At 45.4% G+C, this 72,089-nt stretch overlaps 2 protein-coding genes across 2 annotated transcripts; both read right to left on the minus strand.

Annotated features, from left to right (window-relative positions):
* Positions 1-52,523: 52,523 nt before the first annotated feature.
* Positions 52,524-55,260, minus strand: LOC125544638 (protein IQ-domain 26). The gene is made up of 4 exons (XM_048708382.2): positions 54,720-55,260; positions 54,348-54,646; positions 53,560-53,733; positions 52,524-53,452 (listed from the first exon to the last, which is right to left on the minus strand). The coding sequence occupies exons 2-4, from the start codon at positions 54,642-54,644 to the stop codon at positions 52,799-52,801; spliced, it is 1,125 nt and encodes a 374-aa protein (XP_048564339.1). The 5' UTR covers positions 54,645-54,646; positions 54,720-55,260; the 3' UTR covers positions 52,524-52,798.
* Positions 55,261-56,976: 1,716 nt separating this feature from the next.
* LOC147980260 (uncharacterized) lies at positions 56,977-57,288 on the minus strand. Its single transcript, XM_087516862.1, has one exon. The coding sequence runs from the start codon at positions 57,283-57,285 to the stop codon at positions 56,977-56,979; it is 309 nt and encodes a 102-aa protein (XP_087372988.1). The 5' UTR covers positions 57,286-57,288.
* Between the last annotated feature and the right edge of the window lie 14,801 nt (positions 57,289-72,089).

Genomic DNA, 72,089 nt, shown 5'->3' on the forward strand with positions numbered 1-72,089 from the left:
AGCCGAGGACTAGCCATCTCTCAGATTGGATAAACAACCAAACATAAGGTAATATTTTAAATTCAAACAAGCGTTGCATGGCGCATATGAAACAAGTTTTCATAAATACAGGATAAAACGAGCAAGTTTACTCAAATATTACATCTTTCGAACACTCATCCGCGATAAGACGGGCACCCGGCAGAACACCCTCGTAATACATCTCGGGGTGGCGGTGCTCCTTGCCCTCCGGCGGCCCCTCCTTGATCAGCTTCACGGCGTCTAGCTTGACCCACTGCATTTTTACACGGGCGAAAGCTCGGCGTGCACCTTCAATGAAGACAGATCACTTGACGACCTCCAGCCATGGGATGGCATCCACAAGCCGCCTCACCAGGCCGAAGAAGCTGTTCGGAAGGGCATCGCCAGGCCACAGCCGGACCATAAAGCCCTTCATGGCCTGATCGTCCGCCTTATGTAGCTCGACCATCTGCTTCAGCTGGTCGCTCATCGGCACCAGATGTTCGGCCTCAGCATACTGAGACCAGAACAGCTTCTCCGTCGAGCTTCCGTCCTCGGCCTGGCAAAATTGTGCGGCATCGGACACACTGCGGGGCAAATCTGCGAATGCTCCTGAAGAGCTCCGGGTCCGGGTAAGTAATCGGTAATTTACTTTTACATGCTTGCTTTGCATATAGAAAGCCTTACCCGCCGCTATCTTCTTCATCGCGTCGATCTCCTGGAGGGCCTTCTGGGCCTCGGTCTTGGCACTCTTTGCACTCTCAAGGGCTGCGGCAAGCTCAGACTCTCGCGTCTTCGGGTCAAGCTCCAACGCCTCGTGCTTTGTCATGAGAGCCTGGAGCTCTTGCTGCACCTCGCCCACCCGAGCCTCGTGCTTCTCTCGCTCGGTGCGCTCCTTGGCCGCTGTATCTTCAGCCTTGGTTAGCGCTTGCTTCAGGGTCGCCACCTCGGTCGTGGCCCCTGGCAAACATACAACGATCCTGTCATTTTGCAATCGCGTTCTTTTTATATATACATATCTATAAATGGGGTATTACTTACCCTTGTTCTCCACGAGCTGCCTATTGGCAAGGCCAAGATCTTTCTTGGACCCCTCGAGGTCCTGCTTCAGTACGGCGACCTCCGCAGTTAGTACGGCGAACGCCAGCAGCGAAGCCTGCATATGCATATTGACATACTTATATTAGACTCCTGCGATATTATTTGATCCTCTGTCCGGCTTTTCTTTGTGAACACCGAACAAAGCATCAGGGGCTACTATCTATGCGGTAATATTTCTACTACATTTTAAACACACTTACCTCAAAGCTTGTTAGAAGGCTGGCGCAGGCTTCAGTCAATCCACTCTTGGCGGACTGAACCTTCTGGATCACCGCACTCATGATAGTGCAGTGCTCCTCGTCGATGGAAGCGCTGCGAAGCAGATGGTCCGGTGCCTCTGGATGGACAGAGGTCACCGGCACAGGCATTTTGCCCCCCTTAGACGGAGGCCGCCTGCCCGAGTCCGGAACCGCTGGAGGGTCCCGCACGGTGTTCGGCTAAGGGACGAACTCGGAGCTCTCGGGGGCCCCATCCCCACGGCTCCTGAAGTCCGGAAAGTCGCCTTGAGGCGCCTCCGGGACTGTCTCCCCTCGATCCGGTGCCTCTTGAGACAACACCTCGGTGTCGTCGGCAGGATGAGGGGAGGTGGCGGTCGGGACTGGATCGCTATCCATGTCCGACGAGCCCAGGGAGCCGTCCGATGATACCTCGATATTGGCTCGGGGCGGCCTGCACAATTGAGTTCGGCGTTAGGAAAAGTAGTGCGACGAAGGAATCCTATGGGTAACTTTGGTATCCGAATACTTACAATCTCCCCGGGGGCTTGGCCCTGGGCAACCACTCGTCTTCGCTTTCCTCGGCGGCGGTGGAGCTGTCCGGAAGGAGAGTCCTTCCCTACTTGGACCCTCCGGCCTCCCTAGTTGGGGTGGCCTTCCTTTTCTTGTCTCCCCCAGTCGGTGGGGGAGCATCTTCTTCCTCCTCCTCGTCTTCAGGGGAAGAGTGCACCGCAGAGTCATCGGACGATGAGTCCGACGACGCCTGGCATCGGGAACTCTTTCGAGTTCCCTTGGCCTTCTTGATATTCTCCGGCACCTTATAAGGGGCCGGAGTCAGCATCTTCGCCAGAAAAGCGTCTGCGGGGCCTTCGGGCAAAGGAGCCGGACAGTCGATCTGTCCGGCCATCTTCTGCCAGTCCTATCAAAGGTCCGGGAGTTTAGATCCCGCATAGAGTCAATCTATATAAAAAATAAGTATCCTGTGAAAGGTAAAGCAGCTTACCGCACTAGCTTGGCGCTTCGCGCTAAATCCGTGATCCTCAGTGATAGGGGGAGGGACCTCGGCACTTTTGAACAGCACCCTCCAGGCGTCTTCATGAGTTGTGTCGAAGAGCCTGTTCAGAGTCCTGTGCTGCGCCGGATTGAACTCCCACAAGGTGAACTCCCGTTTTTGGCACGGGAGTATCCGGCGGATGAGCATAACCTGGACTATGTTGACAAGCTTGAGCTTCTTGTCCACCATGTTTTGAATACATGTTTGGAGTCCAGTCAGCTCTTTTGAACTACCCCAGGACAGGCCCTTTTCTTTCCAGGAGGTGAGTCGCATGGGGATGCCAGATCGGAACTCGGGGGCCGCAACCCATGCGGGGTCTCGCGGCTCGGTGATATAGAACCACCCCGATTGCCACCCCTTTATGGTTTCCGCAAAGGAGCCCTCGAGCCATGTTATGTTGGGCATCTTTCCCACCATGGCGCCTCCGCACTCCGCCTGGCGGCCGCCCACCACCTTCGGCTTGACGTTGAAGGTCTTCAGCCATAAGCCGAAGTGGGGCTTGATGCGGAGGAAGGCCTCGCACACGACGATAAACGCCGAGATGTTGAGGATGAAGTTCGGGGCCAGATCGGGGAAATCCAGGCCGTAATAAAACATGAGCCCCCGGACGAAGGGATGGAGAGGGAATCCCAGTCCACGAAGGAAATGGGTGAGGAATACCACCCTCTCATGGGGCCTGGGGGTGGGGATGAGCTGCCCCTCATCTGGGAGCCAGTGCGCGATGTCGTCGGGCAGGTATCCGTCTCTCCTCAGTTTCTTGATGTCTCCCTCCGTGACGGAGGAGATCATTCACTTGCCTCCCGCTCCAGACATGGTTGGAGAAGGTTGAGATGGAAGTGAGGACTTGGGCTCTAGAGCTCGAGTGTGCGGGAGCGGATGAGCAAAGGAGGAAGAAGGCGTGGATAGAAAGGTGAATCCTTATCCCTTTATATGGGCGGACAAAACTAAGCGTCCCCACTTGCCTGGTAAAACTCGCTTATCCCCCAAGCGCCTCAATTGATGGCGCGGTTGGGTTACCCACGCCCGTATTGATGAGAATCCCGTAATAAGGGGACACGATCTCTGCTTTGACAAGACGTGTCGAAAAACTGCCTCGCGTTATGTGCGGGGCTGGTTAAAAGAAATGGTTCGAATAATCACCGGGCCATGACGTAACGTCATCAGATCTGTGAAAATATTATTCTCTCTACGGTGGAATGTGGAACTTATTTTGCAGGGTCAGACACTATCCTCGTATTCAAATTCTTCTGTGATGTATTCGGAGAAGGAACCCGCCTTGCAATGCCGAAGACAATACTGCGCGCCGGACTCATCGTCATTAAATCCTGGTTCAGGGGCTACTGTGGGAGTCCTGGATTAGGGGGTCTCCGGACAGCCGGACTATCTCCATTGGCCGGACTGTTAGACTATGAAGATACAAGATTGAAGACTTCGTCTCGTGTCCGGATGGGACTCTACTTGGCGTGGAAGGCAAGCTAGGCGATACGTGTACGGATATCTCCTCCTTTGTAACCGACCTTGTGTAACCCTAACCCTCTCCTGTGTCTATATAAACCGAAGGGTTTTAGTCCATAGGACAACAATCACAACATACAATCATACCATAGGCTAGCTTCTAGGGTTTAGCCTCTCTGATCTCGCGGTAGATCTACTCTTGTACTACCCATATCATCAATATTAATCAAGCAGGATGTAGGGTTTTACCTCCATCGAGAGGGCCCAAACCTGGGTAAAACTTCGTGTCCCTGCCTCCTGTTACCATCCGGCCTAGACGCACAGTTCGGGACCCCCTACCCGAGATCCGCCGGTTTTGACACCGACAGGCCCCAAGATGGGATCTCACGGGTACATAAGGTTGCACCGGTGGAATTAGGGTTTTGGCTCCGTGTCTGATGTTTCCAGGGTATATGGGTATTTATAGGAGGAAGAAGTACATCGGTGGAGCAACGAGGGGCCCACGAGGGTGGAGGGCGCGCCAGGGGGTAGGCGCGCCCCCTGCCTCGTTCCTTCCTTGCTGATTTCTTTACATCCACTCCAAGTCTCCTGGATCAAGTTTGTTGAGGAAATCACGTCTCCGGAGGTTTCATTCCATTTGGACTCCGTTTGATATCCTTTTCCTTCGAAACACTGAAATAGGCAAAAAAACAACAATTTCGGTTGGGCATCCGGTTAATAGGTTAGTCCCAAAATAATATAAAAGTGTATAATAAAGCCTAATAAACATTTAAAACAGTATATAATATAGCATGGAGCAATAAAAAATTATAGATACGTTGGAGACATATCAAGCATCCCCAAGCTTAATTCATGCTCGTCCTTGAGTAGGTAAATAATAAAAAAGAATTTTTGATGTGGAATGCTTTCTAACATATTTCTCAATGTAATTCTCTTATTTGTGGCATGAATATTCAGATCCGAAAGATTCAAGACAAAATTTTAATATTGACATAAAAATAATAATACTTCAAGCATACTAACTAAGCAATTATGTCTTCTCAAAATAACATGGCCAAAGAAAGTTATCCCTACAAAATCATATAGTCTGGCTATGCTCTATCTTCACCACACAAAGTATTTAAATCATGCACAACCCCGATGACAAGCCAAGCAATTGTTTCATACTTTTGGTGTTCTCAAACTTTTTCAATCTTCACGCAATACATGAGCGTGAGCCATGGACATAGCACTATATGTGGAATAGAATGGTGGTTGTGGAGAAGACAAAAAGGGAGAAGATAGTCTCACATCAACTAGGCATATCAACGGGCTATGGAGATGCCCATCAATAGATATCAATGTGAGTGAGTAGGGATTCCCATGCAACAGATGCACTAGAGCTATAAGTATATGAAAGCTCAACAAAAGAAACTAAGTGAGTGTGCATCCAACTTGCTTGCTCATGAAGACCTAGGGCATTTTGAGGAAGCCCTTCATTGGAATATACAAGCCAAGTTCTATAATGAAAAATTCCCACTAGTATATGAAAGTGATATCATAGGAGACTCTCTATCATGAAGATCATGGTGCTACTTTGAAGGACAAGTGTGGAAAAAGGATAGTAGCATTGTCCCTTCTCTCTTTTTCTCTCATTTTTTATTTGGGCCTTCTTTCTTCCTTTTTTTCTCTTTTGGCCTCTTTTTTCATCCGGAGTCTCATCCCGACTTGTGGGAGAATCATAGTCTCCATCGTCCTTTCCTCACTTGGGACAATGCTCTAATAATGATGATCACCACACTTTTATTTACTTTACAACTCAAGAATTACAACTCGATACTTAGAACAAAATATGACTCTATATGAATGCCTCCGGCGGTGTACCGGGATGTGCAATGATTCATGGTGACATGTATGAAAGAATTATGAACGGTGGCATTGCCACAAATACGATGTCAACTACATGATCATGCGAGCAATATGACAATGATGAAGCGTGTCATAACAAACGGAACGGTGGAAAGTTGCATGGCAATATATCTCGGAATGGCTATGGAAATGCCATAATAGGTAGGTATGGTGGCTGTTTTGAGGAAGGTATATGGTGGGTGTATGATACCGACGAAAATTGCGCGGTATTAGAGAGGCTGGCAATGGTGGAAGGGTGAGAGTGTGTTTGATCCATGGACTCAACATTAGTCATAAGAACTCATATATTTGTTGCAAAAATCTATTAGTTATCGAAACAAAGTATTACGCGCATGCTCCTAGGGGGGTAGATTGGTAGGAAAAGACCATCGCTCGTCCCCGACCACCACTCATAAGGAAGACAATCAATAAATAAATCATGCTACGACTTCATCACATAATGGTTCACCATACATGCATGCTACGGGAATCACAAACTTAAGCACAAGTATTTCTCAAATTCACAACTACTGAACTAGCATGACTCTAATATCACCATCTCCATATCTCAAAACAATTATCAAGTATCAAACTTCTCATAGTATTCAACACACTCATAAGAAATTTTTTATTAATCCTAAAAGAAATTGCCATGTTGTTCTAAAGGACTCTCAAAATAATATAAGTGAAGCATGAGAGAACAATAGTTTCTATGAAACAAATCCACCACCTTGATCTAAAATATGTAAGTGAAGCACTAGAGCAAAACTATATAGCTCAAAAGATATAAGTGAAGCAGATAGAGTATTCTAATAAATTCCGAATCATGTGTGTCTCTCTTAAAAGGTGTGTAAAGCAAGGATGATTGTGGTAAACTAAAAAGCAAAGACTCAAATCATACAAGACGCTCCAAGCAAAACCCATATTATGTGGTGAATAAAAATATAGCTCCAACTAAAGTTACTGATGGACGAGGACGAAAGAGGGGATGCCTTCCGGGGCATCCCCAAGCTTTGATTTTTTGGTGTCCTTAGATTATATTGGGGTGCCATGGGCATCCCCAAGCTTAGGCTATTGCCACTCCTTGTTCCATAATCCATCGAATCTCTACCCAAAACTTGAAAACTTCACAACATAAAACTCAAAATAGAAAATCTCGTGAGCTCCGTTAGCGAAAGAAAACAAAACACCACTTCAAGGTACTGTAATGAACTCATTCTTTATTTATATTGGTGTTATACGTAATGTATTCCAACTTCTCTATGGTTTATAAATTATTTTACTAGCCATAGATTCATCAAAATAAGCAAACAACACACGAAAACTTTTGGAACCCCAAAAATTCTAAAATAAATTGCTGGACGTGAGTAATTTATCTTTAAAAATCTCCAAAAAGAAATTAACTAAATAGCGCCTTCCAAATAAAAATGGCAGCAATTCTCGTCTGTTTTTTACAGCAAGATTAAAAAGACTTTCCCCAAGTCTTCCCAATAGTTCTACTTGGCACAAACACTAATTAAACACAAAAAACACAACCATAACATATACTAGATAAATTATTTATTTCTAAACAGGAGCAAAAAGCAAGGAATAAAAATAAAATTGGGTTGCCTCCCAATAAGCGCTATCGTTTAACGCCCCTAGCTAGGCATAAAAGTAAGGATAGATCTAGGCATTGCCATAATAATACGATAGATCATGAAAACTCATTTCATATTCTCTACGTTCAGTAGCAAGTTTTATTTGAGGCAAGCAAAAGTAATCAAAAGGGCTAAATTTAATGGGACAGAAGTCCCCAAGATCAATTTTGGGAGGTATAGGTTCCTCCTTTGGCCCTTCATATTGCACAACCAATTCATCATTATAAGCATTCTTTTGACAAAACTTCGTGAGCCTATACTCAAGAGAATATCCTAGCTCATTATTTCGAATAGCAAAATTATCATTAAGTTCGGAAATTCTATCAACTAGGACATTGGTGGGAACCTTTTTTCTAAGGTTTTCATTAAAAGCAACATAGTCTAAAGATTGAAAGCGCATTATTTCCTCTTGATCAAAGAGGATTGCCTCTATGGGAGGACGGCCAGCGTCCACCCTATAGTGCACAGAGATTTCTTTGGCCTCTTTTATTATAAATCTGAACTCATAAGCCAAAAAGATAGTAGCGGCACGCTTAACAGAAGAATGCTCAATATTAGAAAATTCTAGGAAAATAGTTTGTATGCAAGGATGCATGTGCATAAATTGCCTTTCAAGTTCAACTACAAGCATGGCGATAGCGTCCGCAAGACTACTAGTTCTATGAAGAATAGAACTACCCATAGAAGGCAAAGCACCGACACAAGTAAAGAAATCTTGGATAACTCCTTTTCCAATAATATTACCACTACCAATTCGGAATATTTTTGCCTGTAAGATAGGGGGTTCTTCAGCAGGAGCATCAGAATTTTCCATGTTATTATTATTGTTCATATCGACAATAATTTCCCCAATTACAGACATAACGGCAGAAAGTGCGAGGGGTAAAAGAAAGAGGGAGGCAAACAGAAAAGAGAGGGTGAATAAAAAGGTAAGGGTGAAGTGGGGGAGAGGAAAACGAGAAGCAAATGGCAAATAATGTAATGCAAGGGATAAGAGTTTGTGATGGGTACTTGGTATGTCTTGACTTGGCATAGATCTCCCCGGCAACAGCGCCAGAAATCCTTCTTGCTACCTCTTGAGCACTGCGTTGGTTTTCCCTTGAAGAGGAAAGGGTGATGCAGTAAAGTAGCATAAGTATTTCCCTCTGTTTTTGAGAACCAAGGTATCAATCCAGTAGGAGACTAAACTCAAGTCCCACATGCCTACACAAAAAATAAGAACCCCGCAACCAACGCGATAAAGGGGTTGTCAATCCCTTCACGGTCACTTACGAGAGTGAGATCTGATAGATATGATAAGATAATATTTTTGGTATTTTTATGATAAAGATAAATAAAGATGCAAAGTAAAATAAAAGGCAATAGAAATAACTAAGTGTTGGAAGATTAATATGATGGGAAATAGACCCGGGGGCCATAGGTTTCACTAGTGGCTTCTCTCGAGAGCATAAGTATTATGGTGGGTAAACGAATTACTGTCGAGCAATTGATAGAATTAAGCATAATTATGAGAATATCTAGGTATGATCATGTATATAGGCATCACATTCGAGACAAGTAGACCGACTCCTGCGTGCATCTACTACTATTACTCCACACATCGACCGCTATCCAGCATGCATCTAGAGTATTAAGTTCATAAGAACAAAGTAACGCCTTAAGCAAGATGACATGATGTAGAGGGATAAACTCATGCAATATGATATAAACCCCATCTTTTTATCCTCTATGGCAACAATACAATACATGTCGTTTCCCTTTCTGTCACTGGGATCGAGCACCGCAAGATTGAAACCAAAGCTAAGCACTTCTCCTATTGCAAGAAAGATCAATCTAGTAGGCCAAACCAAACTGATAATTCGAAGAGACTTGCAAAGATAAACCAATCATACATAAATGAATTCAGAGGAGATTCAAATATTGTTCATAGATAAACTTGATCATAAACCCACAATTCATCGGATCTCGACAAACACATCGCAAAAGAAGATTACATCAAATAGATCTCCAAGAATATCGATGAGAACTTTGTATTGAGATCCAAAGAGAGAGAAGAAGCCATCTAGCTAATAACTATGGACCCGAAGGTCTGAAATAAACTACTCACACATTATCGGAGAGGCTATGCTGTTGATGTAGAAGCCCTCCATGATCAATGCCCCCTCCGGCGGAGCTCAGGAAATGGCCCCAAGATGGGATCTCACGGCTACAGAAGGTTGCGGCGATGGAATTAGGGTTTTGGCTCCGTGTCTGATGTTTCCAGGGTATATGGGTATTTATAGGAGGAAGAAGTACGTCGGTGGAGCAACGAGGGGCCCACGAGGGTGGAGGGCGCGCCCAGGGGGTAGGCACGCCCCCTGCCTTGTGCCTTCCTCATGGATTGCTTTACGTCCACTCCAAGTCTCCTGGATCATGTTTATTGAGGAAATCACGTCTCCGAAGGTTTCATTCCGTTTGGACTCCGTTTGATATCCTTTTCCTTAGAAACACTGAAATAGGCAAAAAAACAGCAATTTGGGCTGGGCCTCCGGTTAATAGGTTAGTCCCAAAAATAATATAAAAGTGTATAATAAAGCCCAATAAACATTTAAAATAGTATATAATATAGCATGGAGCAATTAAAATTTATAGATACATTGGAGACGTATCATGGCGTCACATGAATGGTTAACAGAATTTTGGATTTACTAAAATTTAAAAACCAGGCATCTCAATGTTTTGCTGGCAATCAACGGTGCCCTGGTGTCTGAAATTCATGCTCATTTCTTGCATGGGACCTAAGCATGCACCCAAGGACACAGATTTGATTTTTCAATCAATTTATATGCACCGGAGCATGTGCATGTACTTCAAATTTGAATTATGCACATAAATGCATTGAAAATTCAGTTAATGCATAAAAATGTCCAAACGAACACCGAAAAATCACAAAAAATCACACAACACTCCTGTTGTTCTATGTTGACACGAGAAAAAAATTGAAAGCAATAAGAGGCAATGGATATCGTTTCGTCCCCAAAGGTGGGACGTTCCCTATCAAAAACCATCATGCTTGTTGTGAGAAGCTCTGGTTTGTGAGAAGCATATACCCAAACCTGCCCCAAATGGGACAAAATTTGTACCACGGCATGTTGATGCCGCTCCATGATAGCATGCCAAGTTTCATGAATTTCAGACGACTTTTCGATTTACTAGAATTTAAAAACCAGACATCTCAATGTTTTGCCGGCAATCAACGGTGCCCTGTTGTTTGAAATTCATTCCCATTTCTTGCATGGGACCTAAGCATGCACCCGAGAAACAGATTTGATTTTCAACCAATTTATATGCACTGGAGCATGTGCATGTAGTTCAAATTTGAATTATGCACATAAATGCATTGAAAACTCAGTTAATACATAAAAATGTCCAAACGGACCCCGAAAAATCACAAAAATTCACACAACACTCATGTTGTTCTATGTTGACACGAGAAAAAAATTGAAAGCAATAAGAGGCAATGGATATCGTTTCATCCCCAAAGGTGGCACGTTCCATACTGAAAACCATCATGCTTGTTGTGAGAAGCTCCGATTTATGAGAAGCATATACCCAAACCTGCCCCAAATGGGACAAAATTTGCACCACGACATGTTGATGCCGCTCCATGATAGCATGCCAAGTTTCATGAAATTTCAGACAAGTTTTTGATTTACTAGAATTTAAAAACCAGGCAACTCAATGTTTTGCCGGCAATCAACGGTGCCATGGTGTTTCAAATTCATTCCCATTTCTTGCATGGGACCTAAGCATGCACACAAGGACACACATTTGATTTTTCAACCAATTTATATGCACTGGAGCATGTGCATGTAGTTCAAATTTTAATTATGCACATAAATGCATTGAAAACTCAGTTAATGCATAAAAATGTCCAAACGAACCCCGAAAATCACAAAAGTTCGCACAACACTCGTGTTGTTCTATGTTGACACTCGAAAATTTTTGAAAGCAAGAAGAGGGAACGGATATCGTTTCGTCCCCAAAGGTGGGACGTTCCCTACCGAAAATCATCATGCTTGTTGTGAGAGGCTCCGGTGTGTTAGAAGCATATACCCAAACCTGCCCCAAATGGGACAAAATTTGTACCATGGCATGTTGATGCCGCTCCATGATAGCATGCCAAGTTTCATGAATTTCGGACGAGTTTTGGATTTACTAGAATTTAAAAACCTGGCATCTCAATGTTTTGCCGCCAGTCAACGGTGCCCTGGTGTTTCAAATTCATTCCCATTTCTATCATGGGACCTAAGCATGCTCACAAGGACGCAGATTTGATTTTTCAACCAATTTATATGCACTGGAGCATGTGCATGTAGTTCAAATTTGAATTATGCAGATAAATGCATTGAAAACTCACTTAATGCATAAAAATATCCAAACGAACCCCGAAAAATCACAAAAATTCGCACAACACTCCTGGTGTTCTATGTTGACACTTGAAATTTTTTGAAAGTAGTAAGAGGCAACGGATATCATTTCATCCCCAAAGGTGGCACGTTCCCTACCGAAACCATCATGCTTGTTGTGAGAAGCTCTGGTTTGTGAGAAGTTTATATCCAAACCTGCCCCAAATGGGACAAAATTTGTACCACGACATGTTGATGCCGCTACATGGTAGCATGCCAAGTTTCATGAATTTTAGACGAGTTTTGGATTTACTAGAATTTAAAAATCACGCATCTCAATGTTTTGCGGCCGAGTGATGGTGGCACGGTGTTTGAAATTCATTCACATTTCTTGCATGGGACCTAAGCATGCAACCAATGACACATATTTGGTTTTTCAATAAGTTTATATGCACTGGAGCATGTGCATGTAGTTCAAATTTGAATTATGCGCATAAAATGCCTGGAAAACCCAGTTAATGTATGAAAATGTACAAACGGACCCTGAATCATTCCAATTTTTTGACGACACACCTATAGTTGCATGTTCACTCCAGATAAAAGTTCTAACAATTCAAACACCATCCTTTGTAGATGTGACCCCATTACATAATTCAAATGATCAACACAATAAATCACGCAGATCGCACACAGTTTATTATCACCAACCATGTGAGATGCATCACAAAATATCTTGGAGCACTGTAGGTCTGATGACACTTTGTGCGCCAGTTTTTTTGGCTGAAGCGATTCCAAATTTTTGGCTTCCGCGGAAATATCTACCTCCCCGCCCCTCCCCTTACCAAAAGCCACATTTCCCCTCTTTCCGCCTTCCTTTCGAAGTTGAACCCTTCAGTCCTTTCTTGCAGCGCCGCCTCCTCCTCGTCGGAGACCCTCCTTCACGCTGCTCGGCCTGGCCTATCCAGGTAGGTAATCCACACTCGACCCCCATCCTCCTCCTCCTTCCACATCCCACATGCCCCGACCGCCGGTGCAACACCTTCCACCCAAATCACCGACCCCTCCACCAAATAAGCGCTGGCCTAAGCCATGGTGCACACAGTATAGCCAGGACCTCAAGGAGCATTTGGCAGCGGAGAATCAAATCGCGGTCGCATGCGCGCATGAGGTCGCGACGGCTGCCATTCGTGCCGACCCCCAGATCTTGAAGGAGCACCTTGCCATCTGCTAGCTGGGCCGGTTATGCATGCTCGGTTTACCCATTGCGTGTGCTGCTCCTGCCTTTCCTTCATAGATTCTAGTAAATTGTGCTATCTAATTTTACCATGCAATCTGTTGCTCTAGTGTATATGTTCTATATGTCGTGCAGTGTGGTGCTCACTTATTAACTATTTTGTTAATTAGTTGTCGTCTTCAGTTAACTATTTGGTTCAATTCTACAAATGTGATGTTCAATTCTTCAGGCTGCAATTTTGTATTGTATTCCATGTGAGAAATAAATCAAATTTATCTTTACAAAATTGTGGGTGCATTCTGTTATTGTATACCATGTGAGGAATAAAGTGAATTTGGTTGTAGTAAATACATGAGAAACAAATACAATTGCTACAATTGGCTGTCGTTAACTGTTTGGTTAACTGCCTGATCTTCTATTAGGAGTATGTTATATTGTGCAATGTGGTGCTTAGTTAATGTTTGGTTCATTTGTTGTGGTGTTTAGTTAACTGCTTGGTTCAATGTTATATTGTGCAATGTGGTGCTCAGTTAATGTTTGGTTCATTTGTTGTGGTGTTTAGTTAACTGCTTGGTTCAATTCTGCAATGCGATATCCAATTGTCATGGGTAGAATTTTGTATTATTGTGCATGTGAGGAATAAATCGAATTTGGTTGCACTTAATAAATGAGAAACATATACAAGTGCTACACTTCCTAGTTCTTAATCATGCTTGGTTTGGATAAATGGGTTTTCCCTGTGGCTTGATTTAATCTGATGAATCTGCAATGTGATTATTTTTCATCAACATATTTCACTGATAGCATGCGAACCCTTACTTAACCTGATGACTAACTACCTTATATGTGTTGAAGGGAAACAATGTGAAGCACTGAGGTTTACAATCGAGGTTAGCACGTGCATGGTCCGTTGTCTAATAGCACATTATTGTGCAATTGCAGGAACCAGTCTAATATTTAGGTTTTTAACAATTTGGTCTTGCACATGTAGGTCCTGCTATCAGAGGTTTTGACCCACTGTTCGACCCTTTTTGCATATGAGGAAATGACTTGTCCATGAATATTAGTCAAGTCAAGAAACTCAGAAAGATTGTTAGGATTAAGAAATTAGCGACAAAACACAACAAGATCTTTGTCTGCACAATGAAGAAGACATCAGTTCACTACAGGATGGTACCAACTATTATACCTTGCCTTTTTTATTCCTTTTCCCCATTTCCAATATAGAGAAGATATTTATGCACATCCTTGTTTTCAGGCCTTTCCAAAGCAGTTCACTGATGATTACCTCTCAAACCACCTGTATGGTCAGGAGGCGAGGAACGTATTCATACAACACCCACGGTTCAATATTGAAGTGTTCCTGAAGAGGACGAAGGATGGACGGTCAATCATCCACAGGCACTGGCCTAAAGTTACAAAGACCTTCAACATCAATGAAGGCTCAATATTCGCCTTCTGCTTTAGCAGTTTTCCAGATGAGATACATCTGTCTATGTACCGTCTATGATGCTAATTTCGAAAGGTTATAGATGTTGCATGTGAAACTTGGTCCTGGTGTAGTTGTGTAATGGGGTAGCTGAGTGCTGAAGCTATATGATGTTGTACTCTGATGTATTTCAATTATGAAAATGAAATATATTGTGTGCTTAATATGAACTGTCAATCAGATTAATAAATGGATTATGAATAATCGGATAATTAGCCTGCTAGTGGCGAATTAGCCTGCTAATTGGGTTTTGCTATTGCAAACGGCTGTTAAAAAATACCGTGGGCGATGACCTCAGGCAACGCACACAGTTTCTAGGAATAAAGTGTGTTGGATCAATGAACAATCACACACGACTTCCTCTTGAAAACTGTTTGTGTTAGGCCACCTTGCGCAAATGTTTACCACATGAAAACTATGTGTGATGGACAGCCTTTGCGATATAGTTTCTTCCACAGACCGTGTGTGATATATTCAATAACGCAAGTGGTTTAACGGGAAAAATTGTGTGTGATGTACCTGTGAATGGAAATGTTTTCCTTCGAGCGACTGTGTGGGATGTACATACGAACGGAAACGTTTAGTGGGGACTGACTGCGTGGGATGTAATTGCGACCGGAAACAATTTCGCCGTATAATTGTATTTTCTTTAGCTCCACTGTACGTATTTCCGTATTTGAGCGCTCGCCAGTCGCACACTACTTCATTTTGCCGAACGTGTGTGCCAGGAGGGCATGTCCCCGACGGTTTCTGGGTCGTGTGGGAAGGATCCCCCTATCGCCCACACTCACTTGGCGACGGTTCCAGATGCCGTCGCGGAAAGGGGTTTTAAACCGTTTGTTTAGGAGCTCGATGTACTAGTGTGTCGCCGTGTTTTGGTCCGGATCTGGCTTCTCCGATTGTGCGCTCTCCGGTGCTTCGGTCGCCTGCGTCAATGGCTCGCAGGGGGCGACGCGTGCGGGACGCCAGCGAGTCGGTGGTGCTGCGTGCTGAGCGATGTGCTGCAGCTCGGGATCTGCCTCCATCAGGTATGCCGCCTCATGTGTCCCCTCCCTCCTCTCCGGTTCTTCTAGGGCTCCCCTCACTTTTGGATGATCATTTGTTGCATATTTTATCGGATGTGGGTGTTTCTGTCGATCCTGGATTTGGTTCCCCCTCCCGATTTCTTTCCGCTATTAGGGCTAATGAGATAGCACAAGCCGCCATTGCTAGGGCAAAAGAGGCTGCGGTCCATGCTTCTTCTAGCGCTGTCGATGATCAAGGGGGGAGGCTTGACAGATGTTGTGGCCAGTCACCTCATCCCACCACAAAAGCTAAAAGGGGCCCGACCAAATGCTCTAAAACATGTGTCGCCCCTTGCAGGTCTAGTCTCCGCATTAAGAATCTCTCCTTTAAATGAAAGCCTTGTTTTGGAACATTAGGGGTTTCGCCGCTAGGGGGCACCAAGACCAGATCCGGAATGTTGTTCGTGGTGAGAATATTGATATTTTAGGGCTGGTGGAAACCTTCAAAGATTCTTTTTCTCCTTCTCAACTTTCTTTGATAGCGGGCATGGACAGATTTGATTGGCACTTTCTTCTTGCTTCTGGTCACTCTGGGGGAATTATTATTGGGTCTAAATGAAAGTGCAACTATCCCTAGGTGGTTTTGGTAATTCTTAACAACATATAGCTCATTGAGCTAATGCTATTCCAAGATGACTATTTCAGGAAAGCTCAATGATTGGCATGGCATGGATGTGAAAGTGGAACCCTCAAAATGCTAAGGACAAAGGATTGGCTCAAGCTCAAAAGCTCAAGACTCTTCATTTTATATTTTAGTGATCCAAGATCACATTGAGTCTTTAGGAAAAGCCAATACTATCAAGGAGGGATGAGGTGTTGCTTAATGAGCCTCTTGCTTCATGTGCTTAGTGATATGCTCCAAAACCCTCAACTACTTTCCCATATCAACATATGACCTAAACCCTAAGCCAAACTCGGTCCTACCGATTCTTTCTATCCGGCGCCACCGAGTTTCACTTGTCATAAGCCACTGCCAAACCCTAGCAATTCGGTTCTACCGATAGGGATCTCGGTCTCACCGAGATGGGATTGCAAACTCTCTGTTTCCCCTTCGTAACTTTTCGGTCTCACCGAAAGAGCGAATCGGTCCCACCGAGATTGCAATGTAAACTCTCCGTTTCCCTTTTGTAACTTTTCGGTCTCACCGAAAGAGCAAATCGGTCCCACCGAGTTTACCTGACCAACTCTCTGGTTAGCTAATTACCAAATTCGGTCTCACCGAGTTTGTGTAATCGGTCTCACCGAGATTAGGTTATGCCCAAACCCTAACCATATCGGTCCTACCGAGTTGCATGTTAGTCCCATCGAAAATCTCTAACGGTCACTAGGTTTACCTTTTCGGTCCGACCGAGTTTGTTGATTCGGTCCCACCGAGATTGGAAAACTGTGTGTAACGGTTGGATTTTGTGTGGAGGCTATATATACCCCTCCACCTCCTGTTCATTCATAGAGAGAGCCATCAGAACACATACACAATTCCAACTCATATGTTCTGAGAGAGAACCACCTACTCATGTGTTGAGACCAAGATATTCCATTCCTACCATATGAATCTTGATCTCTAGCCTTCCCAAGTTGCTTTCCACTCAAATCTTCTTTCCACAAAATCCAAATCCTATGAGAGAGAGTTGAGTGTTGGGGAGACTATCATTTGAAGCACAAGAGCAAGGAGTTCATTACCTACACACCATTTGTTACTTCTTGGAGAGTGGTGTCTCCTAGATTGGCTAGGTGTCACTTGGGAGCCTCCGACAAGATTGTGGAGTTGAACCAAGGAGTTTGTAAGGGCAAGGAGATCGCCTACTTCGTGAAGATCTACCGCTAGTGAGGCAAGTCCTTCGTGGGCGATGGCCATGGTGGGATAGACAAGGTTGCTACTTCGTGGACCCTTCGTGGGTGGAGCCCTCCGTGGACTCGCGCGACCGTTACCCTTCGTGGGTTGAAGTCTCCATCAACGTGGATGTAGGATAGCACCACCTATCCGAACCATGGGAAAAACATCTGTGTCTCCAATTGTGTTTGAATTCTCCAAACCCTTCCCTTTACATTCTTGCAAGTTGCATGCTTTACTTTCCACTGCCAATATACTCTTTGCATGCTTGCTTGAATTGTGTGATGATTGCTTGACTTGTCCTACAATAGCTAAAATCTGCCAAGAACTAAAATTGGGAAAAGGTTAAGTTTTTATTTGGTCAAGTAGTCTAATCACCCCCCCCTCTAGACATACTTTTGATCCTACACTAAACGGGACTTGTTCGAGTTTGTTAGCTTCAACTCTGGTATTTTGGGGCAAGTGTTGTGGTACACCACCGGCAACTTAACACTTTATGAGAATTTACGGTTGTGTATGGCCCTGCTGATCATTCTTTGTCTTCGATCTTTCTTGATGAATTATCAAACAAGCTTGAATCTTGTACGATTCCTATTGTACTTGGTGGAGACTTTAACCTCTTCCACTCTCCAGCTGATAAAAATAATCTTAATTTCTTGTGGCCTCTCACCAGTGCTTTCAATGATTTCATTAGCAACTGTGTGATTCGCGAGCTCCCTAGGGTGGGGGCTCAGTTCACAACCTAGGAGAGTATGGCGTCTAGCGAGGGAAATTATCACCGTAGAGGTCCTTACTTTGATGGTACTAATTTTGCTAGTTGGAAGCATAAAATGAAAATGCATATACTTGGACATAACACCGCCGTTTGGGCTATTGTGTGTGTTGGTTTGCAAGGTGACTTCTTTGATGGGAAAGAACCAAACCATGAAGCTACCGCGGATGAGTTGAAGATGTTGCAATACAATGCTCAAGATTGTGATATTCTCTTGAACGGATTGTGCCCCGAAGAATTCAACAAAATCAGCCGTCTTGAGAATGCAAAGGAAATTTGGGACACTTTGATTGATATGCACGAAGGTACCGACTCCATCAAGGAATCCAAGTTGGATGTGCTTCAAAGTCAACTTGACAAGTTCAAAATGAAGGATGGTGAAGGTGTCGCTGAAATGTACTCTAGGCTTGCTCTCATCATAAATGAGATTGCCGGCTTAGGAAGTGAAGAGATGACCGATAGATTCATCATCAAGAAGATTCTAAGAGCCTTGGATGGAAAATATGATACCGTGTGCACATTGATCCAAATGATGCCCAATTACAAAGATCTCAAGCCAATGGAGGTGATTGGAAGAATTGTTGCTCATGAGATGTCACTTAAGGATAAAGAGGAACTTCACAACAAATCAAGTGGTGCCTACAAAGCCTCATGTGAATCCCCTACATCATCAAGTGAGAAACAAAACTTCAATGAAGAATTGAGCTTAATGGTGAAGAACTTCAACAAGTTCTACAAGAGTAGAAGCAAAGATAGAAGCTTCAAGTCAAGGTCCTACAATGACAAAAGATCTTCTAGTCGAGAGCGAAACTGCTACAGTTGTGGAAGACCCGGACACTATTCCAATGAGTGTACGGCTCCCTACAAGAGAAGAGAAGATTCTCCAAAAAGAAGAAGCAAAGAATCACCACCAAGACAGAGAAGGAGTAGAGATGATCGTTATGAACGAAGAAACTCACGGAGAAGCAAGGATTCGGAAAGGAAGGAAAAATCATCAAGGAGCTACACAAAACGAAGACATCAAGCTCATGTTGGTGAATGGGTATCCGGCTCCGACTCCGACAGGCACTCCGAGAGAAGTTATCACTCTGACTCCGAAGATACTCAAGATGAAGGTGTTGCCGGTCTAGCACTTGTGTCAACCAACTCCTACGACATATTTGACTCACCAAATGAAGGAATTGGAAGATGCTTCATGGCCAAAGGTCCTAAGGTAACACACCCCGAGTATGTTGATTTCAATAGTGATGAAGATGACTTGTTAGGTGATGATTTGCTTGTTGACAACTCTAGTGATGAATACTATGATGAAACGTCAATTAATCATGCTAATCAAGATAAAACGAATGACAATGATAAGGAGAAGATTGAGGCTCTAACTAAAGAACTAAACACTCTTAAGTTAGCTCATGAAACTATCTTCGAAGATCATCGAGAACTTTTAAGAGCTCATGAGAAATTACGCTTTGAAAAGCTCAATCTTGAGCAAGAGCATGAGTTCTTAAAAGCAATCAATGATGATCTCCGCAAGAAAAGTTCTTCGTACATTGCCAAGCGTTTACTCTTATCCACTTACATGCCTCAAGTCAAGTCTAGTAACAAGAACAAGAAAGATTCTTCCTCTAGCAGTAACAATGATCATGCTAAATACAATATTGTTGCTTCTAGTAGTTCTCTTGATTCCACTAATGATTCTCTTAGCCAAGTTACACTTGAGCAAGAAAATAGCTTATTGAAGGGAATTATAGAGAAAGGAGTGTACAAAAGCCTTGCCGGGAGTAAGCAATTCGAGGAAATTGTGCGCAAGCAAGGAATGCACCGGAAGAATCAAGGTGTTGGTTTTGAACGAAAGTTCAATGCCAATGGAGTTGAGTGGGAAGAAGATCAATACCCCAAGACAAAGTTTGTTCCTCAACAAGAGAAGTATGATACTTCTTTCAAGAGGACACAAGCTCAAGATGATCTTCCACCACAAGACTACAAGCAAAAAGGCAAGGACAAGCTTCAAGAGGAAATTGATGCATTTGAAGAAGCTCCTAAGACCTTAGTCAAGTGGATTCCCAAGACTACTTCAAGTTCCACTTCATCAAGTACGACTACAACTCCAAGGATTCCCATCAAGATGGTGTGGATCCAAAAGAAGAAGAACTAGAGAGTTCTTGAGGGTGACTCCGCCAACATACTTCACTCTTATCATTTTGGCAAGAACAAGTGCAATCAACTTCCACATCTTGCACTAGTTCAAGGAGTCACAAACCCTCTTGTTGGTAAGACAAGGGACAAGGTAACCTAAAAGTTTTCATGGACATCATCTTGTGTGTGCATCACTCTATGTCTATGGATATCCTTGTTTGTTCCTTGTGGGACTAACCCATGTAGGTATTGAAAGTGCAATTCACTCAAATGGATAGCTCCAAGTGATCTACATCAACATTGAGCATCCACATCTTCAACATCTACATGAAGTCATCATCGACAAAACCCGAGGTTAGTTCATCCCTCTAAGGGGGGATATCACATCTAGGGGGACCTTTACTCTAAGACTTGAGCTAAAGCAACTCTAAAGATGTGAACACAACAATGCTTTATGTAAAAGTGGTAACCCCACTTGAGCTTAAACGATGAGTATGACCTATGATCAAGTGTTCTCACTTGACTCCTAAGTCAATATACTCATATATAGATGACCTTGTCATCGCAAATTGCTTGATAGATGCTAGAATTGGTTGTGCATGCCTTGTCACATATTTCATTTGCCATCTTATTGTGTGAGCATGCTGGTTGCATATTTTACTCATTCGAGGACATCCACTTGTTGTTTTGATTGTTTGGTTTTATTTCCTTTTGCCAAGTGGATGGACAAGAATGCCTAAGAACCTCCTCTAGCTATCTATGCTTTTCTCGTCTCAAACTCTATTCATGCTACATCACAAAATTTGATCAAGTCAGATTCGAACCACTCTGTGTGAGGAGCGCTCGGAGTCCCCGATTCGTCATAGACTTAAACTTCCAAAACCTCTTTATGATTCTCGGTCTGACCGATACCCTACTTTCGGTCCTACCGAGATCATTAAGTTGATCTAGGTTTTCGATCTCGGTGCAACCGATTTGAACCATTCGGTCACACCGAGTTGCAACAACTGTATATAGTTTTGCATCTCGGTGCCACCGAGTTGTTCCACTCGGTCACACCGACAGGGTCGGGCTATATATAGTCACGGGCAAAAATTTGGAAATTTCTCCGAACCTCTTCGCCCGCGCGATAGCCTGCTCTGCCAACTTGGTCTCCGGATCGTCTCCTCGCCGCCAGCCGCCTCCAGTCGCTGGTCTCCGTCGCCGTCAACGGAAATTCAACCCCGCCATTGCCGCCGTAGCGAGTCTCCGCCGAACTAGGGTATGGACTCGATCTTTCTGCTATTCCCCAATCCGATTCTTAGCACATTGTGATCATCATGATTCTTGCCATGTTTGTTAAACTTCTATCCAGTCAGTGAACTCGTAGATTAGGTTTAATTCGAAAATTTTAGGGTTAGGTTTCCACCGAAACCATCTCGGACCCACCGAGTTGAAAAACTCGGTCCCACCGATTTGGCTTATGCCATTGCACAAGTGAGACTCGGTCTGACCGAGAATTACTTATCGGTGTGACTGATTTTGGAACTCTGTGAAACCCTAGCAGTCTCGGTGCCATCGAACTGTGACTCGGTCTGACCGAGTTCACTAGTTTAGGTGCCAAAACTGCTTCGGTATCACCGAGTTTAGAAATCGGTAGATCCGAGATGCTTTCAGTGGGAAACTAAAACTAAGTTTTTGAATTATTCTTTTGCAAAAATCTCTGCATTTTGTGATGCTTATCCACTCTATCTCATCTATAACCTATTCACAGGGTCAGCAGTCAGAGTTTGCATCATGTCAGACCAAAGTGATAGCCAGAACTTGTCAGAGCAGCAAGTGTAGATGAGTGAGGGCACTAGTCCCTCAAGTTCCTCAGATGATGGCAGCAGGAGCACCCCTAGCAATCTGCCTAAAGCTGCCACAAGACAGAGAAAGAAGAGAACCTCAGACTCAGAAGATGAGGATTATGTGGCAGAAGAGGAAGCAACTTCCAAGAGAGTTGAGCCAGCACAGGGCATAAAACCAGGGATGAAGATCAAAAGGCCAGCAGGCAGGCAGCCTATGTCAAAGGCCAGAGCTTCAACTGAGAAGCCCACTCCCATTGAGCCAGTTGCTGCTGAAGGCAAGAAGAGGAAAGAAAGGGTGAAGAAAACTGTAGCCAGAGTGCTTGGCAAGGCTTCCATCATGGAAGATGAGGAGGAAGAAGAAGAGGTAGCTGCACCAGCACCTAAGGCACCCAAGCTGATGGGTGATGCCATAAGAACAGGGGCAGCTGCTTCCAAGGCCAAGCCAGCTCCAAAGCCAAAGCCAAAGAGGAACACAAGAAGCATCCCCGCTACTGAGAAGAACAAGGCCCCAGTGCCTGAAGCTGCAGAAGAAGAAGAAGAGAATGTTCTTAGAAAGCTCAAGCCCAAGATCCCAGACCACAACGATGCTCATCCTGTGGCTGAGGATATGAAACTCAGGAGAGATTCAGGGCTCCGGAAGTGGAGAGAAGCAGACCCGTATGCTTCAAGGAGAAGGATTGCAGTTGACTACAGGTTTCACACCAAGGAGCAGCAAGACTTTTATGAGACAGTGCTGCTAGACAAGAAGCCAATTGTCTGTGATATGAGATGGGTTGATTGGCAATACATCAAGGACAACAAAGAGTACTACCCTGGAGTGCAGGACAGCTTCAAGGCATGTGGAGTAGAGGACTTTGTTGGGCAGAAGCTCACAAAGTGGAACGAGGAACTCATCATGCAGTTCTACTCCACAGCCCATTTCTATCCACATGGCAGGATTGTATGGATGTCAGAGGGTATGAGGTACCAGTCTACAGTTGCTGAATGGGCTCAGCTGATTAATGCCCCAGAAGAGCATGACGATGACTTGGACATTTATGCCAAGAAGAAGATGGACCACAACTCAATGTCAAACATGTACAAGGAGATTCCAAATGAAGCACTTGATACGTTCAAGTTTGGCTCAGTACACTATCTTCTGTCAGGGCTGCCAACCATCAACTGGATTCTTAGGCACACCCTATTGCCCAAGTCTGGAGATCACAAGATGATCAGGGGCCATGCGATCAACTTGCTTCATATCTTTGACGTGCCACAGAAATTCAAAGTCATGAGCCTTATGATTGAAACAATCAAGAGGACAGCAGCAGACCAGAAGAGGAGCTGTGGATATGCCCCACAGATTCAGGATCTCATCAACTCTAAGATGGGCACGGGCATATACTTATTGGACAAGGAACACATGCCCATCCGTCCAGACTTTGAAGATAATCAAGTGGTCATGACTGAGAATGAGCCATCATCTTCCCAAGCACAAGCCAAGAAGGAGAAGGCGAGGAAGGAGAAAGCTGCCAAGATGCCTACTCAAGAGGAGGCATCTGAATATTTCCTGAAAACCAAACAAGAGCAGCTTGGTTACTTGATTGCATCCACCCTGCGGATTGAGCAAGGACTAGCCACCCTAACTCAGAACCAGGCAAGCTTAGAGAGGATCATGGAATAAAAGTTCTATGAGTTGGATGTCAAAGTGACAGAGATTCAGACTGCAGTGGAGCAGCTCCAGGATGACATGCAGGAGAGGAGAGGCAAGACTACAACTGATGCCTTTGCCAGAGTGCCACGAGGTCCGAGGTCGTCTGCAGTGCCAGTTGCTGACCCCAGAGCCACCACGTCTGCACCAGCTACAGCCTCAGTTCCACCAGCTCCAGCGTCCACTTCAGCCTCGACTCCGACCACGTCTACAGAAGGCTTCGTCCTTGGAGTGCTCCGGACTCCACCACCACCTGAAGATCAAGCCTGAGTGTCGACTTAGCACTATGCATTTTCTAGGAACTTTTTGGTAACTTGTTGCCAAAGGGGGAGAAAATGTATAGATCATAGGCTTCGAGAGAGAGTGTTGCTTTTAGTGTTGCTTTTATTCTCTCTTGTTTTATTTGTTGGTTTTTCAAACTTTGTTTGCTTTTGTGTGAGATACTATGTCATTGCTCGTGAGACATTGATGATCATCTGTTTGATCATAAGCTACACTTAATGTTTGCTTAATATTATCATCTTATGTATCTTATGTGATCATTCACTATTCTTGGTGATGAGTGCATGTATTTCATTCTTATCATTTTAAGCGCTCCACCAAGATGTATGTGACATGGAAGAGTAACCCATGACTCTAACTCTTTGTGCATTTGCAGTCCAAAGCAAATTTTAAATATGCACAAATTTAGGGGGAGCTCTTACTTGTCACATATTTCTCAAAGCGACGATATATTTCATGCTTATTATCATTTGTCGAAGCTTTGATCTATATGTTGTCATCAATTACCAAAAAGGGGGAGATTGAAAGTGCAACTATCCCTAGGTGGTTTTGGTAATTCATAACAACATATAGCTCATTGAGCTAATGCTATTCCAAGATGACTATTTCAGGAAAGCTCAATGATTGGCATGGCATGGATGTGAAAGTGGAACCCTCAAAATGCTAAGGACAAAGGATTGGCTCAAGCTCAAAAGCTCAAGACTCTTCATTTTATATTTTAGTGATCCAAGATCACATTGAGTCTTTAGGAAAAGCCAATACTATCAAGGAGGGATGAGGTGTTTCTTAATGAGCCTCTTGCTTCATGTGCTTAGTGATATGCTCCAAAACCCTCAACTACTTTCCCATATCCATATATGACCTAAACCCTAAGGCAAACTCGGTCCTACCGATTCTTTCTATCCGGTGCCACCGAGTTTCACTTGTCATAAGCCACTGCCAAACCCTAGCAATTCGGTTCTACCAATAGGGATCTCGGTCTCACCGAGATGGGATTGCAAACTCTCTGTTTCCCCTTCGTAACTTTTCGGTCTCACCGAAAGAGCGAATCGGTCCCACCGAGATTGCAATGTAAACTCTCCGTTTCCCTTTTGTAACTTTTCGGTCTCACCGAAAGAGCAAATCGGCCCCACCAAGTTTACCTGACCAACTCTCTGGTTAGCTTATTACCAAACTCGGTCTCACCGAGTTTGTGTAATCGGTCTCACCGAGATTACGTTATGCCCAAACCCTAACCATATCGGTCCTACCGAGTTGCATGTCAGTCCCACCGAAAATCTCTAACAGTCACTAGGTTTACCTTTTCGGTCCGACCGAGTTTGCTGATTCGGTCCCACCGAGATTGGAAAACTGTGTGTAACGGTTGGATTTTGTGTGGAGGCTATATATACCCCTCCACCTCCTCTTCATTCGTGGAGAGAGCCATCAGAACACATACACAAGTCCAACTCATATGTTCTAAGAGAGAACCACCTACTCATGTGTTGAGACCAAGATATTCCATTCCTACCATATGAATCTTGATCTCTAGCCCTCCCCAAGTTGCTTTCCACTCAAATCTTCTTTCCACAAAATCCAAATCCTATGAGAGAGAGTTGAGTGTTGGGGAGACTATCATTTGAAGCACAAGAGCAAGGAGTTCATCATCAACACACCATTTATTACTTCTTGGAGAGTGGTGTCTCCTAGATTGGCTAGGTGTCACTTGGGAGCCTCCGACAAGATTGTGGAGTTGAACCAAGGAGTTTGTAAGGGCAAGGAGATCGCCTACTTCGTGAAGATCTACCGCTAGTGAGGCAAGTCCTTCGTGGGCGATGGCCATGGTGGGATAGACAAGGTTGCTACTTTGTGGACCCTTCGTGGGTGGAGCCCTCCGTGGACTCGCGCGACCGTTACCCTTCGTGGGTTGAAGTCTCCATCAACGTGGATGTAGGATAGCACCACCTATCCGAACCACGGGAAAAACATCCGTGTCTCCAATTGCGTTTGAATTCTCCAAACCATTCCCTTTACATTCTTGCAAGTTGCATGCTTTACTTTCCGCTGCCAATATACTCTTTGCATGCTTGCTTGAATTGTGTGATGATTGCTTGACTTGTCCTACAATAGCTAAAATCTGCCAAGAACTAAAATTGGGAAAATTTAAGTTTTTATTTGGTCAAGTAGTCTAATCACCCCCCCTCTAGACATACTTTCGATCCTACACTAAACGGGACTTGTTTGAGTTTGTTAGCTTCAACTCTGGTATTTTTGGGCAAGTGTTGTGGTACACCACTGGCAACTTAACACTTTATGAGAATTTATGGTTGTGTATGGCCCTGCTGATCATTCTTTGTCTTCGATCTTTCTTGATGAATTATCAAACAAGCTTGAATCTTGTACGATTCCTATTGTACTTGGTGGAGACTTTAACCTCTTGCACTCTCCAGCTGATAAAAATAATCTTAATTTCTCGTGGCCTCTCACCAATGCTTTCAATGATTTTATTAGCAACTGTGTGATTCGCGAGCTCCCTAGGGTGGGGGCTCACTTCACCTGGTCTAACCATCAACTGAATCCTGTCCGATCGGTGCTGGACTGGGCCTTTGTTTGTAATAGATGGGACTCCCTCTTTCCCTGTGCTTCCCTAAAGGCTAGGCCAGCGGTTGGTTCCGATCATCCCCCCTAATCTTGGATGCTGGCCTTGACCCTCCTCTGACCTCTTCTCGTTTCCAATTCGATGCTTCTTGGCTTCTTGTGGAGGGGTTCCCTGGCATGCTTGCCACCAAGATCTCATAGGTCCTCTCTGCTCCTCACCGATCTTATGGCCCAATGGATGATTGGCACAAATGTTCGTATGAGCTTCACAAATTTTTGAGAGGGTGGTCTCGTAATAGAGTCGCGGAACAACGTAGGGAGAAAAATTCGTTAGAATCCCAACTCAGGGATCTTGATCTCATCGCGGATCGGAATGGGCTCTCTGATCTGGAGTGGGCCTCCCATTACTCTCTCGAAGAATCCCTGATGCAGTTGCATCAGCAGGCCGAGATTTACTAGCGCCAGCGTGGTACCCTTAATTGGACTCTGAAAGGGGATGCCATGACGGCCTACTTCTTCGCCATTGCGAATGGCAGAAGAAGAAGGTGCTCCATTGATAGCCTCATCGTTAACGGTGTTAGGACCTCAGACCAATACATCATCTTGAATCACATCGTTGACTTCTTCTCTTCCCTCCTGGGGGCTAAGCAGGAGTTTGGCCTCTCGCTTTCCTTGGCCTTTTGGTACAATGACCACAAGATCTCGGACGATGAGAACGCGGAACTATTGGTTCCCCTGTCGGATGAGGAAATTTGGGAGGTGATTAATTCGGCCAACCTGAACGCGACCTCGGGGCCTGACGGTTTGTCTATCCCCTTCTTCAACAAATTCTGGCCTCAGTTGCGTGTGTTGGTTTGTCAGACCATCCAAGGTTTCTATTTGGGCACTGTGGACATATCTCAACTTAATTATGTTATCATTACTCTCATTCCTAAAGTGAAAGGAGCTGACTTGATTTCCCAATTTAGACCTACCGCTCTCATTAACAACTTCGCTAAGTTTCCAGCTAATGGTTTCACCTCCCGCCTCTCCCCCATTGCTCACCGTACCATGATCCCTTTCTAGTCTGCTTTTATTAAAGGCCGGTTCATCCTAGATGGGATCCTGTGTCTTCACGAAATTTTCCATGATCTCAAGGTCCGTAACTCTAAAGCCGTTATCTTGGAGCTCGACTTTGAGAAGGCGTATGATTCGGTGAGTTGGCCTTTGTTGAGGAAGGTTCTCCTGGCCAAAGGGTTTGATGGGTTGTACGTGCATAGGATCATGCAGCTGGTATCGGGGGCCATACTGTGAATTCTGTTAATGGTCAAGTTAGTAAGTTTTTTGCCAATGGTAGGGGCCTACGGCAAGGAGATCCTGCCTCCCCTATCATGTTTAACTTTGTAGCGGATGCCCTATCTCGTATTCTATCTAGAGCTGTAGCCCATGGTCATATTTCTCCGGTCATCTACCACCTTATTCCTGAGGGGGTTACTCACCTGCAGTATGCAGATGACACCATCATTATAGTTGAGCTTAATGACTCTTGCCTTACTCACCTCAAGTTTCTCCTTCTTTGCTTTGAAGCCATGTCGGGCCTCAAAATTAATTTTTCTAAGAGTGAGGTCATTGTAACCGATGTCGATGATACCGAGACTATGCGGGTGGCCCATCTTCTTAACTGTACACATGGTTCCTTCCCCTTCAAATATTTGGGCCTTTCCATCTCCCCGGATGCGCTGCAAGCGAAAGAATTCGCCCCAGTTGTGGCTAAGGTTGGTAACAGGGTCCTTCCATGGCGTGGCAGATATAACACCAACACGGGAAAGGTGGTGCTGATCAATGCCTGCTTGTCTTCCCTACCCATGTTTATCATGGGCTTCTATCTTCTTTCAGGCGGTACACATGGGGGCTTTGATAAGCATAGAGGGGCCTTTTACTGGAATTCTGCGGATAACCGGTGCAAATATCGTTTTGTCAAATGGAAATTGATGTGTCGTCCCAAGAACCTTGGGGGGTTGGGGATTATTAACATTACCATCATGAATCAATGTCTCATGATTAAATGGTGGTGGAAGATTATGTTGGGGAACGTAGTAATAATTCAAATTTTCCTACGTGTCACCAAGATTAATCTAGGAGATACTAGCAACGAGAGAGAGGGAGTGCATCTTCATACCCTTGAAGATCGCTAAGCGGAAGCGTTACAAGAACGCGGTTGATGGAGTCGTACTCGCGGCGATTCAAATCGCGGAAGATCCGATTTAGCGTCGAACGGACGGCGCCTCCGCGTTCAACACACGTACAGCCCAGGGACGTCTCCTCCTTCTTGATCCAGCAAGGGGAGAGGAGAAGTTGAGGGAGAAATCCAGCAACACGACGGCGTGGTGGCGATGGAGCTCGTGGTTCTCCGGCAGAGCTTCGCTAAGCACTACGGAGGAGGAGGAGGAGTTGGAGGAGGAGAGGGCTGCGCCAGGGGAAGGGTGCGGATGCCCTCTCTCTCTCCCTCACTATATATAGGGGAAGGGGGTGGAGGAGGCGCCCTAGGGTTCCCTAGGGGAGGGGCGGCGGCCACAGGGGAAACCCTAGATGGGTTTGGGCGCCCCCACCCCTAGGAAACTTGCCCCCCAAGCCGGGAGGGGCGCTGCCCTAGGGGAGGCGCCCCCATCTCTCCAGGTTACGTGAGAGGGGGTGGGAGGGGCGCACAGCTCCTTAGTGGGCTGGTGTGCCCCCTCCGCTTGGCCCATAAGGGCCCCCCAACGCTTGCTGGGGCCTCCGAAACACCTTTTGGTCACGCTGGTCGTCACCCGGTACTCCTAGAACAATTCCGGACTCCAATACCCTTCGTCCAATATATCGATCTTCACCTTCGGACCATTCTGGAGTTCCTCGTCATGTCCGAGGTCTCATCCGGGACTCCGAACAACCTTCGGTAACCACATACTAATTCCCATAACAACTCTAGTGTCACCGAACCTTAAGTGTGTAGACCCTACGGGTTCGAGAACCATCCAGACATGACCGAGACATCTCTCCGGCTAATAACCAACAGTGAGATCTGGATACCCATGTTGGCTCCCACATGTTCCACGATGATCTCATTGGATGAACCACGATGTCGGGGATTCAATCAATCACGTATTCAATTCCCTTTGTATATCGGTATGTTACTTGCCCGAGATTCGATCGTCGGTATCCCCATACGTCGTTCAATCTCGTTACCGGCAAGTCTCTTTACTCGTTCCGTAATGCATGATCCCGTGGCTAACTCCTTAGTCACATTGAGCGCATTATGATGATGCATTACTGAGTGGGCCTAGAGATACCTCTCTATCATACGGAGTGACAAATCCCAGTCTCGATTCATACCAACCCAACAGACACTTTCGGAGATACCTGTAGTGCACCTTTATAGCCACCCAGTTACATTGTGATGTTTGGTACACCCAAAGCATTCCTACGGTATCCTGGAGTTGCACAATCTCATGGTCTAAGGAAATGATACTTGACATTAGAAAAGCTTTAGCAAACAAACTACACGATCTTGTGCTATGCTTAAGATTGGGTCTTGTCCATCACATCATTCTCGCAATGATGTGATCCTGTTATCAATGACATCCAATGTCCATGGTCAGGAAACCACAACCATCCATTGATCAACGAGCTAGTCAACTAGAGGCTTACTAGGGACATATTACGATCTATGTATTCACACATGTATTACGGTTTCCGGTTAATACAATTATAGGATGAACAATAGACAATTATCATGAACAAGGAAATATAATAATAACCATTTTATTATTGCCTCTAGGGCATATTTCCAACAGTCTCCCACTTGCACTAGAGTCAATAATCTAGTTACATCGTGATGAATCGAACACCCATAGTTCACATCGCCATGTGACTAACATCCAAAGAGTTTACTAGAGTCAATAATCTAGTTCACATCACCATGTGATTAAGGCTCAATGAGTTCTGGGGTTTGATCATGTTATGCTTATGAGAGAGGTTTTAGTCAATGGGTCTGCAACATTCAGATCCGTATGTACTTCGAAAATCTCTATGTTATATCGTTGATGCTGCTTCCACGCTCCACTTGGAGCTATCCCAAATGGTTGCTCCACTATATGTATCTAGTTTGCTACTCAGAGTCATCCGAATAGGTGTTAAAGCTTGCATCGATGTAACCCTTTACGCCGAACGCTTTATCACCTCCAAAACCGAGAAACATTTCCTTATTCCTCTAAGGACAATTTTGACTGATGTCTAATGATCCATTCCTGGATCACTTTTGTACCCCCTTACCAAACTCGTGGCAAGGACATATCAGGTGCAGTACATAGCATGGCATATCGAATAGAGCCTATAGCTAAGGCATAGGGGACGACCTTCATCCTTTCTCTTTCTTCTAATGTGGTCGAGCTTTAAGTCTTAACTTCACACCTTACAACTCAGGCAAGAACTCCTTCTTTGACTGATCCATTTTGAACTCCTTCAAAATCACGTCATGGTATGTGCTTTGTGAAAGTCTTATCACGCGTCTTGATCTATCTCTATAGATCTTGATACCCAATATGTAAGCAGTTTTACCCAGGTCTTCCTTTGAAAAACTTCATTCAAACAACCTTTTATGCTTTCCAAAAATTCTACATCATTTCCGATCAACAATATGTCATCCACATATACTTATCAAAAATGTTGTAGTGCTCGCACTCACTTTCTTGTAAATACAAGTTTCTTGCAAACTTTGTATAAACCCAAAAGCTTTGATCACCTCATCAAAGCGTATGTTCCAACTCCGAGATGCTTGCTCCAGTCCATAGAAGGACCGCTGGAGTTTGCATACCTTTTAGCATCCTTAGGATTGACAAAACCTTCAGGTTGTATCATATACAGCCTTTCCTCACGGAAACCGTCAAGGAAACTTTGTTTTGACATCCATCTGCTAGATTTCGTAAATGAAAATGCAGCAACTGCTAACATAATTCTAACAGACTTTAGCATCGCCGTGATTGAGAAAGTCTCATCACAGTCAACTCCTTGAACTTGTCGGAAACTTCTTTGAGACAACTCAAGCTTCATAAATGGTGACATTACCATCAGCGTCTGTCTTCTTCTTAAAGATCCATTTATTCTCAATGGCTTGCCGATCATCGGGCAAGTCCACCAAAGTCCATACTTTGTTCTCATACATGGATCCTATCTCGGATTTCATGGCTTCCAGCCATTTGTTGGAATCTGGGCCCACCATCGCTTCTCCATAGCTCATAGGTTCATCGTTGTCCAACAACGTGACCTTTAAGACAGGGTTACCAGTCAGAAGTTGTACACACCCTTGTCGACCTACGAGGTTCGATAGTAACTTGATCTGAAGCTCCATGATCATCATCATTAGCTTTCTCTTCAACTGAGGTAGGTGCCACAGAAACATCTTTCGGTGATGCGCTACTCTCTGGTTGAAGTAAAGGTTCAACAACCTCATCAAGTTCTATCTTCCTCCCACTCAATTCTTTTGAGAGAAACTCTTTCTCGAGAAAGGACCTGTTCAAAGCGACAAACACTTTGCCCTCAGATCTAAGATAGAAGGTATACCCAATCGTCTTCTTTGGGTATTCTATGAAGACACAATTATCCGCTTTGGGTTCGAGCTTTTATGGCTGAAGTCTTTCGACATAAGCATCATAGCCCCAAACCTTAAGAAACAACAACTCAGGTTTCTTGCCAAACCATAGTTCATACGGTGTCGTCTCCAGGGACTTAGATGGTGCCCTATTTAAAGTGAATGTAAATGTCTCTAATGCATAACCCCAAAATGATAGCGGTAGATCGGTAAGAGACATCATAGATCGCACCATATCCAATAGGGTGCGATTACGATGTTCGGACACACCATTACGCTATGGTGTTCCAGGTGGCGTCAACTGTGGAATGATTCCACCTTGTCTTTAGTGATTGCCAAACTCATAACTCAGATACTTTTCCCTTGATCAGATCATAGGAACTTGATCTTCTTCTTATGATGATTCTCAACTTCACCCTGAAATTGCTTGAACTTTTCAAACGTTTCATACTTATGCTTCATTAAGTAAATATACCCATATCTACTCAATTCATCGGTGAAGGTGAGAAAATAACGATATCCACTGCACGCGTCAATACTCATCGGACCGCGCACATCAGCATGTGTGATTTCCAACAAGTCACTTGCCCGTTCCATTGTTCCAGAAAACGGGGTTTAGTCATCTTGCCAATGAGGCATGGTTCGCATGTGTCAAGTGATTCAAAATCAAGTGGATTCAAAAGTCCATCGGCATGGAGGTTCTTCATGCGCTTTACACCAATATGACCTAAGCGGCAGTGCCACAAGAAAGTGGTACTATCATTATCAACTCTACATCTTTTGGCATCAATGTTATGAACATGTGTATCACTACGACCAAGATTCAATAAACCCTTCACATTGGGTGCATGACCATAGACTGTATTATTCAGAATAGCCATTATTCTCTGACTTAAATGAATAATCGTATTACAATAAACATGATCTAATCATGTTCATGCTCAACGCAGACACCAATGCAAACAACATTTATCTGGGTTCAACACTAATCCCGAAGGTAGAGGGAGCGTGCGATGGTGATCATATCATCCTTGGAAACACTTCCAACACATATCGTCACCTTGCCCTTAGCTAGTCTCCGTTTATTCCATAGCTTTTGTTTCGAGTTACCAATATTAGCAACTAAACCGGTATCTAATACCCATGTGCTACTAGGAGTACTAGTAAGGTACACATCAATAACACATATATCAAATATACTTTTGTTGAAGTTGCCAGCCTTCTTATCTACCAAGTATTTGAGGCAGTTCCGCTACTAGTGACCGTTCCCCTAATAGAAGCACTTCATCTCGGGTTTGGGTTCTTAGGTTTCTTCATTGGAGCAGCAACTGGCTTGCCATTCAAGAAGTTTCCCTTCTTGCCCTTGCCCTTCTTTGGAACCAGTGGTCTTGTTAAACATCAACACTTGATGCTCCTTCTTGACTTCTACCTTTACGGCCTTAAGCATGACGAACAGCTCCGGGATCAACTTCCCTTGCATGTTATAGTTCATCATGAAACTCTAGCAGCTTGGTGATAGTGACTGAAGAACTTTTGTCAATCACTTCTCTTATCTGGAAGAGTAACTCCCACTTGATTCAAGTGATTGAAGTACCCAGACATTCCGAGCACATGCTCACTGGCTGAGCTATTCTCCTCCATCTTGTAGGCAAAGATCTTGTCAGAGGTCTCAAACCTCTCAACACGGGCATGAGCCTGAAATACCAATTTCAGCTCTTGGAACATCTCATATGTTCCATGGCGTTCAAAACGCTTTTGGATCCACGACTCTAAGCCGCAAAGCATGGTGTACTTAAACTATCAGGTAATCATCAGAATAAGTCTGCCAGATGTTCACAACATCCACAGATGATGCCAGAGGGATTGGCACACCGATCGGTGTATCAAGGACAGAAGCCTTCTGTGTAGCAGTGAGGAAAATCCTCGGACTATGGCCCTAGTCCTCACAATTGCTTACAATATCTTTCAATTTAGTCTTTCTCTAGGAACGTATTAAAACAGGGAGCTAAAGCGTGAGCTATTAATCTACAACATATTTGCAAAGACAATTTTAGACTATGTCCATGATAATTAAGTTCATCAAATTATTAATGAACTCCCACTTAGATAGACATCCCTCTAGTCATCTAAGTGATACATGATCCGAATCAACTAGGCCGTGTCCGATCATCACGTGAGACGGACTAGTCATCAATGGTGAATATCTCCATGTTGATCACATCTACTATACGACTCATGTTCGACCTTTCGGTCTCTTGTGTTCCGAGGCCATGTCTGTACAAGCTAGGCTCGTCAAGTCAACCTAAGTGTTTTTCATGTGTAAATCTGGCTTACACCCGTTGTATGCGAATGTTAGAATCTATCACACCCGATCATCACTTGGTGCTTTCAAACAACGAACCTTCGCAACGGTGCACAGTTAGGGGGAACACATTTCTTAAAATTTTAGTGAGGGATCATCTTATTTATGCCACCGTTGTTCTAAGCAAATAATATGTAAACATGATAAACATCACATGCAAATCATAAAGTGACATGATATGGCCAATATCATCTTGCGCCTTTGATCTCCATCTTCGAGGCGCGGCATGATCACCTTCGTCACCAGCATGACACCATGATCTCCATCATCATGATCTCCATCATCATGTCTTCATGAAGTTGTCTCGCCAACTATTACTTCTACTACTATGGCTAACGGTTAGCAATAAAGTAAAGTAATTACATGGTGTTTTTCATTGACACGCAGGTCATACAATAAATTAAGACAACTCCTATGGCTCCTGCCGGTTGTCATACTCATCGACATGCAAGTCGTGATTCCTATTACAAGAACATGATCAATCGCATACATCACATATATCATTCATCACATGTTTTTGGCCATATCACATCACATAGCATACCCTGAAAAAACAAGTTAGACGTCCTCTAATTGTTGTTGCATGTTTTACGTGGCTGCTATGGGTTTCTAGCAAGAACGTTTCTTACCTACGCAAAAGCCACAACGGTGATATGCCAACTGCTATTTACCCTTCATAAGGACCCTTTTCATCGAATCCGATCCAACTAAAGTGGGAGAGACAGACACCCTCTAGCCACTTGTAACACCCCGGATGTAATTTACCTAATATGTACTCCAACTCTTGCCGTTTCCGACGCTAAGTTGTTTTATTTCCTCGGGTTCGGGCTTTTGTCTCCGTGTGTTGTTGCCTTTGTCATGCATCTCATATCATGTCATCATGTGCATTGCATTTGCATACGTATTCGTCTCATGCATCCGAGCATTTTCCTCGTTGTCCGTTTTGCATTCCAGCGCTCCTATCTCCTCCGGTGGTCCTTTCTACCTCTTTTCGTGTGTGGGGGTTAAACATTTCCGGATTGGACCAAGACTTGCCATGCGGCCTGGGTTTACTACCGGTAGACCGCCTGTCAAGTTCCGTACCATTTGGACTTCGTTTGATACTCCAACGGTTAACCGAGGGACCGAGAAGGCCTCGTGTGTGTTGCAGCCCAACACCCTTCCAATTTGGCCCAAAATCCACCTAAGATCTCTCCATCACCTAGAGCGTTCGATCACGATCGCGTGGCCGAAAACCGCACCTCATTTGGACTCTCCTAGCTCCATCTATGCCTATATATAGCTCCTTCCCGAAATTTTTGGATCTTCTCCCCCAAACCCTAGCTCCCCTTCCTCTCCGCGCGCCGGACAGGTCGCCGCTGCCGCCCGCAGCCAGTGGCGTGCCGCCACGTGGCCGCCGCCGTCCCGCACCCGCCGCGGCCCGCGAAGGCCCGAGGCCGGCCCTCCCCGACGGCGACCGGGCCCGAGCCACCTCGCCGCCCGCGCCGCCCCTCTCCTCCGTCGTTGGGCGCCCGAGCCGCCAGCGCCACCGCGCCATCGCCGGCAGCCGCCGCGCTCCTCGCCGGCCGGAGACGCACTCCGTCCATTGCCGGTCGGGTCGCTCCTCGCCGCCGCCGTCTCGTCCTCACCGCCCGTCGCCTCCCTCCTCGCCGCTCGCCGCCGCAGGAGGCCGGATCTCCTCCGCGCCGCCCCGCCCTGACGTCAACTCTGGCGAGCTCCCCGTCATTCCTCGTTCAGCGTGCACGCCGGATCGGATCCAGATCCAAGCTACAGTAAACCCTAGAGGGTTGACTTTTTCCCTCTCTAGTAATTTTTCTTGCAACTTCATCTTGTCGTAACTCCGCATCCGTAACTGTTTTGGGCGTGTAGCATATCAAAATGTTTGTCTCAGAGAGTACATCATTTCATCTCATTGCATCATTTTCATTTGATATCATCTTGATGCCCGAAATGCTATTGGAACAGAGCAATTTGAGATAATTGTCAGATCTGCTGCATCAAATAGCTATTTGTCATTTTTGCCATGATTAATGTGTGCATGATATGCTCCTGAGTTCTACATGAGTTTTGTTATATTCCATGCCATTTTTACAGAGGTGCTTTCCATGTATTTTTGTGACATGTGTGGTGACTAGCACAAGCTTGCAAAGTAGTGCATTCGTTAATGCTGATTTCAGGGACTTAGAATTTCTTCAAGTCCTTGATATGTTTTTATCAATATGTCATATGTTCATGTTTTTACCTAGTGATCCGTGCCTCTTTTGAGGATGATCCGTAAGGATGTTTTGTTAACATTGTGGTGCTTTATCCATCCATGTCTTTCTTTGCAATTAAGGAGCACCCTAGCTTGAGTCAATCGAGCTCTACTTTTGCTATTTCGTGAATCCTGGCAGATTGTTGACTCATTAGAGATTTTGCCGAGGATGTTGTTACTGATCCGTGCATGCTATGTTGTTGTTCTTGCCATGCCTAGCTTCTATGATATGTATTCTTGATGGGTGTATTCTTAGTTGGTCATGCCTTGCTCTGTAGTGAGTGCATCGAGCTCGTAAACATGCCTACTCGTTAACAGATTTGCATGCTCCAGTTTTTCACTAAGTCTGTAATCTGATTATGTTTTTGCCATGTTCACATGCTTGCAATTGTATTTTCTAATCCCTTTTGGCTCAAGGTCACTAAGGGACTTTTGTTAAGTGCTTTGAGTAGCTTCATGTCATGCCTTACTTTGCCATGTTAAGTTCCTGTAGCATATAGTTTTCATGCTCCAAAGTGAGCTACCTGATCTGAAATTTCAGGCTTGTGTTAATTTCACCAAGTCTGAAATCTGTTATCGTTTGCACTTTTGCCATGCTTGTTTGAACCTGTTAATGGATGAATTGGCCGTAGCTCAGTGTTCATCTTTTGTCAAGCATCATGAGTGGATACCTACCATGTATTTTTTTGTCATGTTTGAGTGCTGTAGCATAATTATCTTGATGCATTTAGATGGCTACTTGCTGTTTATCGCAGACCGGTGCCATATTTGTTTTGCTTGCCATTTCCAAACCGTGCATCCGATTCCGGTGATCTTTATATCGATTTCAACAGAAATCACCTCACCTTTCCAGTGGCACTCTTGGATTTCCAAGTTGAGGCCAGGTTCAATCATTCCTTGTCAAATCTTGCATATGCATCACATATCGCATCCCGCATAGCATACCATGGTTGCATCATGTTGTTTGAGCTTTGCACGTGGTTGATTGTGTTCCTTTTGCTTGTTTGTCTTGTTTGGGTAGAGCCGGGAGATTAGTTCGCTAACGAGGAGCCCGTTGAGTTTGCTTACGAGGATCAAGTCAACTCCGACAACTTTGCAGGCAAGATGATCATACCCTCGAAATCACTTCTATCTTTGCTTGCTAGATGCTCACTTTTTTGCTATGCCTATGCTACGATGCCTACCACTTGCTTATCATGCCTCCCAAATTGCCATGTCAAACCTCTAACCCACCATGTCCTAGCAAACCGTTGATTGGCTATATTACCGCTTTGCTCAACCCCTCTTATAGCGTTGCTAGTTGTAGGTGAAGATTGGAGATTGTTCCTTGTTGGAACATTGTTTCTTGTTGGGATATCACTATATTATTTTGTTATCTTAATGCATCTATATACTTGGTAAAGGGTGGAAGGCTCGGCCTTTTGCCTAGTGTTTTGTTCCACTCTTGCCGCCCTAGTTTCCGGCATATCGGTGTTATGTTCCCGGATTTTGCGTTCCTTACACGGTTGGTGATAATGGGAACCCCTTGATAGTTTGGCTTGAATAAAACTCCTCCAGCAATTCCCAACCTTGGTTTTACCATTTTCCACCTAGCCTCTTTTTCCCTTGGGTTTCCGGAGCCCGAGGGTCATCTTATTTAAACCCCCCCCACCCCCGGGCCAGTGCTCCTTTGAGTGTTGGTCCAAACTAGAGCCCTGTGCAGCGCCCCCTCGGGGAAACTCGAGGTTTGGTTTTAGTGGTATAGAGAGATCATCTGAGTGTGCCCTGAGAACGAGATATGTGGAGCTCCTATCGGGATTTGTCGGCACATTCGGGCGGTGTTGCTGGACTTGTTTTACCATTGTCGAAGTTGTCTTGTAGAACCGGGATGCCGAGTCTGATCGAAATGTCTCGGGAGAAGGTTTATCCTTTGTTGACCGTGAGAGCTTGTGATGGGCTAAGTTGGGACTCCCCTGCAGGGATTTAAACTTTCGAAAGTCGTGCCCGCAGTTATGGGCAGATGGGAATTTGTTAATGTCCGATTGTAGATAACATGAACCTTAATTTAATTAAAATGAATCAACCGTGTGTGTAACCGTGATGGTCTCTTCTCGGCGGAGTCCGGGAAGTGAACACGGTGTTGGAGCAATGTTTGTTGTAGGTTGTTCTCTAGTTCTTCGTTCGTGCTTTGCCTTCTCTTCTCGCTCTCTTTTGCGAACAGGTTAGCCACCATATATGCTAGTCGCTTGCTGCAGCTCCACATATTACCTTGCCTTACCTATTAAGCTTAAATAGTCTTGATCGCGAGGGTGCGAGATTGCTCAGTCCCCGTGGCTCACAGTTTACTTTCAAACCAGATGCAGGGCCCGATGACTCCGTTCCAGATGATGCGCTTGAGCTCAAGTGGGAGTTCGACGAAGACTCACGCCGTTACTATGTGTCTTTCCCTGATGATCAGTAGTGGTGCCCAGTTGGGGCGATCGGGACCATGCCGCTTGTTGGGGTTGATCTTTTATTTTGGTGCTATAGTCGGACCATGAGTGTATTGGATGATTGTAATGTTATTCATGTACTTTGTGTGACGTGGTGAGTGTAAGCCAACTATGTACCTTTTCCCCTATTATCTATTTACATGGGTTGTTGTGAAGATTACCTTACTTGCGACATTGCTTTCAATGCGGTTATGCCTCTATGTCGTGCTTCGACACGTAGGAGATATAGCCGCATCGAGGGCGTTACAAGTTGGTAATCAGAGCCTTCCCCGACCTTAGGAGCCCCATTGCTTGATCGAATTAGCTGACGAGTTGGGTCTAGAAAAATGTTTTGAGTCATTTAGGAATTATATATCGGAGAGTTTAGGAATTATTTTTACTCCCCAGTCCCTTCATCGCTCTGGTAAGGCATCCTGACGTAGAGTTTTGACTCTTCTCTTCTCAAATTTCACTAAAAAAATTAGGATCACGCGGGTATCTTGGAATCGTTCCGATCGATTTGTGACGAGAAGATTGTTCTTGGTGCCTCCTATCATTTAGGGGTTGTGGCAGTGTCCCAGGGAGTTGAGCTCCGAGGTGTTGTCGTCACAATTTTATCGTTACAGTTCTGGAATACCTGAGTTTAGTTCACCGACATCGAAAATCTCTTTTATGCAGTTGTTGGTGAGATAACCTCGATGCCACCCAGTACTGGGGCGGGAGTTCGGGAGTATTGCCATAACTTGTATAACGGATGCTTTTCGAAGGTTGAGGTAGACGATTTCCGAAGTTTTCTCGGTTATGTGTTGAAGGATGGATTGGCTTTCTAAGCAAGGCGCATCTTGATTGTGCAGCCAGGCAGATTCAATTGACTCATTCGTCTAAGGATGTAATTGTCTTTGCCACTCGTGATGATACCATCCGTCTGTTTTCTCTCAATGAGAAGGGTGAACTGGATGCCATCTCTCAAATTCTAGTCGTTTGCGAATATCAAGACGTCTTTCCAGAAGAGCTTCCAGGAATGCCTCTGCACCGGCCAGTTGAATTCGTCATCGATCTTGAGCCTGGCACAGAACCTGTTTGCAAGCGTCCTTACAAGCTCGGACCTGAAGAGTTGAAGGAGCTGAAGAAGCAACTCGATATTCAAGAGCGAATGGGTCTCATCCGACCTAGTTCTTCTCCGTGGGGTTGTGGAGTTCTTTTTGTGAAGAAGAAGGATGGAACGGACCGACTTTGTGTTGACTACCGTCCATTGAACAAGAAGACTATCAAGAACAAGTACCCACTTACCAACATCAATGAGCTGTTCGAACAACTCAAAGGTGCCCAAGTATTCTCCAAGCTTGATCTCCGTATGGGTTATCACCAGATTCGTATCCGTGAGCAAGATATTCCCAAGACGGCTTTCAGAACAAGCTATGGTTCATATGAATACACTGTCATGTCTTTTGGCCTCGTCAACGCTCCTCCGACTTTCTCTCGCATGATGAACTTCATCTTCAACGCCTACACAAATGACTTTGTTTTGGTCTATCTCGATGACATTCTAGTCTTTTTGAAGAACAAGGAAGATCATGCCAAGCACTTGCGTTTGGTGCTCGATAAGCTCAGGGAACATCAGTTCTACGCCAAGTTCTCAAAGTGCGATTTTTGGATCGATGAGGTTCTATATCTTGGGCATATCATCTCTGCCAAGGGCATAGCGGTGAATCCTGAAAAGGTGTCTGCAATTGTGAATTGGGAACCACCTCAGAACGTGAAGCAACTCCGCAGCTTCCTTGGTCTCGCAAGCTACTGTCGAAGGTTCGTTGAGAACTTTTCAAAGATCGCGAATCCTCTTTCAAACCTTCTCCAGAAGCACGTCAAGTACGTTTGGTCTCCAGAATGTGACATCGCTTTAAACACTTTGAAAGAGAAATTGGTCACTGCTCCAGTTCTGACTCCTCCTGATGAATCCAAACCATACGAGGTCTTTTGCAATGCCTCTCTTCAAGGTCTTGGTGCAGTGTTGATGCAAGAGAAAAAAGATGTGGCTTATACCTCTTGCCAGTTGAAGCCCAATGAGAAGAACTACCCTACTCATGACCTCGAGTTGGCGGCAGTTGTGCATGCTCTTTTGACTTGGAGACATATCTTATTGGGAAGAAAAGTGGACATCTTCACTGACCACAAGAGTCTCAAGTACATCTTCACTCAGCCTAATCTCAACCTCAGGCAGACTCGTTGGGTCGAAATGATTCAAGAGTATAATCCGAGTATCGAGTATACTCCAGGCAAGGCCAATGTGATTGCTGACGCATTGAGCAGGAAGGCTTACTGCAACAGTCTGATTCTCAAGCCTTACCAACCCGAGCTTTGTGAAGCTTTCCGCAAACTCAATTTGCAAGTTGTTCCTCAAGGTTTCCTCGCCAACCTTCAAATCTCTCCTACTTTGGAAGATCAGATTCGCGAGGCTCAACTTCTTGATGCTATGATGAAGAAGGTGAAGATTGGGATTGCCAAGAGTCAACCCAAGTACAAGTTCTATCGCCTTGATGACAAGGATACTCTCTTCTTCGAGGATCGCATTGTTGTTCCGAAAGGTGACCTTCGTAAAGTTATCATGAATGAGGCTCACAATTCACTCCTCTCCATCCACCCTGGGAGTATGAAGATGTATTAGGACCTCAAGCAGGTTTATTGGTGGACTCGAATGAAGCGCGAGATTGCTCAGTTCGTGAATGAATGTGATGTCTGCAGAAGAGTGAAGGCAGAACACCAAAGACCAGCTGGTCTCCTCCAACCTCTTGCCATTCCAGAATGGAAGTTTGACCACATTGAAATGGACTTCATGACTGGGTTTCCAAAGTCCAAGCGTGGCAATGATGCTATATTCGTTGTCATCGACAAACTCACTAAAGTGGCTCATTTTCTGCCTATCAAAGAGTCTATCACTGCAGCTCAATTGGCGGAGCTTTATACCTCTCGGATTGTCTCTCTGCACGGCATTGCACAGGTGATCTCTTCAGACCGTGGCAGCATTTTACCTCCAAGTTTTGGGATTCTTTTCAGAAGGCCATGGGCACCAACATCCGCTTTAGCACAGCTTTCCATCCTCAAACTAGTGGTCAAGTCGAGCGTGTCAATCAGATTCTTGAAGATATGCTCAGGGCTTGTGTGATCTCCTTCGGTATGAAGTGGAAAGATTGTCTTCCATATGCCGAATTCTCCTACAACAACAGTTTTCAAGCAAGTTCGAGTATGGCCCCATTCGAAATTCTATATGGCAGGAAGTGCCGTACTCCTCTTAACTGGTCAGAAACCGGTGAACGTCAACTTCTTGGAAATGACTTGATCACAGAGGCAGAGGAAATGTGCAAAGTCATTCGCGATAACCTCAAAGCAGCGCAATCGCGCCAGAAGAGCTACTATGATAGTAAGCACCGCGATTTGGCTTTCGAGATCGGAGACCATGTTTACCTCCGCGTCTCTCCAATGAAAGGTACTCGTCGCTTCGGTATCAAAGGGAAGCTTGCCCCTAGATACGTGGGTCCTTTCAAAATCGTCAGCAAGAGAGGCGATCTCGCCTATCAACTCGAGCTTCCTTCAAACTTTGCAAATGTGCATGACGTGTTCCATGTCTCTCAGCTCCGCAAGTGCTTCAAGACTCCTGACCGCACCGTCAACTTCGAAGACATTGATCTCCAAGATGACCTTTCTTATCGTGAGCACCCCGTGGCTATTCTTGAAGAGACTGAACGCAAGACTCGCAATAAGTCAATCAAATTCCTCAAAGTCAAGTGGTCACACCATTCCGACCGTGAAGCCACCTGGGAACGCGAGGATCACCTCCATTCTGAGTACCCGGCGTTCTTCCAGTCCTAGATCTCGGGACGAGATCCTTTTGTAGTGGTGGAGTGTTGTAACACCCCGGATGTAATTTACCTAATATGTACTCCAACTCTTGCCGTTTCCGGCGCTAAGTTATTTTATTTCCTCGGGTTCGGGCTTTTGTCTCCGTGTGTTGTTGCCTTTGTCATGCATCTTGTATCATGTCATCATGTGCATTGCATTTGCATACGTGTTCGTCTTATGCATCCGAGCATTTTCCCCGTTGTCCGTTTTGCATTCCGGTGCTCCTATCTCCTCCGGTGGTCCTTTCTACCTCTTTTCATGTGTGGGGGTTAAACATTGCCGGATTGGACCGAGACTTGCCATGCGGCCTGGGTTTACTACCGGTAGACCGCCTGTCAAGTTTCGTACCATTTGGACTTCGTTTGATACTCCAACGGTTAACCGAGGACCGAGAAGGCCTCGTGTGTGTTGCAGCCCAACACCCTTCCAATTTGGCCCAAAACCCACCTAAGATCTCTCCATCACCTAGAGCGTTCGATCATGATCGCGTGGCCGAAAACCGCACCTCATTTGGACTCTCCTAGCTCCCTCTATGCCTATATATAGCTCCTTCCTGAAATTTTCGGATCTTCTCCCCCAAACCCTAGCTCCCCTTCCTCTCCGCGCGCCGGACAACGTCCGGGCCGCGCCGGATAGGTCGCCGCCACCGCCCGCAGCCAGTGGCGTGCCGCCACGTGGCCGCCGCCGTCTCGCACCCGCCGCGGCCCGCGAAGGCCCGAGGTCGGCCCTCCCCGACGCCGACCGGGCCCGAGCCACCTCGCCGCCCGCGCTGCCCCTCTCCTCCGTCGCCGGGCGCCCGAGCTGCCAGCGCCACCGCGCCATCGCCGGCTGCCTCCGCGCTCCTCGCCGGCCGGAGCCGCACTCCGTCCATCGTCGGCCGGGTCGCTCCTCGCCGTCGCCGTCTCGTCCTCACCGCACGTCGCCTCCCTCCTCGCCGCTCGCCGCCACAGGAGGCCGGATCTCCTCCGCGCCGCCCCGCCCCGACGTCAACTCCGGCGAGCTCCCCGTCGTTCCTCGTTCAGCGTGCACGCCGGATCGGATCCAGATCCAAGCTACAATAAACCCTAGAGGGTTGACTTTTTCCCTCTCTAGTAATTTTTCTTGCAACTTCATCTTGTCGTAACTCCACATCCGTAACTCCGTTTTGGGCGTGTAGCATATCAAAATGTTTGTCTCAGAGAGTACATCATTTCATCTCATTGCATCATTTTCATTTGATATCATCTTGATGCCCGAAATGCTGTTGGAAGAGAGCTATTTGAGATAATTGTCAGATCTGCTGCATCAAATAGCTATTTGTCATTTTTGCCATGATTAATGTGTGCATGATATGCTCCTGAGTTCTACATGAGTTTTGTTATATGCCATGCCATCTTTAAAGAGGTGATTTCCATGTATTTTTGTGACATGTGTGGTGACAAGCACAAGCTTGCAAAATAGTGCATTCGTTAATGCTGATTTCAGGGACTTGGAATTTCTCCAAGTCCTTGATCTGTTTTTATCAATATGTTATATGTTCATGTTCTTACCTAGTGATCCGTGCCTCTTTTGAGGATGATCAGTAAGGATGTTTTGTTAACATTGTGGTGCTTTATCCATCCCTGTCTTTCTTTGCAATTATGGAGCACCCTAGCTTGAGCCAATCGAGCTCTACTTTTGCTATTTCGTGAATTCTGACAGATTGTTGACTCATTAGCGATTTTGCCGAGGATGTTGTTATTTATCCGTGCATGCTATGTTGTTGTTCTTGCCGTGCCTAGCTTCTATGATATGTATTCTTGATGGGTGTATGCTTAGTTGGTCATGCCTTGCTCTGTAGTGAGTGCATCGAGCTCGTAAACATGCCTACTCGTTAACAGATTTGCATGCTCCAGTTTTTCACTAAGTCTGTAATCTGATTATGTTTTTGCCATGTTCACATGCTTGCAATTGTATTTTCTGATCCCTTTTGGCTCAAGGTCACTAAGGGACTTTTGTTAAGTGCTTTGAGTAGCTTCATGTCATGCCTTACTTTGCCATGTTAAGTTCCTGTAGCATATAGTTTTCATGCTCCAAAGTGCGCTACCTGATCTGAAATTTCAGGCTTCTGTTAATTTCACTAAGTCTGAAATCTGTTATCGTTTGCACTTTTGCCATGCTTGTTTGAACCTGTTAATGGATGAATTGGCCGTAGCTCAGTGTTCATCTTTTGTCAAGCATCATGAGTGGATACCTACCATGTATTTCTTTTGTCATGTTTGAGTGCTGTAGCATAATTATCTTGATGCATTTAGATGGCTACTTGCTGTTTATCGCAGACCGGTGCCATATTTGTTTCGCTTGCCATTTCCAAACCGTGCATCTGATTCCGGTGATCTTTATATCGATTTCAACAGAAATCACCTCACCTTTCCAGTGGCACTCTTGAATTTCCATGTTGAGGCCAGGTTCAATCATTCCTTGTCAAATCTTGCATATGCATCACATATCGCATCCCGCATAGCATACCATGGTTGCATCATGTTGTTTGAGCTTTGCACGTGGTTGATTGTGTTACTTTTGCTTGTTTGTCTTGTTTGGGTAGAGCCGGGAGATTAGTTCGCTAACGAGGAGCCCGTTGAGTTTGCTTACGAGGATCAAGTCAACTCCGACAACTTTGCAGGCAAGATGATCATACCCTCGAAATCACTTCTATCTTTGCTTGCTAGATGCTCGCTTTTTTGCTATGCCTATGCTACGATGCCTACCACTTGCTTATAATGCCTCCCAAATTGCCATGTCAAACCTCTAACCCACCATGTCCTAGCAAACCTTGATTGGCTATGTTACCGCTTTGCTCCGCCCCTCTTATAGCGTTGCTAGTTGCAGGTGAAGGTTGGAGATCGTTCCTTGTTGGAACATTGTTTCTTGTTGGGATATCACTATATTATTTTGTTATATTAATGCATCTATATACTTGGTAAAGGGTGGAAGGCTCGGCCTTTTTCCTAGTGTTTTGTTCCACTCTTGCCGCCCTAGTTTCCGTCATATCGGTGTTATGTTCCCGGATTTTGCGTTCCTTACGCGGTTGGGTGATAATGGAAACCCCTTGATAGTTCGCCTTGAATAAAACTCCTCCAGCAATGCCCAACTTTGGTTTTACCATTTGCCACCTAGACTCTTTTTCCCTTGGGTTTCCGGAGCCCGAGGGTCATCTTATTTAAACCCCCTCGGGCCAGTGCTCCTCTGAGTGTTGGTCCAAACTAGAGCCCTGTGCAGCGCCCCCTTGGGGAAACTCGAGGTTTAGTTTTAGTTGTATGGAGAGCTCATCGGAGTGTGCCCTGAGAATGAGATATGTGCAGCTCCTATCGGGATTTGTCGGCACATTCGGGCGGTGTTGCTGGACTTGTTTTACCATTGTCGAAGTTGTCTTGTAGAACCGGGATGCCGAGTCTGATCGGAATGTCTCGGGAGAAGGTTTATCCTTCGTTGACTGTGAGAGGTGTGATGGGCTAAGTTGGGACTCCCCTGCAGGGATTTGAACTTTCGAAAGTCGTGCCCGTGGTTATGGGCAGATGGGAATTTGTTAATGTCCGATTGTAGATAACATGAAACTTAATTTAATTAAAATGAATCAACAGTGTGTGTAACCGTGATGGTCTCTTCTCGGCGGAGTCCGGGAAGTGAACACGGTGTTGGAGCAATGTTTGTCGTAGGTTGTTCTCTAGTTCTTCGTTCGTGCTTTGCCTTCTCTTCTCGCTCTCTTTTGCGAACAGGTTAGCCACCATATATGCTAGTCGCTTGCTGCAGCTCCACATATTACCTTGTCTTACCTATTAAGTTTAAATAGTCTTGATCGCGAGGGTGCGAGATTGCTCAGTCCCTGTGGCTCACAGTTTACTTTCAAACCAGATGCAGGGTTCGATGACTCTGTTCCAGATGATGCGCTTGAGCTCAAGTGGGAGTTCGACGAAGACTCACGCCGTTACTATGTGTCTTTCCCTGATAATCAGTAGTGGTGCCCAGTTGGGGCGATCGGTACCATGTCGCTTGTTGGGGTTGATCTTTTATTTTGGTGTCGTAGTCGGACCATGAGTGTATTGGATGATTGTAATGTTATTCATGTACTTTGTGTGACATGGCAAGTGTAAGCCCACTATGTACCTTTTCCCCTATTATCTATTTACATGGGTTGTTTTGAAGATTACCTTACTTGCGACATTGCTTTCAATGCGGTTATGCCTCTAAGTCGTGCTTCGACACGTAGGAGATATAGCCGCATCGAGGGCGTTACACCACTTTATGCATCAAGTGCATGTCGGTCGGTGGAACCTGTCTCACGTAAGAGTACGTGTAAGGTCGGCCCGGGCCGTTTCATCCCACAATGCCACCGAATCAAGATAAGACTAGTAACGGTAAGCAAATTGAACAAATCATCGCTCACAACTACTTTGTGTTCTACTCGTGCATAGAATCTACGCATAAACCTGGCTCTGATACCACTGTTGGGGAACGTAGTAATAATTCAAAATTTTCCTACGTGTCACCAAGATCAATCTAGAAGATACTAGCAACGAGAGAGAGGGGGTGCGTCTTCATACCCTTGAAGATCGCTAAGCGGAAGCGTTACAAGAACGCGGTTGATGGAGTCGTACCCGCGGCGATTCAAATCGCGGAAGATTCGATCTAGCGCCGAACGGACGGTGCCTCCGCGTTCAACACACGTACAACCCGGGGACGTATCCTCCTTCTTGATCCATCAAGGGGAGAGGAGAAGTTGAGGGAGAACTCCAGCAGCACGACGACGTGGTGGCGATGAAGCTCGTGGTTCTTCGGCAGAGCTTTGCTAAGCACTACGGAGGAGGAGGAGGAGTTGGAGGAGGAGAGGGCTGCGCCAGGGGAAGGGTGCGGCTGCCCTCTCTCTCCCTCACTATATATAGGGGAAAGGGGGCTGGAGGAGGTGCCCTAGGGTTCCCTAGGGGAGGGGCGGCGGCCACATGGGAAACCCTAGATGGGTTTGGGCGCCCCCACCCCTAGAAAACTTGCCCCCCAAGTCGGGAGGGGCGACTGCCCTAGGGGAGGCGCCCCCACCTCTCCAGGTTACGTGAGAGGGGGTGGGAGGGGCGCACAGCCCCTTAGTGGGCTGGTGTGCCCCCTCCCCTTGGCCCATAAGGCCCCCCCCAACGCTTGTCGGGTCCTCTGGAACACCTTTCGGTCACGCTGGTCGTCACCTGGTACTCCCAGAACAATTCCGGACTCCAATACCCTTCGTCCAATATATCGATCTTCACCTCCGGACCATTCCGGAGTTCCTCGTCATGTCCGGGATCTCATCCGGGACTCCGAACAACCTTCGGTAACCACATACTAATTCCCATAACAACTCTAGTGTCACCGAACCTTAAGTGTGTAGACCCTATGGGTTCGGGAACCATCCAGACATGACCGAGACATCTCTCCGGCCAATAACCAACAGCGGGATCTGGATACCCATGTTGGCTCCCACATGTTCCACGATGATCTCATCAGATGAACCACGATGTCGGGGATTCAATCAATCTCGTATTCAATTCCCTTTGTCTATCGGTATGTTACTTGCCCGAGATTCGATCATCGGTATCCCCATATGTCGTTCAATCTCGTTACCGGCAAGTCTGTTTACTTGTTCCGTAACGCATGATCCCGGGGCTAACTCCTTAGTCACATTGAGCTCATTATGATGATGCATTACTGAGTGGGCCCAGAGATACCTCTCCGTCATAAGGAGTGACAAATCCCAGTCTCGATTCGTACCAACCCAACAGACACTTTCGGAGTTACATGTAGTGCACCTTTATAGCCACCCAGTTACTTGTAACGTTTGGTACACCCAAAGCATTCCTACGGTATCCTGGAGTTGCACAATCTCATGGTCTAAGGAAATGATACTTGACATTAGAAAAGCTTTAGCAAACGAACTACACGATCTTGTGCTATGCTTAAGATTGGGTCTTGTCCATCACATCATTCTCCCAATGATGTGATCCCATTATCAACAACATCCAATGTCCATGGTCAGGAAACCACGACCATCCATTGATCAACGAGCTAGTCAACTAGAGGCTTACTAGGGACATATTACGATCTATGTATTCACACATGTATTACGGTTTCTGGTTAATACAGTTATAGCATGAACAATAGACAATTATCATGAACAAGGAAATATAATAATAACCATTTTATTATTGCCTCTAGGGCATATTTCCAACAGATTATGACAGTAGAGTCCAAGCCTGTTTGGCTGTCCATCCTTAAGGCCAAATATTTTCCCCATTCTAGTCTGTTGTTTGCCACAGCGCGTGGTGGTTCGCAATTTTGGAAGGCCCTAGTGAAAGTGAGACCCATTTTCCAGGCTCACGTGAAGTTCGTAGTGGGAGATGACGCCTCCATTAGGTTTTGGCTTCACTGGTGGTGTGGAGATTCACCGCTCTCTGTGACCTTCCCCACCTTGTTCTCGTATTGTCCTAACCCGGATATATCCATCGCGGAGCTGGCGGCCAACAGTTGGGATTTGGTCTTTCGTCGATCTCTTTCCCCTGAAGAGTTTGAAGAGTGGCAACATCTTACTGCCATCTTCCCTACGCTCTAGGAGAACTTGGATTCGGTGACCTAGCCACACTCTTTCTTTTGGTCGTTTCTCGGTTAAATCCTTATATTCTAAGCTCATTGGTGGATCCCCTACTAGCAGATTCTCCCAGGTTTGGAGGGCTCGGATCCCCCCGAAAATTAAAATTTTTCTCTGGCAAGCTATTAGGGGTCGTTTGCCTGCGGCTGACCAAATTTGTAAAAAGAATGGTCCGGGTTCGCAGTTTTGTGCCCTTTGTGGTGTGGTGGAGGATATGAATCACATTATCTTCAACTGTGTTCTTGCTAAACTGATTTGGAGTTGTGTTAGAGAGTGGCTCCAGGTCTTGTGGGACCCTTCCTCCTTCTCTGAACTCCGGGCCCTTGCTAACTCCCTGTCAGGCGCTACCAAACAAGTCTTTTGGGTTGGTCTGGGAGCTGTTTGTTGGTCCCTTTGGACTACTAGGAATAAGTTTACCATTGAACATGTGTTTCCTGCTAAACCTGCTGACTGCTTATTTAAATCGTGTGCTCTCTTGCAGCAATGGAAATCATTGACTAAGGCGGAGGACCAGGATCCTCTGAACCTGCTGATCTCTAAAGTTCGGGCCTCGGCGTCTTCTCTCTGCAGACAGGAGCAGGATGCTTACCTGGTTCCGCGTGTTCTTTGCCTAGTTTGTCTTGGGGTTTGAACTTTCTCTGGCCTGCGTACCGTGGCTGGCTAGGGTGCCATGTACCTCTAACTTTTTTCGGATGGGCCCATGTTTGTGGCTCATCCCGTATTTCTGTCTGATTGTTTATGTGGGTTGCTAATCTGTCTTTTGGCTTTATTTATAAAGTCGGGCTCATGCCTTTTTTCTAAAAAAATATTCTGCATGTTGGCACCGATGGGTGTTTACTTGGAGACATCAGTCACTGTTCGTTGCTTCTTGCATTAACCAGTCGCGCTGCTAATCCTGAAGTCCTGCAAACTTTTTGTGCAATAACTACGAAACTGACGTTTCAACGATCATCATCGCGTACGTTTCTTATAGAGTCGCTGCGGCTGTCGGATCATGTGTCGATCAACTCGTTCGGTGCTTTCCGTCAGATCACTTCAGCATCGTTAGCACTGGAGCAAATAACTCCATTGTCAAACCAATCCTGCTGTCCTTTTGAAGAAAACATGGCGCGTAACTACACGTTTGGCGGCTTGGGGAAGGACAAAAGCATCAATGTGGGTACTATGTAGTTCAGTGCTTCATTTTATTTAGAGCATCTGCGACCGGATCTTCTTCGTCCGCCCCAAACACCCGGACAAGCTACCCAGTCACTACCCAGATGTAAAATTATCACCCAACGGGGCTCCTCATACCTAGCCCAAAAGTCTAGGCTGTCCGACAAGCATCATATCCAACCCTTTTGTGGGACGGATATGGGGAAATCTGGATGCGTTCGGAGCAGGCCTCCACGTCGAATCAGCCTGCTCTGGCCCACGCCGCCCCCATCTCCGTCCTCACAAAAATCACATCCGACAAAAAGCCCACTCTAATTCAGTCCTCTCGCCCTCTCCGCTCCCCTTCGTCTCCTCTCCTTTCACTCAATCTCCCCTTCACCCCCTCCGCCCCTCCGACTCCGGCTTCAACGAGATCGACTGGGTGGGGCTGGTCAACTTCGACTCGTCAAGCTCATCTGGCCCGGACGAGGAGTTCGCGTTCCACATTGCGCTCCGGCGCTCGCAGATGGATCGAGGCGGGGGCTCCTCGTCGACGGCGTCCCCGAGATCGTGGGTGAGCAGCTCGTCCACCACAGCGGCCCTACGCGCTCTCTGCCATCCACGGCGAGGCAACAACACGAGCAACGACACTCGGCACCGCCAACACCCGCCCCTACTGGGAGCTGTTGGGTGTTGTTGCCCACAACCCCAGCCCGCTAGCACGGCAGAAGCAGCCAGAGACGGCGGGCCGCGCCTACTGCTAGGCGATGAGGCGGCAGCGCATGGCGTAGCGAGGCGCGGTTGCGTGTCGTCCAGATCTGTGTCGGAGTCGCTTCCACCCGCCAAGGATGATGATGCAGCTCCCCTCGCAATCTGACGGTCATACACCTCTGCTGAAACGGATGCCCGTCGTCAACGTCGCAAGAACACGTCTACTCTCCACAAGACGCTCAAGTAAAAGTTGGCGTGACAGAAGGAGGTGTCAGCGGAGATAGCCTCCCGGCTAGCGATGGAGCAGAACCGCAAAGCCCGCCGCATGACAGGATTCCTCATCTCGTCCTCGTCCTCCTCCGACGATGACATCGACACGACGGACGGCGATTCGCACCCCGCCGCGGATGCATACATCGAGGACAGCCACCAAGACCCCAAGGGGAAGCGGCCGGCAAGGAAGTGGTGAACTCCGTTTGCTCCAATACTATGTTTATATTTTAGTTGTTTTATTATCTTCTATTTAGGCTGAATTTTGAACTCCGTCGGTCCTTTTGGAGGAACTATGTTGCTGACCGACGTCCGAATTGCGGTGTTTTTATGCTATCCCATATGATCTACGTAGTATGTATGGGTTTGTATGAAATATGGTTTCAACTTCTCAGGTTTATGGTTATGAAGGGTTCAAAACGGCTTCTGTTTGGGTTTATGGCTATGGAGGGTTTAAAATGGCTTCTGTTTGGGTTTATGGCTATGGAGGGTTTAAAATGGCTTCTGTTTGGACACTGCCGCGCCCGTGGGCATACAAGGCAGTATATAGGAAATTGCGGTTGTAGATGCTTCATTGATGTCGTAAACTTTCAGACTTTCACACTACTTATTACTTCCTCAGTCCAAAAATATAAAAACGTTTTTGGCACATGCCAAAGTGTTATTACGAGCTAAGACATACTCCCTCCGTCCCAAAATATTGTGGTTGTAGTAACACTTTAGCACCTCGTAGATGTCATCAAGAAAGAAAATTTAACAACTAAGCATGTACAAAATTCGGAGACTATCCAGCAATTTGCAACAACTGGTATCTTACACCACCGTCCGTCCGCCTCCATCTCATAGATCAGACGATCACCACATCCTGTCCAAGTAATAATCTCTTGCCGCGTCGTCGCTGAGGTCGGAGCGGCGCGTGTGGGTGGCATCGGAGCTGTGGAAGCAGAGGCCGCCATGCTGCGTCCGCGTGCACATCGACTTCCTCGGCCCAGCATCCCGCTGGGTCAGGCTCGCCCTCGGCGCATCCTCAGGCTGCCTGGGCGCGCTGTGGCACCGCAGCCTCGCCGCCGACGAGGCCGTGCCCGCCATGTACCGCGGGCTCGCGAGCAGGTCCCGGTGCCAGGCCGGCCGCGCCGCCAGCCCGTCCACGCTCTTGGCAGGCGAGTCGTACGTGTAGGGCGCGTCGGGCCCGCCGAAGCGGGGCGTGTTCTGCGCCGTCTTGGCGAGCCTGACGGGCTCACGCCGGGTGCACAGCCGCGGGGGCTGCTTCACAGACCGCGGCGAGAACGGCAGGGCCACGTCCGGGGCGAGGCGGCCCGACGAGCGATCGGTGGCGTACCGGCCGCTGCTCACCATCCGGCTGGACCGGGAGCGGAGGTGGCACGTGTCCATCTCCACAATCCGCGGGCTGCGCTCGTAGTTGGAGTCTGTGCTGTCGGACAGCCTCCGGCGGTGCCCCGGCTTGGCCGGCGGCGTCCTCATCCGAGCATCTTGCGCAACGATCCTCTCCTACATTGCGAAAAACACGCCGCAGAAAGCACATCAAACTCAATATACATCCGTGAACTCGTGATCGTTGATCAACACGAACGATGAGTTCAAATTCGGGGCCTGACCTGCTCCATGGATTTCCGGTAGGAGGCGCTCTTGAATGCGCGGGAATCGGCCTGCAGCCGCATGAGCGCCTGCAACCTGTGCAGAGTCGTGGCCGCCTGCTTCCTCACGAGGTAGCCTCGGACCAGAGCTTGCAGCTTGACGAGTGATCTGAGAGCGCGGAGCGCCTTCCTAGCCTGAAGCCATGCATTATTGTCACCGAAGACTCAAAACTTAAACCAAAACAACTTGCATCGGGCCAAGGACTAAAGAACTCAGCTTGGCCAAATAGGATCATGTCACAACTGCGTAATCAGTAACCACTACACTGACACCGAACCAACATAATAGAGCTTATTTATCCAGAGAAGTCGCTGCTGAAGGCCCGAAGCAGAGTAAAGAACTGCGCAGCCGATCAAGATCAACGTGCCGACTTTGCACAGGGACAGAGGAAGAGTTAACAACTACTACCAACTGTCCATCATGGAAAGGAACATGACCAGCGGTGACATCACATACAGCGACGTTTAGCCCGCTAATCCAAACAGATAATACAAAAATAACTGACGGGTCTGGCATAAACAGTGTGAACCTATCCACTAAAATAATTGGTGGGAGGATCTGCATCGTTAACGTCAGAATTCGGGCGCACACCGGGACTGTTCAAGCCATCTCAGCACGACGGATAGCAAGAAATGATGAACATAACCGAAGCTCGGACACGCACGCGGTCAGCAGTATCCCAACCAACTTATACAGAGATGACGTACGATGGAGATATGAATCAACGGGATGATGATCAAGAGCATACCAGGTAGCCTCTGAAGGCTTTCTGAATCACGACGGCCGCCTTCTCCTCGCGTGCTCCCGCCTGCTCGCCGCCGGCACAGCGGCATGGCTTCACCTCCAGCGCGGCGGCGAGAGGCTCTGAGGGCCGCTTCCCGGCGTCAACCCCGCTCTTCCTCTGCTTCACGAAGCTCCATCTCTTGGTGGACTCCTTCACCGCCGCGTCATGCCAGTCGGTCGCGGCATGGATCTCCTTGCCGCCTCCGTGCGCCTCCTTCCTGCCCGTGAGCAGCCTCTTGAGCCACCGCATGGCACGCCCCATCTCTGCGGACACGAACAAGCGTCAGCGCAACGAAGCGTCAGTAAGATGAAGAATCTCAGAAGGAGAAGGCACTACTTAGCCCACTATGCCCGAGGGCGCGGCGCACTGGCGCAGAGGCTCCTCCGAGTTGAGTTGAGTCGAGAGAAAAGGAGCTTTTGGGGACAGGAAGCTATGGGAGGAGAAACCTAGAGGAAGGACGGAAGAAACACAGCGAGGGCTTATATACAGCTTGTCGACTCCGTACGCGACATCACGGCTCGTGCAGTATTAATTGGAATGGAAAAGGGAAGGGCGATTTGTACGCGAAATCCAGGAGAAATGAACGGGGCCGACTGGAAAATGAGAGAGAGGAAAGGCACGAGATTAAAGCAGGCAATCAACCCGCGGTTGCGGGGCAGGTAAGGGAGCAGCGGCAAAAGATGGAAAGGCCGGTGGCCGGAGCGGAGCGGCGAAGTTTACGTGAGTCACTCCAGCCCTGCCAGCCAGCCAGCCCGGAAGAGGAAACTTTGCAGCGCATCAACCTCGAACGGATAACCGCAGCGGCGGCGAGCGGATTACTCCTACTACTTCTACTCCAGCGGGCGGGGAGGGAGAGGCGGGAGGGATATAGGTGGGAGAGCGAGCACAACTGACGCGTGGGTCTCGGCACCACCGGATCGCGAAGGAGACTGGTAGCGCCACCGCCGAGCGCGCGCGCGCAAGCCAACAAATGCGCCGGCCAAAAGACCAACTCAAGTCCACATATGTACGTACGTACGTACGTACGTACGAGAGCTAGCAGTACCGACATGCGCCGCTGCTGCACGATCGAGTAGATAGAAACAACAACAAGCCGCCGTTGATCAGGCAACCTGGCAGTAGACGGCAATGCACAATCATTCACTCGCGACCGCCTCCAAAACGGATCGGTCGGGGCTCGGGACCATGCCACTCATGCAGCATGGACTCACGTACGTACGTACGTACATGAGCAACCGTCGCGAACCGCTTCTGTTTCTCGGAAGCTCTGCTCCACACAGCGGCGGCCTTGGCCCCTGGGCACTTCCCTCTCGGGCAACCCTCGTTCGGCGACTTGTATACCGTGTGCCCCCAGTACGAAGCGCATGGAGGAATGCCCTCCACGAGACGAGGGTGGATAGAATATTGCGACAACGGAGCACGTAGTACTACGTAGCACCAGGTGGGTACGGACACCGGGGGTGTAGCGGATCTCGCTTGTGCGTTCCCACTGTTTCGTGCACAGAACGGGGCAGAACGGGGAGAGGGATCCACAGTCGCCGTCAACGTCGCTGCTCGATCTGGGTTCAACCTTGGGACCACGGACGAAGCGGCCAAACTTACTCCTACTCGATCTGGATTCCTTCTCGGAATGGAGCAGAGCGGCTCTAGCCCTACCCTAAATTTCGTTACTGCTCGATCTGGACTCATGGCTGTCAGCGCGGTTAGTAACGCTTTGCCCCGCCCCTCACGATTTGTTCCGTGGCTGTAACGAGTGCTATGTAGCTCGTCTTTACACCACGGCAACGCATGGATGGACGTTCTCGGTTTTATACGGGGTGGTCAGCTTCTTTTGTGCTCTCGGGAGCTTCAGGCGGCGTGGAAAGGTAGCACCAGGTCATCGCTATCAGTTCTCCTGTGCAGCTTTTAAGTGCGAGATGTGCCAAAGTTTTGTGTTATCGCTATTTAATACGGAGTCCGACTGCTGATCAGTCGACTACAAATTTCACACACCACACCGCTCATGTGGTAAATTGTCTCAAGTTTACAATAGCAAGGCAGTCTATTATTTCAAAACGGGGACACAAGATTTGCCTCATTTACTGATTATCATATATTATAAGAAGATAGCATAGTTTTTGTGTTATAGAGGCCCCTAACACAACGAATGGGTACTCTCACGACATGATTGACTCCAAGTCTTTTGGCACCCGTAATTACCCAAAGTTTTGCGTTGACTATGATGGTGTTGAGGAGAATTGGTGGAGAGGCACTTGTGACGGAAGATGCCGGAGTTTCTCTCGTTCAAAATTGTCCACAACACACGCAGAGTAAGAGAAGCCATGACTTTCCTATTAGGGTTGACACAATTCTTAACAAAGTCTTCAACGTGCCAAATAGAGGTGTTCATATGTGTGAGGCCTAGTGCTACTTTCGTATGAGAGCATCTACAGCCGGATATGTCAAATATGGCCCTTCAAATGCTCGCGAACGCGGGCAGTGACCTGGTACGTCTCAAATTTCACTTGTTGCATTCGGACATGTCATACTAGATTCTTAAATCCATACAAAGACATGCAAACAAAATGACCTACGTACTATGTCGATCACCTAGCTACTCATCGTCGGAGATGTCGACGATCTTCGTGCCCGGGTCTGGCAGGATTGGCGGCAGCTGCAGCTCTGGCTCCTCTGGCTGCTTTGCTCCGGCCTCCTCCACCTCTATCTCCGTGTCGAGTTCGGCGAGGAGTGCGTCGGACTCCGCTTGCTCCCACCGGAGGAACGCCCGGTTGGCCTCCACATAGGCCTCATCCTGGATGGACTCCTGCTCCGACAACTCGTCAGACTGGGCTACGGCGAACTCCGCCTCCGCTTGCTCCATGTTGAAGCCCAGTAGCTGCTGCTCTGGCTCCTCCGCCTCCATCAACGCCAGCTCGTCCTCCTCCTCTTTCCCCGGCTCCTCCTACTCCGGCTCCGGCGAGTCCGGAGGCAGCCCGACAGCGATGTGGGCTGTCGCGCGGCTTGTCTCGCCCGGATCTCCTGCTGGATCTCGGTGCGGCGCTCCGGCATGAGCATTGCATAGTAGATGATCTTACTCCGGACCATGGCGAAGCGCCGAAGCGTGGGCAGAGCGCCGAAGCAGGAGAGAGAGGAGGTGGATGGGCTCAGACTAGCGACGGGGAGACGGGGAAGGTGGATGGACTAGGGTTGCGGGACTCCGGCCGGGTTAAATAGGCTGATGTGCTCTCGGGCGGCGAGCCAGAGCGGCACCACGTGGCATTCACACCATGGAAATGGAGGAGGCGTCCATCGGACCGCCGGGTTTTCGGGCAAGTCCGTGTGGGAACCCTTCGTCAGTCCTACGTGGCGGGCATATGCCCGAGCGCCTCCATTACCGCCCCATATTTGGGCTGGGTATAAGGGGCGCTGGTCAGCCCGGGCGTTTGAGGCCCGTTTGAGGGGGTCGTCTGGGTCACAAAAACGTGACAGGTCAGTGACCGGGCGGCCCGCCCGGGCGTATGAGGTGGGTTTGGGGCGTCCGGCTGGAGATGCTTTGAGATGTTGGATTCTCCAAAGAGAAAAGGTGATGTATCACAGCAACAGATAGTATTTCTCTCAGTAAAGAACCAATGTTTATCGAATCAGTAGGGGGCACTAAGCTATCAATGTGAGCAACATCTACACACAAACAAACAAAAAATTGCTTGAACCCAACAATAGCAAGGAGGTTGTTAATCCCCTTGTTCATGCTAGTTATAAGATTAAAAGCGAATATATAGTGATAGAGAAAACGACAAGAAAGTAAAATAGCAAATTGTAGGAGGTTTTGTATTAATGGAGAATACACCCTGGGGCCATAGGTTCACTAATGGCTTCTCTCTCGAAAGCAAGTAATAGCATGTTAACAAAAAACATTTGGGCAATTGACAAAATAGCGGCAACTTATAGCTATGATTATTCATGGCATAATCTCACATAGACATGATAACCCACAAGTATAAGGGATCGCAACAGTTTTCGAGGGTAGAGTATTCAACCCAAATTTATTGACTCAACACAATGGGAGCCAAAGAATACTTGCAAGTATTAGTAGTTGAGTTGTCAATTCAACCACACCTGGAGACTAAATATCTGCAGCAGAGTGATCAGTAGCACAGTAATGTGGTAATTTGATAGCGAGAGCAATGGTAGTAATAATAATGGCAACAGTAGCAGTGGTAGTTTTGTAGCAATTGTGATAGTAGCAGCAACACTAGTAACTTACCTAATATCAATATGTGAAAATCCCGTAGGCATTGGATCGGTGATTATGTTGGATAACACTCATCACGTAACAGTCATAACCTAGGGCGACACAGAACTAGCTCCAATTCATCAATGTAATGTAGGCATGTATTATGTATATAGTCATACATGCTTGCGATAAGAACTTGCATGACATCTTTTGTCCTACCCTCTGCTACTTCTTGAGCTTGCGTTGATTTTTCCCTTGAAGAGGAAAGGGTGATGCAGCAAAGTAGAGATAAGTATTTCCCTCAGTTAAGAACCAAGGTATCAATCTAGTAGGAGGCACAAGCAAGTCTCCAATATATGCACCTGCACAAACTAACAAACACTTGCACACAACGCGAAAAAAGGGGTTGTCAATCCCTTCACGGTCACAAACAAGAGTGAAATCTAATAGATATTTGGTATAAAAGATAAATAAAAGAGCAAACTAAAGTAAATGTAGATAAATTGCAGTAAGGTATGTTTGGGTTTTTTGGTTTATAGATATGAAAATATATGATGGAAAATAGATCCGGGAGCCATAGGTTTCAATCAAGGCTTCTCTCTTGACTACGGTGGGTAAACAAATTATTGTTGAGCAATTGATAGAAAAGCGCATAGTTATGACGATATCTAAGGCAATGATCATGAATATAGGCATCACGTCCGTGACAAGTAGACCGAAATGATTCTGCATCTACTACTATTACTCCACACATTGACCGACTCCTGCCTGCATCTAGAGTATTGAGTTCATAAGAACAAAGCAACGCTTTAAGTAAGATGACATGGTGTAGAGGGATAAACTCAAGCAATATGACATAAACCCCATCTTTTTATCCTTAATGGCAACAATATAATACGTGTCTCGCTACCCCTTCTGTCACTGGGTGAGGACATTGCAAGATTGAACCCAAAACTAAGCATCTCTCCCATTGCATGAAAAACAAATCTAGTTGGCCAAACCAAACCAATAGTTCGAAGAGGAATACAAAGATATCTTAATCATGCATAAAATAGTTCAGAGAAGACTCAAATAATATTCATATATAATATGATCATAAATCCACAATTCATCGGATCTCAACAAAACACACCGCAAAAGAAGATTACATCGGATAGAACTCCAAGAACATCGAGGAGAACATTGTATTGAAGATCAATGAGAGAGAAGAAGCCATCTAGCTACTAGCTATGGCCCCTTAGGTCTGTGGTAAACTACTCACGCTTCATCAGAAGGGTAGCAAGGTTGATGTAGAGGCCCTCCGTGATCGAATCTCCCTCTGGAAGAGTGTCGGAAAAGGCCCCAAGATGGTATCTCACGGGAACAGAGGCTTGCGCCGGTGGAAAAGTATTTTGGTGGATGCTTCTGATGTTTGGGGAATATTTGAGAATATATAGAGGTGGAGCTAGGGTTATGGGACTCCCGAGGGGCCCACGAGTCTGGGGGCGCCCCCTGGGGCGCGCCCTAAGGGCTTGTGGCCTCCTCGGGACTCTTCTGGCCCTCTCCCCAAGTCTTCTAGGTGTCTTTTGGTCCAAGAAAAATCATCGTAAAGTTTTATCACATTTGGACTTCGTTTGATATTCCTTTTCTGTAAAAGTCAAAAACAAGGAAAAAACATAAACTAGCACTGGGCTCTAGGTTAATAGGTTAGTCCCAAAAATAATATAAAATAGCATATTAATGCATATAAAACATCCAAAACAGATAATATAATAGCATGGAACGATCAAAAATTATAGATACGTTGGAGACGTATCAAGCATCCCCAAGCTCAATTCCTGCTCGTCCTCGAGTAGGTAAATGATAAAAATAGAATTTTTGATGCGAAATGCTACCTAGCATATTTATCAGTGCAATCTTCTTTATTGTGGCAATAATATTCAGATCCATAAGATTCAAAACAAAAGTTTAGCATTGACATAAAAACAATAATACTTCAAGCATACTAACAAAGCAATCATGTCTTCTCAAAATAACATGGCCAAAGAAAGTTATCCCTACAAGATTTAAGTGAAGCACACAGAGTCTTTTGGAAAATCATGATATGTGTGTGGCTCTCTCAAACAAGTGTGTTCAGCAAGGATGATTGTGACAAACTAAAAATCAAACAAAGCAAAGACTCATATAATACAAGACGCTCCAAGTAAAACTCATGATATGTGACGAATAAAAATATAGCTCCAAGTAAAAGTACCGATGCTCATTAGAAGAAAGAGGGGATGCCTTCCATGGCCTCCCAAGCTTAGTTGCTTGGGAGTCCTTGAATATTACCTTGGGGTGCCTCGGGCATCCCCAAGCTTTGGCTCTTGCCACTCCTTATTCCTTCATCCACCGCGATCTCACCCAAAACTTGAAAACTTCAATCACACAAAACTTAACAAAACCTTTGTGAGATCCATTAGTATAATAAAACAAATCACCACCTTAATTACTGTTGCAAACCCATTCATATTTTGTTATTGCATTATAGCTAATGTATTCTAACTTTACCATGGGTTATACCCCCCGATACAATTCATAGATTCATCAAAATAAGCACACAATGCAATGAAAACAAAATCTGTAGAAAATAGAACAATTTGTAGTAATCTGAACTTTGACCATACTTCTGTAACTCCAAAAAATCATTTTTTAAAAATTCAGAATTTTATCACGCTCCAGCAAATTTTAACAATTCTGCTACTAGACGCAAAAGTTTATGTTAATGCACAGAATCAAATTAACTATCACCCTAATCATCCCAAAGGCTTTACTTGGTACAAACACTAATTAAAACACTAAAACACAATCATAATAGTAGCATAATTGTATATTTATTGAAAAACAGAAAGGAATTTTTTTTAAAAGATAACTATTAGGTTGCCTCCCAACTAGCGTTATTATTTTACACCGCTAGTTAGGAGTAATGCATAGTTTCAAGTGTTGTCATCTTTGGTTTCCAATTCCTCAATTACAAAACCATATTTCCTAGGAGTTTAGCATATATATTTTTAATAATAACACTCCTAGGAAAAAAATCAAGAGACTTATTTCTATATATTGGTTCCTTTATCAAATCAATGAAATTGGGGTAAACTCTAATCATTTTAAGATCTTCGTTATTGTTGCTAATCATGGCACCCTTGTCTTTAGGAACATAAATAAACTTGCAATTCTTGCTAGGAGGAGTTTTTTCAATAGTTTTAACGGAAGAATAAACAAAACCCGAATTATTAATAATTTCTTCCAACTTATCGATCCTAGCGGGACTTTGTTCTACTCTTTCATTAATTATTGGTTCTTTCTCTTTTACCATATTTAGAGTAATTCCTACCTTTCATCCACATTGAGTGACATGGTTATGAATCATTTTACCCAAATTATAAATATGCTCTAGGGTAGGCATCTTCTTTTCAATAGCATCTAACCTTTGCATAACATGCTCCAAAGTTAAAACCGTTTCATTAACAGTGATAGGTGGTGATCCCACTAAATTTCCCATAGCGTTGAAAGCATTCATAGAGGGACACATCAAGAAATTCCCTCCGGTAATAGTGTCAAGCACTACTAATTCCCACATAAAAATTGCGAAGAAGAACAATAGTGAATTGCTTTCAAGTTGATCTATTATGAGCATTGCAAATCCTATACCAAGCATCTTTTAAATTCTCTCCTCACATTTGCTTAAAATTGAGAACTTCATTCTCAGGAGTGCACGTAGCAAGGGAAGAACTATCCATAACGATAAATGGGCAAGTAAGAAAACACGCAAAACCCGTAAAAAGGCAAACGGAAAATATTTTTGTATTTTTGTAAAAACTTTTTAGAAGCGGGGGAGATGAAAATGAGAAGCAAAAGGCAAATAAAGTAAATGAAAGGAGATGAAAGTTTAAGTGTAGGTACTTGATAGATGTTGATGATATCTCCCCGGCAACGGTGCCAGATATTCTTCCTGTTACTTGTGAGCTGCGTTGGGATTTCCCCGAAGAGGAGAGGATGATGCAATACAGTAGAGATAAGTATTTCCCTCAGTTACGAAACCAAGGTTATCAATCCAGTAGGAGAACCAAGCAACACTATGTAAACAACACCTACACACAAACAACGAATACTTGCAAACCAATGTGTAAAGGGGTTGTCAATCCCTCAACAGTTACGAGCAAGATTAAATTGTATAGATTTTGATAGATAGATCTGAAAAAAATACAAAATAAAATAAATAAAAGAAAATTGCAGCAAGGTATTTTTGTTTTAATATATGATAGAAAATAGTCCCGGGGGCCATAGTTTTCACTAGAGGCTTCTCTCGAGAAAATAGCATACGGTGGGTAAACAAATTACTGTCGGGCAACTAACAGAAAAGCAAGTAATTATGACAATATCCAAGGAAATGATCATGTATATAGGCATGATTCGTCTTCATCGTATCCGCTTTTCCTAACGTGTTTCCTCTTTTTTTGGACTCCAACTTGCATGATTTGAATGAAACTAACCTGGACTGACACTGCTTTCAGCAAAACTACCATGGTGTTGTTTTTGTGCAGAAATAGAAGTTCTCAGATTGGAACGAAACTTTGCGAGGATTTTTTATATAAATGAAGAAAAATACTGGAGCCAAGAACCACCGGAGGGGGGCCCTGGGTGAGCACAACCCACCAGGCCCCCCCTCCACGCGCGCCCAAGTGGGTTATGCCCACCTGGTGACCCCGCAGACCCTAGCTCTGATGCTATAAAATACTATTTTCGGAGAGAAAAATCAAGGAGGAAGAATTATCTCGTTTTGCGATACAGAGCCGCCGTCACCTCCCGTTCTTCATCGGAATGCCATATCTGGAGTCCGTTTGGGGCTCCCGAGAGGGTAATCTTCGGTTTTTGTCATCACCAACCCTCGTCCACCACTAATTACATGATGCTTTCCATCGGGAGTGAGTAATTCCTTCGTAGGCTCGCTGGTCGGTGAGGAGTTGGATGAGATTCATCATGTAATCGAGTTAGTTTTGTTAGGGCTTGATCCCTAGTATCCGCCATGTTCTGAGATTGATGTTGTTATGACTTTGCTATGCTTAATGCTTGACACTTTGGGCCTGGGTGCCATGAATTCAGATCTGAACCGTTTATGTTATCACCATTATATCTATGTTCTAGATCCGATATTGCAAGTCATAGTCACCTATTACGTGTTATGATCAGTAAACCCTGTAGTGACAATATGCGGGATACTTTCTGGTGATGACCGTAATTTGAGGAGTTCATGTATTCACTATGTGCTAATGCTTTATTCTGGTACTCTATTAAGAGGAGGCCTTAATATCCCTTAGTTTCCTTATGGACCTCGCTGCCATGGGAGGGTATGACAAAAGATGTCATGCAAGTTCTTTTCATAAGCACGTATGACTATTTACAGAATGCATGCCTACATTATATTTATGAACTGGAGCTAGTGTCGTATCGCCCTAGGTTGTAACTGTCACATGATGAATATCATCCAATAAACCACCGATCCAATGCCTACGATTTTCCTACATACTGATCTTGCTAAGTAACTACTGATGATGTTACTATTGTCACTGCTACAAAACTATTACTATCACTGTTACCGTTACTGTTGCTGCTACCACTACTATCAAAGCTATCATATTACAGTGCTACTGATCACTTTCCTGCAGATAATTAGTCTCCAGGTGTGATTGAATTGGCAACTTAGTTGCTAATACTTGCAAATATTCTTTGGCTCCCCTTGTGTCGAATCTATAAATTTGGGTTGAATACTCTAGCCTCGAAAACTGTTGCGATCCCCTATACTTGTGGGTTATCAAGACCCTTTTCTGGCGCCGTTGCCGGGGAGCATAGCTATATTTGTTGAGTCACTTGGGATTATTATCAAATTATTACTATGCAGAATCTGAAGGACGCTAAGACTAAGATTTTTTCCTCTAAGACGAGGGGAGGTAAGGAACTTCCATCTAGCTCTGCACTTGATTCACCGTCTGTTATAAGTAGACTTGCAACACCACCACGTGTTATTAATCCTGATATGTCACAAGTTATTGATGATGCTACTTCTGCTATGAATGATATTTACAATGATGCTAGTACCTTGCTTGAAGATAATGTGCCACTAGGTGAATTTCTTGATGAACAACTTGCTAGAACTAAAGCTTTTGAGAATGTTGAAATTGATGAAGAGCTTGGAACTGAAAATCTTGAAAGACCTATTATAACTAGCCCTCATAGATATGAATTTCCAAAGGTATCGGAAGGTTATGTTATGGATGAGGAGGAAACTAGGGATATTATTCCTTGTAAGGATAGAGATGATCTAGAAATATTATTATGCAAGTATAAAGAAAAGACTTTGAATGCTAAAATGAAATGTGATCCTCAGTTTGCTACTTCACCTATCTTTGTTGACGATAAGGATTATGAATTCTCTGTCGACCCAGAGTTGATTACTTTGGTTGAATCCGATCCTTTCCATGGTTATGAAACTGAAACTGCTGTGGCACATCTTACTAAGTTGAATGGCATAGCCAGCCTTTTTGCTCATGATGAGAAAATCCGCTATTATTATATTCTCAAATTATTCATGTTCTCATTAAAGGGTGATGCTAAAGCTTGGTATGCTACCTCTTGAGCATGCGTTGGTTTTCCCTTGAAGAGGAAAGGGTGATGCAGCAAAGTAGCGTAAGTATTTCCCTTAGTTTTTGAGAACCAAGGTATCAATCCAGTAGGAGTCTACACGCAAATCGCTGCTACCTCTTGAGCACTGCATTGGTTTTCCCTTGAAGAGGAAAGGGTGATGCAGCAAAGTAGCGTAAGTATTTCCCTCAGTTTTTGGGAACCAAGGTATCAATCCAGTAGGAGGCCACACACAAGTCCCTTATACCTACACAAACAAATAAGAACCTCGCAACCAACGCGATAAAGGGGTTGTCAATCCCTTCACGGTCACTTACGAGAGTGAGATCTAATAGAGATGATGAGATAATATTTTTGGTGTTTTTATGATAAAGATTAAAAGTAAAGATTGCAAAAAAGGTAATGGAAATAGCTTATTGACGAAAGATTAATATGATAGAGAATAGACCCGGGGGCATAGGTTTCACTAGTGGTTTCTCTCAAGATATCATAAGTATTACGGTGGGTGAACAAATTACTGCCGAGAAATTGATAGAAAAGCGAATAATTATGAGAATATCTAGGCATGATCATGTATATAGGCATCACGTCCGCGACCAAGTAGACCGACTCCTGCCTTCATCTACTACTATTACTCTACACATCGACCGCTATCCAGCATGCATCTAGAGTATTAAGTTCATAAGAACAAAGTAACACATTAGGTAAGATGACATGATGTAGAGGGATAAACTCAAGCAATATGATATAAACCCCATCTTTTTATCCTCGATGGTAACAATACAATACGTGTCGTTTCCCTTTCTGTCACTGGGATCGAACACTGCAAGATCGAACCCAAAGCTAAGCACTTCTCCCATTGCAAGAAAGATCAATCTAGTAGGACAAACCAAACTGATAATTTGAAGAGACTTGCAAAGATAACCAATCATACATAAAAGATTTCAGAGAAGAATCAAATATTGTTCATAGATAGACTTGATCATAAACCCACAATTCATCGGATCTCGACAAACACACCGCAAAAAGAGTTACATCAAATAGATCTCCAAGAAGATCGGGGAGAACTTTGTATTGAGATTCAAAGAGAGAGAAGAAGCCATCTAGCTAATAACTGTGGACCCGAAGGTCTAAAGTAAAGTACTCACACATCATCGGAGGGGCCATGGAGTTGATGTAGAGGCCCTCTGTGATCGATGCCCCCTCCGGCGGAGCTCCGGAAAAGGCCCCAAGATGGGATCTCTTGGGTACAAAAGGTTGCAGTGGTGGAAATAGGGTTTCGTGGTGCTCCTGGATGTTTTCAAGGTATATGAGTATATATAGGAGGAAGAAGTAGGTCGGTTGATCCACAAGGGGCACACGAGGGGGGAGGGCACGCCTAGGTGGTAGGAGCGCCCTCCTGCATCGTGGACTCCTCGTTCGTTTCTTGACGTCCACTCCAAGTCCTCTGGATCACGTTTGTTCCAAAAATCACGTTCCCGAAGGTTTCATTCCGTTTGGATTCCGTTTGATATTCCTTTTTTGCGAAACACTGAAGTAGGCAAAAAACAACAATTTGCACTGGGCCTTGGATTAATAGGTTAGTCCCAAAAATAATATAAAAGTGTAAAATAAAGCCCATTAACATCCAAAACAGATAATATAATTGCATGGAATAATAAAAAATTATAGATACGTTGGAGACGTATCAAGCATCCCCAAGCTTAATTCCTACTCGTCCTCGAGTAGGTAAATGATAGAAACAGAATTTTTGATGTGGAATGTTACCTAGCATAATTCTCAATGTGATTCTCTTTATTGTGGCATGAATATTCAGATCCGAAAATTCAACACAAAAGTTTAATATTGACATAAAAATAACAATACTTCAAGCATACTAACTAAGCAATTATGTCTTCTCAAAATAACATGGCAAAAGAATGTTCATCCCTACAAAATCATATAGTTTGGTCATGCTCCATTTTTGTCACACAAGAATGCTCTCATCATGCACAACCCCGATGACAAGCCAAGCAATTGTTTCACACTTTAGTAATCTCAAACTTTTTCAACTTTCACGCAATACATGAGTGTGAGCCATGAATATAACACTATGGCTGGAATAGAATATGATGATGGGGGTTATGTGGAGAAGACAAAAAAGGGGAAAGTCTCACATCAACGCGGCTAATCAATGGGCTAGGGATATGCCCATCAATTGATGTCAATGCAAGGAGTAGGGATTGCCATGCAACGGATGCACTACAGCTATATATGTATGAAAGCTCAACAAAAGAAACTAAGTGGGTGTGCATCCAACTTGCTTGCTCACGAAGACCTAGGCCATTTGAGGAAGCCCATTGTTGGAATATACAAGCCAAGTTTTATAATGAAAAATTCCCACTAGTATATGAAAGTGACAAAACAATAGACTCTCTATCATAAAGATCATGGTGCTACTTTGAAGCACAAGTGTGGGAAAAAAAGGATAGTAGCATTGCCCCTTTTTTGGGCCTTGCTTTTTTTATTTGGCCTTTCTCTCTTTTTTGGGGACAATGCTCTATTAATTATGATCATCACACTTCTATTTATTTACAATTCAATGATTACAACTCAATACTAGAACAAAGTATGACTCTATATGAATGCCTCCAGCGGTGTACCGGGAAGGGCAATGAATCAAGAGTGACATGTATGAAAAATTATGAACAGTGGCTTTGCCACAATTATGATGTCAACTACATGATCATGCAAGGCAATATGACAATGATGATGTGTGTCATGATAAACGGAACGATGGAAAGTTGCATGTCAGTATATCTCAGAATGGAGAAGAATTATATGAGACCAGGTCTCACGGGCTAGCATGTGAGACCCACCCTGTTGGATGACACGTGGCATTTACAAATCACAAAGTAGCTACCCCACCCCCACTTGAAATCAGGGGGAGAGATTAGATGCTTTACGATTTGTGAATGCCACGTGTCATCCATCAGGGTGGGTCTCACCTGCTAGCCCGTGAGACCTGGTCTCATATAAATTTTTTCCATCTCAGAATGGCTATGGAAATGCCATAATAGGTAGGTACAGTGGCTATTTTGAGGACGATATAAGGAGGTTTATGTGTGACACAGCGTATCATATCACGGGATTTGGATGCACCGGCGAAGTTTTCACCAACTCTCAAGGTGAGAAAGGGCAATGCACGGTACCGAAGAGGCTAGCAATGATGGAAGGGTGAGAGTGCGTATAATCCATGGACTCAACATTAGTCATAAAGAACTCACATACTTATTGCAAAAATCTACAAGTCATCAAAAACCAAGCAATACGCGCATGCTCCTAGGGGGATAATTGGTAGGAAAAGTCCATCGCTCGTCCCCGACCGCCACTCATAAGGAACACAATCTAATAACAACTTATGTTTCAAATTTGTTACACGACGGTCACCATACGTGCATGCTACGAGACTTGCAAACTTCAACACAAGTATTTCTCAAATTCACAACTACTCAACTAGCACACTCTAATATTACCACCTTTATATCTCAAAACGATTATCAAGTATCAAACTTCTCCTAGTTCGCAATGCACTTTTTATGAAAGTTTTTTTATATATACCGATCTTGGATGCCTATCATATTAGGACTAAATTCATAACCAAAGCAAATTACCATGTTGTTCTAAGGGACTCTCAAAATAATATAAGTGAAGCATGAGAGATCAATAATTTCTATAAAATAAAACCACCACCGTGCTCTAAAAGATATAAGCGAAGCACTAGAGCAAAATTATCTAGCCCAAAAGGTATAAGTGAAGCACATAGAGTATTCTAATAAATTCCGATTCATGTGTGTCTCTCCCAAAAGGTGTGTACAGCAAGGATGATTGTGGTAAACTAAAAGGCAAAGACTCAAATCATACAAGGCGCTCCAAGCAAAACACATATCATGTGGCGAATACAAATATAGCTCCAAGTAAAGTTACCGATGGACGAAGATGAAAGAGGGGATGCCTTCCGGGGCATCCCCAAGCTTAGGCTTTAGGTTGTCCTTGGATTTTACTTTGGGGTGCCTTGGGCATCCCCAAGCTTAGGCTTTAGGTTGTCCTTGGATTTTACCTTGGGGTGCCTTGGGCATCCCCAAGGTTAGGCTCTTGCCTCTCCTTGTTCCATAATCCATCAAATCTTTACCCAAAACTTGAAAACTTTACAACACAAAACTTAAAAGAAAATCTCCTGAGCTCCGTTAGTAGAAGAAAACAAACCACCACTTCAAGGTACTGTAATGAATGAAGGAAATATGCCCTAGAGGCAATAATAAAGTTACTATTTATTTCTTTATTTCATGATAATTTTTTATTATTCATGCTAGAATTGTATTAACCGGAAACATAATACATGTGTGAATACATAGACAAACAGAGTGTCACTAGTATGCCTCTACTTGACTAGCTCGTTTATCAAGATGTTTATGTTTCCTAACCATAGACATGAGTTGTCATTTGATAAACAAGATCACATCATTAGGAGAATGATGTGATTGACTTGACCCATTCCGTTAGCTTAGCATTTGATCGTTTAGTATGTTGCTATTGCTTTCTTCATGACTTATACATGTTCCTATGACTATGAGATTATGCAACTCTCGTTACCGGAGGAACACTTTGTGTGCTACCAAATGTCACAACATAACTGGGTGATTATAAAGGTGCTCTATAGGTGTTTCCGAAGGTACTTGTTGAGTTGGCGTATTTTGAGATTCGGATTTGTCACTCCGATTGTCGGAGAGGTATCTCTGGGCCCACTCGGTAATACACATCACTATAAGCCTTGCAAGCATTGTAACTAATGAGTTAGTTACGGGATGATGTATTACGGAACGAGTAAAGAGACTTTCCGGTAACGAGATTGAACTAGGTATTGAGATACCGACGATCAAATCTCGGGCAAGTAACATACCGATGACAAAGGGAACAACATATGTTGTTATGCGGTTCGACCGATAAATATCTTCGTAGAATATGTAGGAGCCAATATGGGCATCCAGGTTCCGCTATTGGTTATTAACCAGAGAAGTGTCTCGGTCATGTCTACATAGTTCTCGAGCCCGTAGGGTCCGCACGCTTAACGTTCGTTGATGATATAGTATTTATGAGTTATGTATGTTGGTAACTGAATGTTGTTCAGAGTTCCGGATAAGATCACAGACATGACGAGGAACTCTGGAATGGTCCGGAGATAAAGTTTGATATATGGGATAATAGTGTTTGGTCTCCGGAAGGGTTCCGGAATTCACCGGAAGGGGTTCCGGATGTTTCCCGAAATGTTTGGGTACAAGAACACTTTATTTGGGACAAAGGGGAAAGCCCACAAGGTTTTTGGAAAGTGCAAAAGGAAGTTTTGCGGAGTCCAGGGGCCAAATGCCAGGGTCCCTGGCGTCTGGGTCCAGACGCCGGGAACCTTGGCGTCTGGCCCTGGAGTCCGAGAAGGACTCTTGCCTTTTGGGTGAAACCGACTTTGTGGAGGCTTTTACTCCAAGTTTCGACCCCAAGGCTCAACATATAAATAGAGGGGTAGGGCTAGCACCCAAGACACATCAAGAAACACCAAGCCGTGTGCCGGCAATCCCGTCCCCTCTAGTTTATCCTCCATCATAGATTTCGTAGTGCTTAGGCGAAGCCCTGCGAAGATTGTTCTTCACCAACACCGTCACCACGCCGTCGTGCTGCCGGAACTCATCTACTACTTCGCCCCTCTTGCTAGATCGAGAAGGCGAGGACGTCATCGAGCTGAACATGTGCTGAACGCAGAGGTGTCGTACGTTTGGTACTTGATTGGGATGGATCATGAAGGTGTACGACTACATCAACCGCGTTGATAAACGCTTCCGCTTTCGGTCTTTACGAGGGTACGTAGACATACTCTCCCCTCTCGTTGCTATGCATCACCATGATCTTGCGTGTGCGTAGGAATTTTTTTGAAATTACTACGTTCCCCAACAGTGGCATCCGAGCCAGGTTTTATGCGTAGATGTTATATGCACGAGTAGAACACAAGTGAGTTGTGGAGGATACAAGTCATACTGCTTACCAGCATGTCATACTTTGGTTTGGCGGTATTGTTGGATGAAGCAGCCCGGACCGACATTACGCGTACGCTTAAGCGAGAATGGTTCTACCGACGTGCTTTGCACACAGGTGGCTGGCGGGTGTCAGTTTCTCCAACTTTAGTTGAACCAAGTGTTGCTATGCCCAGTCCTTGTGAAGGTTAAAACAACACTAACTTGACGAACTATCGTTGTGGTTTTGATGCGTAGGTAAGAACGGTTCTTGCTCAGCCCGTAGCAGCCACGTAAAACTTGCAACAACAAAGTAGAGGACGTCTAACTTGTTTTTGCAGGGCATGTTGTGATGTGATATGGTCAAGACATGATGCTATATATGTTGTATGAGATGATCATGTTTTGTAACGGAGTTATTGGCAACTGGCAGGAGCCATATGGTTGTCGCTTTATTGTATGCAATACAATCGCCCTGTAATTGCTTTACTTTATCACTAAGCGGTAGAGATAGTCGTAGAAGCATTAGTTGGCGAGACGACAACGATGCTACGATGGAGATCAAGGTGTCGCGCCGGTGACGATGGTGATCATGACAGTGCTTCGGAGATGGAGATCACAAGCACAAGATGATGATGGCCATATCATATCACTTATATTGATTGCATGTGATGTTTATCCTTTATGCATCTTATTTTGCTTTGATTGATAGTAGCATTATAAGATGATCTCTCACTAAATTTCAAGATAAAAGTGTTCTCCCTGAGTATGCATCATTGCCAAAGTTCATCGTGCCGA

Source organism: Triticum urartu, chromosome 3A, assembly GCF_056163025.1.
Source record: "Triticum urartu cultivar PI428250 chromosome 3A, HENAU_Tu73, whole genome shotgun sequence".
NCBI lineage: Eukaryota > Viridiplantae > Streptophyta > Magnoliopsida > Poales > Poaceae > Triticum > Triticum urartu.

What these genes read in the sequence shown, in the direction of transcription:
- LOC125544638 (XM_048708382.2), bottom strand. Translation starts at nt 54,644, where the DNA reads ATGGGGCGTGCCATGCGGTGGCTCAAGAGGCTGCTCACGGGCAGGAAG. An exon ending in AAGCCTTCAGAGGCTACCTG is followed by an intron (nt 53,734 to 54,347) that starts GTATGCTCTTGA and finishes GCATGGCTTCAG; the next exon opens with GCTAGGAAGGCGCTCCGCGC. An exon ending in ACCGGAAATCCATGGAGCAG is followed by an intron (nt 53,453 to 53,559) that starts GTCAGGCCCCGA and finishes TTCGCAATGTAG; the next exon opens with GAGAGGATCGTTGCGCAAGA.
- LOC147980260 (XM_087516862.1), bottom strand. Translation starts at nt 57,285, where the DNA reads ATGGAGGCGGAGGAGCCAGAGCAGCAGCTACTGGGCTTCAACATGGAG.